The sequence below is a fragment of the Cololabis saira genome, chromosome 15 (assembly GCF_033807715.1).
Source record: "Cololabis saira isolate AMF1-May2022 chromosome 15, fColSai1.1, whole genome shotgun sequence".
Taxonomy (NCBI): Eukaryota; Metazoa; Chordata; class Actinopteri; order Beloniformes; family Belonidae; genus Cololabis; species Cololabis saira.
The window spans coordinates 24,200,162-24,272,250 of NC_084601.1; the positions used below are offsets into that span (position 1 = coordinate 24,200,162).

Consider the following 72,089-nt stretch of genomic DNA (forward strand, 5'->3'; position numbering starts at 1 on the left):
CTTATATTCAACATCTATATGCTACCCCTAGCTCAGATTATGGAACATCACAACATTTCCTACCATATGTATGCCGATGACACACAACTCTATATTTCAGTGTTGTCACATGACTATAGTCCCTTACTCTCATTGAAGAACTGTATTCATCAAATCAATGAGTGGATGTGCCAGAATATTCTCCAGCTAAATGCAGAAAAAGACAGAGGTGATCGTTTTTGGCCCTAAAAATGAATGAATGAATGAATGAATGAATGAAAGTATCAGCGCTCACCTTGGCTCCATGTCATTGACGGCTACAAATCAAGCCAAAAATCTTGGTGTAATTATTGACTCAGACCTGAACTTCAACAAAGTTTATCACTAAATCTGCCTATTACCACCTGAAAAACATTGCTAGAATTAAGGAGTTTCTGTCTAAACAAGACATGTAAAAACTTATTCATGCATTCATTTTCAGTTGGTTGGATTATTGCAATGGCATCTTTACAGGCCTTAACAAGAAATCTACCAGGCAGCTGCAGCTGATCCAGAACGCTGCCGCCAGAGTCCTTATAAACACCAGGAAACTGGACCATATTACACCGGTCATGAAATCACTACACTGGCTTCCAGTTAGTCAAAGGATAGAGTTTAAAATCTTACTGCTGGTCTACAAAGACCTGAATGATCTTGGACCAAAATACATGCTTGATCTGTTAGTTCCTATGAAGCTCCCAGACCCCTGAGGTTCATCTGGATCTGGTTTGTTGTGGTTCCAGAACCAGAACCAAGCAAGGTGAGGCAGCGTTCAGTTATTCTGCTCCTCACCGGTGGAACAAACTTCCTGTAGACCTGAGGTCTGCTCCAACTGTCAGCTCCTTTAAATCAGGGTTAAAAACATTACTGTTTACTCAAGCGTACTCCTAAATTAAATACTTACCTGCTGTACTCTACTGCCCTTACTTTTTAACAACTTTGGCTTTTTAGTATTTTACCTCTTTTCTTATCATTTTATTTGTTATTTACCCTTTACTTCTGTCTTGCGGCTTTTAATGTTGATGTAAAGCACTTTGAATTACCTTGTGTTGAATTGTGCTATACAAATAAACTTGCCATGCCTATATCATTTACCTCATGAGTTGTATCAAAGTTCCTCCATACAGTCGTCTTGGATGTTAAATCTAACTATGGCGATGAAAACCTTTTTTGAACCAGACTGTAAATATATTTATTTCTGCTCTAAAGTTTTACATTTTAATACTGTTGGCAGGTTCTCTACAGACCCTGGTGGTCAGTAGAGGACCTGACTTGTTCTACTTCGTGGGTGGATACAACACAGACCTTACAATGTTTGTGGTTTGAAGACAGTTCGTTTTATTTCTCCATAAATACTGGATATTGAGGTTGACCTTGTGTCTTGTCTCTTGTGTCCCCCTGGTGGCTGCAGGGGCTCTATACATCTGTAATGTCTGTGTGCAGAAACAGCTCCAGGACGCCACCGTTCTGGAACTACAGTATGTGAAGAATTTCTTCAGTTCTTTTGGCGTCTCCACAGCTATGACATCCTCGCTGAAGTCATCCTGTGGTTTTCATCTTCTGGAGCAGCTCCATCTGGTCTTCAACGGTTTTCAGTTCCTGCTTCAAGACTGAAACCTGAAAGACAGAAAACAATGACTGCTAGAGATTCTTTACCAGATTTTGTAATAAAGTCACGTTGGACTTTTACAATGCAACAAAATTCTATCATGTATGATATTTGAAGATCTAAAAAACAAGATCGACATGGAACAAGGGGATTTATGGAGGCATGAAAAAGTATGTGAACCCTCCCTTGGAATTAACTGGTTATCTGTATTAAAATAAAATGGTTCTGATCTTCATTTAAGTCACAATCACAGAAAAACAGCATATGTTTCAGTTGATAAAACACAATCTACGATGATTTCTGTTTTATTGAATACATCTATTAAACATTTGAAGTACCAGAGGAATAAGTAAGTAAACCCTCAGCGTTAACAGCTGTTTGAACCTCCTTTGGCAACAGTGGCTGCTTTCAGTAGCTCTGAGTCAGAAAAGCAGGAACTACTAGAAATCTCTGACTCTTGAAAATATCTTTTCAAGAATGATGAAAAAAATAATTTTGATTGAATTGCAGAAATTCTAAAGAAGATAATCTCAGTCAAAATAAATACAAATTATTGCATGACTGGGAAGAGAGTAAAATATAAAGACAAAAACACTTTATTAAAGCACATTTGTAAAAGTCAAACAAGCATTTGACATTCTGCTTCTTTAAACATGCAAATCTAATTTTCTTTTCTTTTAGAATTTCTTACTTTTTGAACGTTTATGCCCCTAATTCAGATGATGCAGTCTTTTTTGAACGACTGTTTTCACTGCTCCCTGACCTTAATACATATTCTCTCATACTGGGTGGTGATTTTAATTGCTGGCTCGACCCAGTCCTAGACCGATCCTCTACCAACCCCGGCACAGCAAGTAAGTCAGCCCGTCTTATTCAGGCGTTCCTTTCTGACTACGGTGTTTGTGATGTGTGGCGTTCTTTACATCCATGTGACAGAGAATACTCCTTTTTCTCACAAGTGCACCACACATACTCGAGGATTGATTATTTTTTTATTGATAATCAACTGATTCCCCTGGTTCATTCCTGTGCTTATCAGAGCATTGTCATTTCCGACCACGCTCCTGTGGTTCTAACCATGTCCCTTCCTGACCTACCTCAGAGAGACAGACAGTGGCGATTCAATTCAACTCTGCTGTCGGACACAAATTTTGTTAAATCTATGGAAACGGAAATAGCCTTTTTCCTATCCACGAATATGACTCCAGGAATGTCTAGTCTAACTGTCTGGGACTCCCTCAAGGCTTATCTCCGGGGACAGATTATATCCTACACTGCTAGGGTGAGGCAAAAATCTTATAGGGAGCGATCAGACCTTGCCCGCCAAATCAAAGAGGTCGATGAAGAATATTCTCGGACTAAATCCCCAGATCTTTACAAAAAGCGGCTAGAACTTAAAACTAAATTTGACCTGCTTACCACTCACCCAATTGAACAGTCACTTCTGAAAAGTAAAACCAGGTTTTATGTTTATGGAGACAAATCTGACAAATTATTAGCCAACCAACTTAAAGGCTCTAAGGCTAAACAAAATATTTCTAAGATTCGATTACCAAATGGCCATGTAACTACAGACCACTTACTCATAAATGAAGCATTCAGGGACTTTTATACCCAGCTATACACCTCGGAATCTCAGACTGATCGAGATGAGATTGCAGACTTTTTAAATAGTCTTAGTATTCCCAGTCTTTCACCAGATCTAAGGAAGACATTAGAAGAACCGATATCCCTGATGGAAATTACTCGAGCCATTTCTTCACTGCAGTCGGGTAAATGTCCTGGCCCTGATGGCTTCCCGGCGGAATTTCTAAAGAAATTTTCTACTCTGCTTTCCCCACTGCTATCTACAGTTCTTTCAGAATCCTTCAGCCACGGTTCCCTCCCTCCTTCTTTTTCGGAGGCCTGCATCACCCTCATAGCTAAAAAAGGGAAGGATCCTACTGAATGCGCCTCCTACAGGCCCATCTCCCTATTAAACACAGATGCTAAAATCCTAGCCAAAGTCCTAGCCCATAGGCTGGAGAATGCCCTCCCCACAATTATATCTGAAGACCAAACTGGCTTCATTAAAGGTAGGCAGTCTTACTTCAACACAAGGCGACTGTTCAATATTATCTACTCTGCCTCTGAGGCTATCCCTGAATGCGTTGTCTCTCTGGATGCGGAGAAAGCATTTGATCGCGTCCAATGGGATTATCTCTTTGCTGTGCTGGACAGGTTTGGTTTTGGTCCGAACTTTGCTCTGTGGATTAAACTTCTCTATTTACACCCAACAGCCTCAATTCGTACTAACTCTCAACGGTCAAAACCATTTAATCTGCATCGTGGAACCCGTCAGGGGTGCCCCCTTAGTCCCATGCTTTTTGACATGGCTATTGAACCGCTTGCCACAGCGCTCCGATCTTGTGAGGATGTGTCCGGTATCTGGAGAGGTGGCAGGGAACATAAGGTCTCGCTTTATGCCGATGACCTCTTGCTTTTCATCTCTCACCCTCTGGCCTCATTACCCCCTGCGCTGTCACTTCTCAGTCAGTTTGGGAAACTCTCAGGCTATAAACTGAATCTCAGCAAAAGTGAGCTTTTCCCTACCAATCTCGAATCGCATGCTTTAGACCTTTCCAATTTTCCCTTTAAAATCGCAAATGACAAATTCTCCTATTTAGGCATATCTGTGACAAGGAAACACAAAGACCTGCTCCAAGAGAATCTTATCTCATTGTTAAATGAGACCAAACAAACCCTTACACAATGGTCACCCCTGTCAATGTCTCTTGTGGGTCGCATCAATTCAGTTAAAATGACCATTTTACCTAAATTTTTGTACCTTTTCCAGACCTTACCACTCTTTATTCCTGGTTCTTTTTTTCAGTCCCTTGACTCAGTTATATCTACATACCTATGGCGGGGTAAACGGCCACGTTTGAACAAAACTCACCTTCAAAAAATTAAGTCTGCAGGTGGTCTGGCCCTCCCAAACTTTCGTTATTATTATTGGGCTGCTAACCTGCGCTGCCTTGCATTCTGGTCCTTCTACTGCGACGGCGCTGACCGCCCTGACTGGGTGGCGATGGAGTTACATCCAACTGATGACCTGTCAATTCCTGCCCTACTCGGCTCCTCACTTCCACTTCCTTCACTTAAATCAATCAAAAACCCAGTGGTTAAACATTCTCTTAGAATTTGGGCCCAATTTAGGAAGTTTTTTGGTTTTCACAGCTTCTCTCTTCTTAGCCCCATTGCATCAAATCACTCTTTCAAACCATCCCTTGAGGACCCCACCTTCCAGGAATGGCACAGGAGGGGTATGATTCGTTTTAGAGATATGTTCATAGACGGCACCGTGGCATCTTTTGAGCAGTTAAGTAGTAAATTCAGCCTTCCAAAATCACATTTCTTTAGGTATCTTCAGGCTAGACATTTTGTTCTTTCCCAGACACCCAGCCCTGGTGCAGCGATAGGCTCGACCACAGTTGACAAAGTTCTTGCCACAGACCCATTCAAAAAGGGGCTCATTTCGTCTTTCTATGACATGTTGCTGGATCTTAGGAGTGCCCCTACAGATAAACTCAAAGCAGCATGGGAGCAGGACTTAGGGCTTCCCTTATCAGAGGATACCTGGGAGTCCATACTCAAACTGGTTAATACAACCTCCCTGTGCGCACGTCACTGCTTAATTCAGTTTAAAGTGGTACACAGGGCTCATATTTCAAAAGCAAAGTTATCCTCCATGTACCCAGATATTAGTCCATACTGTGTAAGATGTAAGGTAGCAGAAGCCTCTCTCATCCACATGTACTGGTCCTGCCCATGTCTAAACAAGTACTGGATGGAAGTCTTTCATACTCTCTCTCTGGTGCTTAAAATCAGATTAGAACCAAACCCACTGACTGCCCTGTTTGGGGTCATGGAGGGAGGAAGGAAGTTAACCACTGCACAGGGGCACACTTTGTCTTTTGCCTCCCTTTTGGCTCGTCGGGCAATTCTGTTCAGGTGGAAGGATCCCTTCCCTCCTACTCGTGCGCAATGGCTGGAAGACATCATGTCCTGCTTAAAACTGGAGAAAATTAGATACTCGCTTCAGCAATCAAATAAGTTCCAGAAAGTGTGGGGACCTTTTCTAGAAGCATTCCAGACCCTGTGAACTATACTTCATATTTCTTTTATATTCCTAGTGCAGGCTTTTGATGTTAGAGTGACCTCATATTGTGATTAGTAATCTGGCAGTGACAGGGGAGGGATTAGTTTGGTCTGTAGTTTGTTTTTGTTACTATTTTATATTTTTTCATACTGTTTAATTGTTTTTTATATTCTGTACACTGGTGTATGCTATGATTAACATGCCCATGCCTAATCAAAATGTTTGTAATTGACATGCAGCATTTCACCTTTTTTATTTTGTGAAAATTTTAATAAAAAGATCTTGAATTAAAAAAAGAATTTCTTACTTTTGAATCTTCCAAATTTGTTATGAAAAATATACTTTCAAATTTGAAAAATATACGTCTTACATTATTATCATTATCAAAACAGTAGCATTCTAACTTTGTAATCTCACAAAATTACAAATAAGTCTTATTACAGATTTGTAAGAAAAACTCAGAAATTGTGAGCATAAATAAAAATGTATAACAAAATTATTATGATGAAAATATGATTTTATAAACGTACAAAAAAACAAATATTCTGACTCCAGCTCTAGATCAATTTTTTGCTTTAAAAATAAAAAACTAAACCCCAGAAAAACTTGCAATTTTGAATGAGAAACAAAAAAATTCTGACTTAATAAACTCAAAAGTTTGCAGGAGAATTGAAAGCCCCTGCTTGGGGCCCGTGGTGCCGGTGGGGGCTGGAACCCCCCTGTACAGCTCTGATCACAAAGCTCCAAAAAGCTTTCCTGCTGTGGCTTCGTCCCGGTTCTCACCTTCCTGTCCATCTGCTCTCTGACATGAACAGGAATCTTGGTCAGGATGTCTGGAGATTTGAGCTTTTGGAGCATTTCTTCCAGTTTAGGGATGAGTTTGTCTCTGCGCTGAGAAAGCTCCAGGATCTGTTTGTCCACGTTCAGTCCACTCTGTCGGGCAGAAACCAGATGAAACTCAGAGTTAGACATAAACAGAATCCTGAAGCAAGCCCTGACAGCCTCCAACACCGGTAGTTTTAACCTGAAATCAGTGGCTTCAATCACGAATTGTCCCTCTAAACATTAATAATTAATCTGTCGAGGTTTTGACAGAATCAATGACATCAAAACCCCCAACAGGTGAAGTTTTAAACAGGCCTTGAATGTCTTAAAAACAAGCTTTTGATTGTTTTTGCTAAATAAGATAGAAATTCAGCCTCTAAACCATGTCTTTAGCTTCCCGTTCTCTAACCTCATTATCTATGTGGGATTCTGAGTGGGCGGGGCTATGATAATGAGGCTCTGTGCTGATTGGCTGCCTGAATGACGCGATACACCGCTACGAAAAAATGGCGGAAGCTCCGGCCGGTGGAGTTAGTTGTGGGCGTGGTTTCACGCATCGGAGGCCAATGGATGTAAATCGCCCCCGTCATTACGTAACGAAAGGGAGCAGAATCTGAACGGCTCATAGATCCACATCACACTGGACGGCTCATCCGGGCAGCTGTACAGACACTGCAGAATTTGGTTGCTTTCCTCCTCCTCTGAGTTGGCAGGCTGAGGGGAGACCACTTTATATATGTTAACGTGTATACGTGTTTTTCATTATAGGCAGCTTTAATTATTCTTGTTGTTGCTGCTGTCGTTTATAGGTCTCTGTTACGTTCAGCTGAGTTAGCGGCGTTGCTGCACGCTACTGTTCTTTCTCTGCCTTAGCAGCAGCCAACCTTGACAACTCAATATAGTCCTTGATGTGAGAAACTTTCAAATGTCTTATCAGCTTCGTTGTGTTGACATTCTTTTATAACATTCCTCCTCGGGGTATTTCGTTTGCAAACTGTTAATTTGTTGTCCTATTCGACATCGTACAACTCCCATACCGGCGAGGCCGACCACGGCCCCTTGGGAAACCTTGGTCTGAGGTGTGGGAACGCAGCGCAGGCGGGAGTTTGTTGTTGTAAATGTCATCGGATCGGCCAGCTTTGAACTATTATTTTGAGTACGCCAAACAAAACCGATAGGGGCATTATCGGCCGATACTGATTGGTTGCCGATCGATCGGTGCATCTCTACCGACAAGCTGATGTAGAGAGCTCGTTTCTGGTTAATGTCGGTCAACACGGGCTGATATCCACAGTTGGAGTCTTTATTTTAACACAGCAGACATCTTTCGCTGATGTATCAGAGTTTCTTGTTACTTTTCTTTCAACTTTTGTTGCTTTTTCTTCTTCAGTGGGGTCAGAAATGTTGAGGTGACACATTAAACTGTCTTCTCTGGGAACAAACGTATCAGTTTGTCTCAGTTAAACAGAAAGATTATTTTGCTCGCCTCATCTTGTTTTTCCGTTCTCATAAGTTTTTCTCTTCTGGGACATTTTCAGTCTAAATCTATCACTTGACCAAAAAACTGTTGTAGTAAATAATTTAAAGTGGTCAGGTGCCTTCAAGAGACGGATACCAAAATCCTGATGCATTGTGGGACATGCAGCTGTGCTCCCGTACACGTCTATTATTGGTACATGATTGTCTTTCCATGTCCTCATGGGCCACATTAGCTTACATTACAACTTTTGGTGTTTTTTTGTTTATGCCCAAAAAAGGAATTTTTGTTGGACACGAGCATAACTAGTGCCATATTTTTGCCTTTAGATATGTTTAAAGGTATGAAAACATTAAAGTTTTCTGTTATAATTTGCATAAATTGTCTATATTCCTTTGCTTTATATACTGTCTTGGGGTTACATTTGCATAAAATGCTAAAACCAAATTCTCAAAAATGGGAAAAAATTAAACCGATTTCATACGTTTTCTGCCCTGGATCTGTTTAGTAATTCTGACCCACACGATGTTTCTGAAAGCAGTTCTATCAGCATTCTGGGAGGTGATTGGTCCTTACAGCATCATTAGCTGCAATACTTGCTGTTGAATCTCAATATAATACTAGTATTAATATGTTGCATAACTACACAGTCATATAATTCACGGAACAGCTCAAAAACAGTTTTAATAACACTAACCTAAATCGATATCGGAATCAAATCCTGATAATCGATTCTGAATCTTAAGAATCGGAATCGATTCTTGACATTTGAATCGAGCCCTAACCCAGAGTCATGGCAGTCACGCAGCTGAGACGGGGACAAACACTCCACTTATTAAACGTGGTGCCGTGGGAGCCGAGATGCTGATGTATGAAACGCATAAAGAGAAAGAAATCTGCTCACAAACACTCACAAACACAAAGGCCTATTCCTGCTTGTTAAGGAATTACCAACTCAGCATGAGAGATACCGGCAGATTCACTAATCTTTTATTCGGTCTGCTCATCTGAGGAGGCCTCATCCTCCCACCCCTGCAACTCAGACGTCTCTGCTGACTAGGGATGGGAATTGATGAGATTTTTACGATTCCAATTCCATTTTCGATTCGGCTTAACGATTCGGTTCTTTTTTTTTGTTTTGATATTTTTATTAGGGGGTAAGGCACAGTTGAACAGGAATAAACAAAAAAGATATACAGTCTACCTCCTTTTTTTTTTTTTTGGGATTAAGAACAGAACAAAAAATCCACACAAAATAATGACAAATACGTGAAAATTATTATATTCTTATATATAAGTAATATTTAAGTATTTAAGCTAAACAGTATGAATTAAAAAAAATAGATGAGTAAAAAGGGGGAAAAAAAAAAACAAAAAAAACCCCAAAAACAAAAGAAAAGTAAATAAAAAGATAAATAAAAAGGAGGAAGAAAGAGAGGAATGAGAGAAGAGAGGGAGGGGGGGGGGATCCGTCAATCAGGAGGCAGGGACTGGAGAGAGTGGAAGAATGTAAGAAAGGGAAGCCACTTATTATAAAATTTGTTGCAACTACCCTTCAGTGAATATTTAATCTTTTCCAGCTTCAGAAAAAACATGGTGTCGTTGAGCCACTGGGTACTAGAAGGAGCCTTAAGCCGGAAATATACTCTACGCACGTAACCTGCGTAGCCTGCGTAGCCTGCTTTGTGTCTGTTCATGCTCCACTGCGTACGTCGCGTACCACCCGAGTAGAGCCTGTCATACCGATGGTGACCGATAGGGGGCAGTAAGCAGAGCAACAGTTGGAAAAGCTACTTATATTAAGTAGCAGAAGTAGTAGCAGCAGCAGCGGTAGCAGATTAGAAAAACGAACACTTTTACAGGACAATATTGGATGATGTAGGAGATTATAACATCGTGTGAATGTGTATGAGTGTGTATGAATGTTTGTGGTGGTCGGAGGGGCCGTTTGGCGCGATATGGCAGCCACGCTCCCGTCAGTCTGCAGGGCAGCTGCGGCTACAGACGGAGCTACCACCGGGGAGGATGTGTGTGAATGAATAATGATCTCTGTAAAGCTCTGGGTGCCTAGAAGGAAGCTAAAGAAAACCATAACATTATTATTATTATTATTACTCTTTTTTTAATGTGTATTACTTATTTATATTACTGTTTTACCCCCTTCCCTGTGTGTGTGTGTGTGTACTTCTGCTACGTGAGTTTCCCCGTTGAGGGAGTAATAATAAAGGACTATTTTATCTTATCTTATTATTATTGCTTATTATCAAAAGTGGATAGTCTTTCCAGACTAATTTATCCAGCATTCTCCTCACCCATCTCAACAAGAATGACGAAACAATAAATCCAGTTAATTTTAGGTTCATATGGAGAAGTAGATGTCAATATATAAGAAAGATTAACATGGTCAAAAATGTATTGTTCCTAATATGATTCCAAGTCATTCAATAGTATTTTTATTGAAAAACAGAGTATTTAAAATAAAATAAGTCCCGTCAATTGACTCCTGGCTCCCGGCTCCGCTTCCTCCCGGCTCCGGGAGGCACCGAGGCTCGGCGCGTACCTCCGCCGGGGGTCGGTCGCCAGGGCTCAGTCGCCGGGGCTCGGCGGCCGGGGCTCGCCATCCGCGGTACTCCCGGGGACTCTAGTCCCGCAGCACCAGTGAGTATTTTGACCGGAGAGATTATAAAATACCGGACTTCGGCATATTTTACCGGACAACGGAAACCCTGGGGGGAAGTTAAATATTGCATAAATATATGCACGGGGAACTTTCTCCAGGGGAGAGCAGCATAGTCGTGCCAGCCGGGATCAGACCGGGAACAGCGATACTAGCGGCCAGAGCGAGAACTGCAGGTCGCGTACGCGTTCAGTGTCTTTTTGAGAACGTGCACGTCGACGCGTCAAATGTACGCAGGATACGCAGGATACGCGAGACGTGACGTCACGCGTATCCTGCGTCTCGCGTACGCGTTCTGAACTGCAAGTATAAACGCGGCTTTAGTCGACTTCCAGTGGAGAAGAAGGTGGCGTCTTGCCAGTAAGGAAGTAAAAGCCAAAATGTCTATTTGGTTTGAAGTAAACCGGCCATGGTCCTCTGGGAGCCCGAATATGGCAACATGGGGGGAGACTTTTATATTCACCGAGAGTATTTTTGACATGGTGTCAAAATAATTCGACCAAAAGCGAGAAAGTAGTGGGCAAGAGTAAAACATATGGGTTAAATTGCAGGACGAGGCATGACATTTGTCGCATTCGTCAGTGACACTGGGATAGATCTGTGAGAGTCGAGCTTTAGAAAAGTGGACTCTAAACAGTACTTTAAACTGTATAAGTGTAAGACGAGCGCAGGATGAACTTGTGTAAATTTTTTTAAGAGCAGCATCCCACCAGTCATCCTCCAAATTTAGATCCAGTTCATCTTCCCAGACAGCCCTAACTTTAATAACTGGAGAGAGATCGAAAGACAGAAGGTCATCGTAAACCTTAGAGATCAGTGATTTTTGAAGTGGATCATGGCTTAAAAGCACCTCCCACTGTAGAGTCGGCGGAGAGGATGGAAAAACTGGAAACAAAGCTTTAGCGCAGTGTCTAATCTGAAAGTATCGAAAGAGATGAGAAGGCGGGAGATTAAATTCACCTGAGAGATCTGCAAAGCTGCGAAAGATACCATCCTTGTAAAGATCTCCAAAACTTTTCAGGCCCTTATTATGCCATATGAGAAAGGTTGAATCTGTAAGCGGAGGTCGAAATAAATGATTGTTCAGTAATGGAGCTAAAGTAGATGCTGACTTAAATTTGAAGTGTTTCCTAAATTGATACCAAATTTTAAGTGTGGAGTGAACCACTTGATTATTTGTAAAGACAGAGAGGTTGGATGGAATAGATGAGGTAAGTAGAGCAGGTAAAGAAGATGAAATGCATGACTGTGCCTCCAATTTACACCATGGCATATTCACAGATTTGAACCAAAATGAAATTTTTTGAATATGTGCTGCCCAATAATACAGTTGAAAATTGGGAAGTGCCAGTCCGCCATTGAATTTACATCTCTGAAGTGTGGATTTGCGGATTCTAGGAGCCTTCCCACACCATAAGAAGTCAGAAATAGTTTGATCAATTATTTTAAAAAAGTGTTTTGGTAAGAAAAGTGGAAGACAATGGAACAGAAATAGAAATTTGGGCAAAATATTCATTTTAACTGCGTTAATTCTTCCAATTAATGAAAGAGGTAAGCTTTTCCATCTATGGAGGTCAGATTTAATTGTAGACATTAAAGGTGAGAGATTAGCAGAAAAAAGAGAGCTTAACGTTCTGGTTACGTTCATCCCAAGATACCTAAAGCCGGAAGGACTAATCTTAAAAGGGATATCTGACTGTACGAGCTGTGTTGCTGAGTCATTAATGGGATAGCATTCACTTTTAGATACGTTCACTTTATAGCCTGAGAAAGACCCGAATCTCTGGAAAGCAGATAAAATTGAAGGAATGGAGAGGACAGGATCCGAGACATATAACAGTAAGTCATCAGCGTAAAGTGACAGCTTATATTCTGTTCCCAATCGGGAGATCCCAGTAAAAGTGGGGGAGGACCTCAGAAAGATTGACAGGGGCTCTATAGCTAGTGCGAATAATAGGGGAGAGAGGGGACACCCCTGTCTGGTGCCACGGGCTAGAGTAAAAAAATTGGACTGAATGCCATTAGTGGAAACGCTTGCTTGTGGAGACGTGTAAAGGAGACGAATCAAAGAAATGAACCCATTCCCCAGCCCAAACTTCTTCAGTACAGTAAATAAATAGTCCCATTCAATCCTATCAAATGCCTTTTCAGCATCGACTGAGATTACGACTTCAGGTGTTGTGGTGACAGTTTTAGAGTGAATAATATTTAAAAGTGTCCGCACATTAAAGAATAACTGTCGCCCCTTAACAAATCCTGTCTGTTCATTTGAGACAATAGTTGGCACAATGTTCTCCAAGCGATAAGCCAAGGCTTTAGCAAGGATCTTAGCATCTACATTTATTAACGAAAGAGGTCTGTATGAGCCGCAGAGAGTTGGATCCTTATCTTTTTTTAAGAGGAGACTTATGGAGGCTTGCCTTAAAGTGGGAGGGAGAGTGCCATGTTCCAGTGATTCCTTATAAACAGCATGCAATAAAGGGGACAATTTATCCTGAAATTTCTTAAAAAATTCCACTGGAAATCCATCAGGGCCAGGAGCTTTGTTATTTTGCATACTTCTCACAGCGAGATTAATTTCTTCTACCGTTAATGGCGAGTCAAGATTTTTAGCAGCATCGGAGCCTATAACAGGAAAGTTGAGGCTATCTAAGAATGAATTCAATTCAGTGGAGCCAGATGGAGATTCAGACGTATATAAAGAGGAATAAAATGAGTGAAAGACAGAATTAATGGCGGTGGGATCCTGATGCAATGAGCCTGATGAATCTTTTATCTGAAGGATCATACGTGAGGCTGCCTGGCGACGTAACTGATGAGCCATGAGCCGACTTGCCTTGTCTCCATGTTCATAATATACGGAGCGTGATCGTAAGAGAAGTCGCTCTGCGTCATTAGTGGTAAGGAGATCAAATTCAGTCTGTAAATCGACACGTTGCTTAAGAAAACTGGGAGAGGGGCAAGTAGCAAGTTGTTGGTCCAATTTTGTGATCTTAATAGAGAGTTCTTGTAATTTGGCTTTCCGGGACTTATTCAAGTGAGCAGAGAAGGAGATAATTTGTCCCCGCAAATATGCTTTTAATGATTCCCACAGCAGTGAAGATGAAATTGGTTCCATATCATTTTGATTTATAGAGATGTAATCATCAATTTTAGTTGTAATAAAATTGGTGAACTTATCATCTGAGAGAAGTAATGTATTGAACCTCCAAGACGTTGAGTAGCGTGGCTGTGAAGAGAACTGAATATCCAAAGAAAGAGGAGCGTGGTCGGAGATCACAATAGGATGATAATCAACAGACAGTACTTTGGGAATTAGTTTAGCATCAATAAAATAATAATCAATCCGAGAGAAAGATTGATGCATCTGAGAAAAGAAGGAATATTTTTTGGTACAAGGGTTATAAAATCTCCAAGGATCGGTGCAACCGTTCTTGGACACAAAATCTGAAAGAGACCTCGACATTGAAGAAGGAGTCAGATTTCGTGGGCTGGAGCGGTCTAGTTTGGGGTCAATTACGCAGTTCATATCCCCGCCAATTATAAGAAGACTGTCGTTCAATGAGGGGAGACATTCAAAAAGCTTGTTCATAAAGTGTGGGTTGTCAAAATTGGGGGCATATATATTAACTAATAATATGGGAATATGAAATAGCGTACCCGCCACAATTAAGTATCTGCCGTTTTTGTCTGAAATCACCTTAGATGCTGAAAACTGCATTGACTTACCAATTAATATAGCAACCCCCCTGGCCTTAGAGTTGAAATCAGAGTGAAACACCTCAGAAACCCAGGGACATTTAAGTCTGACCTGGTCTTTGGTGCGCATGTGGGTTTCCTGAAGGAACACTAAGTCAGCTTTAAGACGTCTCAGGTGAGCAAATATTCTCGATCTCTTAATTGGACTCCCCATGCCTTTAATATTCCAGCTCAACAACCTCACAGAAGTACCAGTATTAGTGGCCATATGTTAAATTCCTAAAGATAGAGATGTACCGAATGCGGATCCCCAAGGAAGGAAAGGAAAGAAAGGGATGGAGGGAGGAAAGAAAGAAAGAAAGAGAAAGAAAGAGGAAAGAAGAAGAAGAAGAAGAAGAAAGAAAAAAAAAAAAAAAAAAAAAAAAAAGGGGGAGAAAAAAAATAAATAAATAAATAAATAAAAAAAAAATAAAAAAAAAAAAAGGGGGGGGAAATTGAAAACAACAACAAACTTAACCTACTGAACCCCCCACCCCCCACCCCCCAATTGCACTTACAACGACCCCATCCCCAAACGATGGAGAACCCAGTGCAAACTCCAGAAGGAGTCAGATCCCTGAAAAGAACACTTACGGCTTTAAGCATAACTAACAAGATAATAACTAACAAGCTTCGTGTTGAGCTCCTGCAAGCCCAGCAACATTAACAGAGAGGTACAACCAATCACGACCAAGTTAAACTGAAAACCACATACCGTGTATATATGGGAGAGAGAAAAAAAAAAAAAAAAAAAAAACCGACACTGATGAACTGAAAAAAGTTCAACTAGACTTTGAGCGACGTGATGAAAGCGCTGGCCTCCTCTGCCGACCTGAACTCCCTTTCTGCGCCGTTGTGGGTGATGCGGAGGCGGGCGGGGTACAGCAGACCGTAGCTGATCCCCGGGATCTCGCGGAGCCGGCGGCGGACGTCATTAAAGGCGGCGCGGGCACGGGCCGTCTTCAGGGTGTGGTCGGGAAAGACAGAAAAAGTCAACTCTCCACACGTAATCCGTTGCTGAGCCCTAGCTCGGCGCAATATATCCACACAGTCTGTATGATAGTGCAGACGGGCGATGATGGGACGAGGGCGCTCTCCGGGCTTCGGCTTCGGCTGGAGGGTGCGGTGCGCCCGGTCCAGGAGAGGCTCCTTCTCCAGGCTGAAAGCCTCCTTGAGCAGAGAGGGAATATCCGTAACAGCAGAAGAGGTGGAAAAATCTTCAGGAATTCCCACGATCCGTATGTTATTGCGCCGGGATCTCGCCTCCAGATCCTCGCATTTACCATCCAGCCTCATCAGTTCAGCTGACAGATGCTCCGCTTTAGCCTGTAAGGTTGTGATGTCATCGGTGCAGGATGAAAGAGATGTTTCCATTTCAACCACGGTGTTCTTCAGAGCGCGCACATCAGACTGGATGTTTGTAATGCTTTTTGATAATTCCGACTTCACCGCTTGCAGCTCAGTCTTGATGCTCGACAGGTTTTCAGTTAAAGCAGCCTGAAGCTCCGATTTAAAAACAGCCGCCATCTCAACGCGGAGTGATGCGAGCAGTTCGGCCTTAAAGTCGTGTGAAGGAGCAGCCCCGGCGGCCTCGGCCAGGCTGGACGGGGGGTCACCACGAGGCGGGGATGCTGCGTGCGGAGAGGGCCGCGGCGGTGGTGCGGATGTTTTGAGTTTTGGAGGCATTTTGGTCGGCAAAAATACGGGGCCAAAGTAAAATAATGAAGGTCGGGAAAAATAAACCGAAGGAAGATGAAAAAGCTGTACCAAAAATAGATATTTTTAAAGGTTGTTGCAGGAGCTCAAAAAAACACGTCCTAGTCCATTAGTCGCTACACCGGAAGTCACGATTCGGTTCTTTATCGATTCCCTTATCGATTCTCATTTGGAAAAAGAGGAAAACAATGAGGCAAATGGCGTTAATATGATAGGCAGCGTTCGTTAGTTAATTAGTTACCAGCAATATTATTAGCTAAGGACTAGCTAACGTTGCTGCTGCTGAGCTGAGAATTACTGATATTAGTCCGGAGTGGATCGAAAACACGATATTCATTGATTGTTATTGCATAATGTGTACACAAATGTTTTTGCATGTTGGTAGTATTTCCTCCCTTTGACCAAATATTCACTTAGCAAGTATTTCAAGTTGCTGTGTTGTCTCTTTTTTACTGAAATGTACTCAATGTACTCAATAGTCAATGTAGTCAATGCTCAATGACTATTGAGCGTTTGTATTGCTTGGGCGACATGTTTACTATTGACTGCTGGCTAACGCAACGTGTGTAATGACATCGTTCGTTCCCACTGGAATCCAAAAGGGAATCGCTTGCAAAATTTGCAAACGATTCCAAGATATTGAAACACTGGGAACCGGTTCCTAACAAGAACCGGTTCTCGATTCCCATCCTTACTGCTGACTGACATGATTCCACTCCTGCGGACTCACCTGGACGTGGAGGTGCAGCCGACAGCTGTGGTCCACCACACCCACCACACTTCCTGTGGGTGGGGGGGAGGACTTGACAGACAGCTGGGAGTCTGCCCCGTCAGGACAGAACATCTGCAGGCTGGAGATCCGGCCCAGGGTCCGAATGGCGGAGTCAAAGTGAAGGAGGATGCGGGCCTGATGGGGTGAACACTCGGCCCACACTGGAACAACAACAAGGTACAAAACAGAAGCAGGTGAACGTGTTTATCTGCCGCTAGGAGGGGTTGAGCTGCGCTGGACTCACTCGTGGGTCTTTCTTTGGTCACACCACACTGGGCTCGCAGAGACCGGGCCACTCGGACCACTTCCTGGACCAGCAGGAAGCCTTCCTCCTCCTCAGGGAAGTGCCAATGTGCCTGGAAGAATCAGAATCACATCATACAAACTTTATCATGTGCTTTCATCTCCTCAACAATTCTGTTGCAGTAAAAAGACAAAAATCTACCAGGGATTTAAGAGAGTCTGAACTGAGGAAGAGCAACAACAGGAGGAACCAGAGTGTTTACAGATCACACAGGTGAATAGACCACTAGAGGGCGCCAAAGCAACATGGTCAGCCTCCATATCCAGTATGGAGGATTCAAATGATCATCTTTTTAAATCTATCTAGAGACAGAGAAAGAAAGAGAAAAGGAGAGAGAGAGGGAGAGAGACAAAGAGAGAGACAGAGAGCGCATTTCGGCTAAATGAGATGCTGAGAGATGGTGGAATTATTTAAATGATTAAGAGCGTAATTATGCACCAGGGAGTATTGGAACGTTACACTTGACACTTGACATCAAATGTAGCAAATTAATCTTCTGAATATAAATCTGAAACAGAGCCAAGTGTCTGCTCGCCACACGGGGAAAGCTGTCTCAGAGTTAGATGAGTAAACGTGTTCATTTTTAAAATGTGAATAAGAACATTTAAATACTTCACTGAGTATATATTTACTACTTATCAACTCCTCCAGCTCCTCCGGGGAATACCAGAGCATTCCCAGCTGAGCTAGGTCAATTCATGAACTCATACATCTCAATGGAAGAACTCTGCCAAAAGTTTGAAAATATACAGGAAAATCATTTATCACAACCCTACGGAAGAGTATTAGGGCCAGGCAGGAGAAAAATAAAAATAATAATTTAGAGGAGGAAGGTTTTTTTTTCATTATGCACTTCCGAGAAAAAAGTCGAAATGTCGAGAATAAAGTTGAAATGTTTTGAATTGGCTTTACAATATTGATTTTAAACACATATCACAGATATGCCATTGCATAACTTCATAAACGTACCCTTAACGTTCCACTCCAAGGATGTTAGTTAGTTAGTTAGTTAGTTAGTTAGTTACGGCTGCTGCTGCATAGCTGTCAGTCACTCTCCTAACTGGATTTGATGGGCCAGAGGAGACATTTCCACTTTATTCACCAAACTTCGACTTTATTCTTGAAATTGTATTTCAACATTATTATCGACATTGACTTTTTCTGAAAATTGTATTTCAACATTATCGACATTTACTTTTTTCTGAAAATTGAATTTCAACATTAATCTCGACATTTTGACTTTCTTGAAGTGCACAATAAAAAAAAAATCTTCCCCTCTCAAATATTTTTTCTCCTGCATGGCCCTAATACTCTTCCGTACAACCCAGAGGTGTCTATCTGAGCCATAACTTCAGTTCTTCTCAATGAAGTTTGTGAATGTTCTTATTTAGTAGGCCTCAAGTGAAAACTGCACATTTTATTTTTCCACAAATAACCAGCTGGGGCTCCCTGGTGGCTGCAGACGGTACTTTCATCTCTATAGTGTGGATGCAGAGCGGGTCTGTGCTGGTCAGTGAGGGTGCTGGGTGTGACGGTGGTACCGTGTGAGCGGGTCGGGGGTACGACTGCAAACACAGGCTGCTGTTAGCGCCACCCTCAGGTCTGAACGGCTGCAGTCGCTGCCACAGCTCCTCGGTGATGAAGGGCATGAAGGGGTGGAGCAGCGTCAGAGACACAGACACGCAGTGAAACAGCACGGTGACGGCCTCCTGCCTGGCGTTGCCATGGTGATCCGAGTCGGTCTGAGCCACCGGCTCCTCATCCCTCCTCCCGATCAAAGGCTTCATGTATTCCTTCAATACAAAGACAGGAATGACAAAGTGTGAACACACCTCCACCGGACCAAGACGCGGCCGTGTTGGGCTGCAGCTGGCTAATGTCATGTTAAACAAAATGGTTTGATATCAATAAATTATCATTAAATGAAAATAAAACTAAATGTATGGTGTTCAGTGGTGTTAGAACTAATGAAATTAATGAATTAATTAATGAAATAAAATTGAAACTAAATGGAGTCGGAATTGAAAGAGTATATGAAACAAAATTTCTGGGAGTAATTATAGATCATAAACTATGTTGGAAGCCACATATTGATTACATTAGACAGAAATTGTCAAGATCTATTGGTATTAATTACAAAACAAGGGATCTGTTGGCCAAAAAATGTTTGCACATATTGTATTTCTCTCTTATAATGTCATACTGTGTGGGGATTTGGGGAAACACATACAGAACATATATAGACCCTGGAGGTAAACTCCAGAAAAGAGTTATAAGAATTATAAATAAAGTTTCTTATCGCGATACGACTAATAAATTATCTATAGAGTAAGGCACATTAAAATTCATAGATATTGTTTATATAAAAACATTAGAAATATTATTTCGAGTTAAGAATTAAAAAGCCTTCCTACTTGTAGTAAACATTTCTTTAGATTAAAAGAAACAAATTATAATTTAAGAAGGCTATGGGTCTAATGTTAAATACAGATGTGTTTCATTTTTGGGAGTCAAATTATGGAATGGACTTTGTGATGAACTGAAATTATGTAGATCTCTGTTGAGTTTGAAAAAAATATTGAGAGACAAAATAAGTAAGGATTACAATGCAAAATGATTTGAATATAATTTAATTATGAGTGATTTAGAGTAAATTTTCTTTTCTTTTGTATTACTGATAAACTGGGTTATCTTTTGGAAGGTACAGGATCGGCAGAAATAAGCTTCGGCTTCAGCCTACTCCTTTTTCTGTTACAGTTTGTGTGTTATTGTTTATTGTGTGAAACTGATTAGTGTAAATATGTATGATAACGTTTTGTCAGTTACATGCACACAAGTTAAATTGCATATAATGTAATGTAACCGAAATAAACTATTCATTCAAACCATTCATTCATTCATTCATTCAGATGGTGCTGTCGTTCCCGAGAGACTCCGACAGAAAAAGAGAAAGAAATACCAATCACAGTGAGGAGGAGAATAACATAAAAAAAAAAAAGAAAAAAAAAGAAATGTCGCTGTTGGAGACACTTGGCAGTCAGCAGGGACGACAATCACAGACTTTGGTGCTGATTACCAGATAAACGTCGCAGAGGTTGTGGAGCCAGAAGGAATGCAGCGCCGCCGTGACGGCGTGAAGCTCGTAATTTTCAAACGCTCGTTCACACTCCAGCACGGTGCTGTGGAGGCGGGAGCAGATCCAGCGCTCCACGCTGCCCACCGGAGTCGTCTAAATCACGGAGAAGAGCGAGAGACGGTGGCAAAAAACAACACGTCAAAGTAGCCATGTTTTTATTAGGTTTGGAAAAAAACATTCACAGTGTTTAGAAATGTTGATAAAAGATCAGTTTCAGCCAAGTTCCAACAGAACAATTCATAAAAGTTAAACTGTGATTTTACAACAACGGTAAACGAGAAGATGATGAGTGAAGGGTCAGCAGATGACACATATGGAATTATGTTTATAGGATGGTGATTCAGAACAGTTACCTGGTCCAGTGTTCCCAGTGGAGTCCCGGTTTCAGCCAGGACCCCCAGCGTAAACCTGAGGGTCTGCCACATCTTATTACAGAAGTGTCTGCAGCTCAGGACCTGAGACACCGACAAACTAATGTCGTCTCCTGGGAACAAGATGGAAAATATCTGTTAATCACACAGGAACGGACCAGTCAGACCAGGGACCAGTCATTAATCTTCTTAAACTATGTATTCAGGTTTGGAGTCTTGCTTTTCAGGTTCCAGTTGTGTTTAAGAAGTGCTATATAAATACAGATGAAGTAGAAGTTGAAGCAACTCCACACCATGATACTGCCATCGCAGGCTTGAATCACTCACCCTGCATCTTGTGAGAGCAGAGGGCGAACCTCAGTGCGTCAGTGCCACACTGAGGGATTCCTCTGGGGAAGTCCTTCTTCTGTGGGGAGGCAGAATAAACAGGCAGATCAGGCAACGTCATCAATGAGCTCAGCCAATCAGCTGCAGTAAGGAAGACAAGACCTGCGCTTCCATGGCAACCAGCTGCTCCCTTGGGTCAAGGTTCCCCTCCTTCACTTTCTCTTCGAGTCCCTACAAGGACAGACAAAAAAGGGCTAGTTTTACATTAAAATATCTAAAATGTTGTAAAAAAAAAAAAAAAAGACCTAAAACAGAGCACTGTGCCATCAGTAACTGATTTATTAAACATAAAAATATTGCTGCTACGCTTCAACCACGACTCCATTGTTGGTCCAAGTGATTGACAGGTGAAGCCAAGTGGCATTTGACAGGTTAGGTGGAACCATCCTGATGTGGGGGATTCTCTGATGTTTTAGGATAATAAGTTGAATAGCCTACTCCTGAAGATAAAATTAATTTTATGAATTTAGACTTATATTTTCCTCAATTATTTATGAAATATTTATTTTTAAAGGATTTTTGCATGGATGCTACTTTTTAAATATATGTATATTTTAAAATCTCACGTACCCCCTGTAGTGCCTTCACGTACCCCCATTTGAGAACCACTGGTCTAGAGGACCTCAACAACTCCCACTGAGATGCTGAGCTGAAGACAGTTATCCTTTTTGTTGCCTGTTGACCTCTACTACTTTACTAAGAGCAGTTTTGAAGCCTGTTTCTTTTCATATTGCGCAGTGCCATGTTGCATGTTGGCTGGGGCTAGTTATAAAACTAATGATTTCAACTGAAAACACATTAAAGCATGAATAACTGATTTAATATTTATGTTTTTTGGTAAGTGACCGTGGTATATGCGGGATAATGCCCTTCTAGGTGTTCATTAACATAAATATATGGACGACGCGGGGGCGGTTTGCCTAACTTTGAAGCATGATGATCACTGACGAGGAAAATACTGGTCATTGGCTGAGCCAACTGTCAATTAAAAGCCTATACATACTAATAAATCTATTGCGTTATACAAATTCACCTAATGTGGCAAGCAGGGTTCAGTGCTTGGACCGATTCTTTTCTCTTCAAATTTGCTTCCATTGGGTTATGTTAATAGACTGGATGCTATATTTCCATTGCTACGCTGATGATTCTCAGCTTCACCTGTCCAGCAAACCAGGGAAAACTAACCAGTTAGTCAGATTACAAGTCTTAAAACATAAAGACCTGAATGATTCAAAACTTTATCCAGTTAAATTCAGATAAAAACCAAAGTTGTTGTATTTGGACCTGAACGCTTAAGAGACATATTGCCTAGCTACATAGTTATTCTAGATGGCATTACTTTCACCACGAGTACTACAGTTAGGAACCTGGGAGTTGTTTTTGACCGGAATCTGTCCTTCAATCCGAATTATCAACAAGTTTCTAGGACTGCCTTTTTTATCTTCATAATATTTCTTTAATTAGTAACATCCTGTCTCAGACAGAATTAGAAAAATGCATTTATTACTTCAAAATTGTTGTAATTCTTGTCCTAAAAATTCTCTAAAAAAAAAAAAAAAAACAGCCGATGACACTTACTGCAACATAGTATTTCACACTTCAGGGATTAATGAAAAATTATTGAACTCAATTGAATTGGAAATGTAGAAACAGCTCTGCATCTCCAATGTACTACAAATGTGAGTAACAGCAGGTGTAGAAATCAAACCCACTTGAAGAGACACTCCATGGATAACATCCAACGGGTCGATGACATTTCCCAGAGATTTACTCATCTTCCTGCCATATTTATCTCGTACTAGAGAGTGAAACAGAACCTGTGGAGAATGTCAGGATAAGAAGAATCAGTTAGCATCGCTGTTCATGGGCAGAGTTTGTTTTTAAGTTGCTATCAAGTGAAAGAAAAACACAGAAACCTGCTTAAATGGCAGCTGTCCGGTCAGCTGTGTCCCCAACATGACCATCCGAGCCACCCAGAAGAAGATGAGGTCACTTCCTGTCTCCAGAAGCGAGTTGGGGTAGAAGCACCGCAGGTCAGAGTTCTGTAGGAGGGAGAGTCCGGTGAGTCGGATGGGGCTTTGATGACGATGAAGGAGCATTTGATGGCACCTACCTGTTCAGGCCAACCAAGCATGGCGAAGGGGAACAACGCTGACGAGAACCAGGTGTCCAGGACATCCAGGTCTGACTCCAGGAGAAGTGCCAACACCCAAGAAGAACACGAGCAAAGACGTCATTAGGACCAGAAGAAACTATTGTTTACGCCTGTGTTGAAAAAATAAAATAAAATCGATTTTCCGGTTCTAAATCGATTCTCATATGAATTCCTAAACATCGATTCGTATGTCTAAAGATCAATGTTTTTTTTTTCATCATTACATTACAACTTTTGGTATTTTTGTGTTTATGCCCGAAAAAGGATGTTTTGTTGGACACGATATTTTTGCCTTTAAATATGTTTAAAGGTATGAAAACATTAAAGTTTTCAGTTATTATTGCATAAATTATCTATATTTCATTACCTGATATACTGTCATGGGGTTACATTTGCATACATTGCTAAAAACCATATTCTCAAAAATTAAAAACCTGAAAAAGACAGAAAATGGAAAAAATTAAAACCGAATGTGGGAAAAAATAAAACCGATTTCATATGTTCTCTGTTTTCTGCCCTGGATCTGTTTGATAATTCTGCCACATGTTTCTGAAAGCAGTTATATCAGCATTCTGGGAGGTGATTGGTCCTTACAGCATCATTATCTGCCAATACTTGCTGTTGAATCTCAATATAATACTAGTATTCATATGTTGCATAACTACACAGTCTCATCATTCATGCAACAGCTGAAAAAACTGTTTTAATAACACTAACCCAAATCAATATTGGAATCAAATCGAATTGAACCAAATCTTGATAATCGATTCTGAATCTTAAGAATTGGAATCAAATCGATTCTTGACCTGCTATTGTTACACCAAATTTCTGTTGTATTTGGTGTTAGGTGGATGGTTCAAAACTGAACATTCAAATTGAGCCATCTTGAGCTCAGACTCTGGTAGAAACACAAGTAGGAGGTGGGCTACAGCAGTAAGAGCAACGGTCAAGGTGGTTAAAGTAATACAAGTTAAAGACGCTCGCAGTTACCCTGAGTCAAAACCACCTCTTCTGGTTTCACTCCATATTTCACAGCAGCTCTTTGACGGGCTTCGTCTTCACTTTGTCCCCAGACCCATTCGTCCTAGGGCAAGGAGACACATGTTTAACCCATGAAACCACCAGTGATCCTTTAAGGAGTTGTGTTGGATAAGAGAATCTCAACAAAGTAAATGAGTAATGAAACACAGATGTAAATGAAACACATAAACCTCCCCCTTTAACCCAGTATTCTTTACAAAAGACACACCAACCTCCAGTTTGGTGGCAGAGTTCAGAAGCTGTACTTGGTACGCCGGGATCTGATGACCCCACCACAGCTGCCTGGAGATGCACCAGTCACTGCAAAGAAAAACAGAAATACTTTGAGACATAGGCGCCGGAACCGTGGGTGCTTCGGGGCCCGAGCACCCACGGAGATGGCCGAGCACCCACGGGGAGAGCAGAGTAGGCGAGCCCCCATGTCAACAATCACTGATTGGCTAAAGCGGTTTTCAAATAGAGGGCGCACAGCCGCCGCCGGCTTTCCCATTCAAGTGTATGTGCTGCCGCTGCGCAAGAGCGCGCTCCTGACGCACGGCGGGCGCAACGCGGCTTTCACCTAGAACTCGGCGCAGAGCCTGCGCGCATACACCTGTGTAGGCTACACATTTGTTGCAAGTTGCTTGGCGACCGAAAAAAAGTTTTTCCGGTCATGGCGCCGTTTTCCCACTCATTTGGACGTACAGTAGCTACAGCTCGGTTTGCAAAATGCATGTGTCCCTGATTCAAAGAAAAGCTCTGGCTTTAGTTCTTCTTCTGAGGAGGAGGAGACGAGCAGCAGCAGCAAGGAGGGGATGGGTCCATGAAATCCTCATGAGAACACAGGATTTGGGGGAATACAGGCTCGTTCGGGAGCTACAGCTTCATGATGGCCAGGTCTACTTCAGGCTGAATCATATTTTATTAAAAAACCTTTCCGAACTATTTTGTTGTTTTTTAGCTCATGTCAGTCATTTTAGCGGACCTGTAGTGCTTCAGTTTGCAAAAGTATTGACATGTGGTCTTTTCATAACCATATTGATCAATGATTCAATTGATCCCCAGATGAGGCATGGAAATGCTATATTTTATTTTAAATTGACATTTTATTGTTAAAAGAGCAAAAGAATATCACATTTCTACCACTTTTAAACAGGTGTGTCCAAATTCTGTGAGATTTCTCTCCACTTTTGTCCCTTTTTATTGATGTCCCGATAGGCCTGCAGTCTCATCCCACAGCTCATCACAGACTCACAGCCAAGATCATTCTTTCTTCCATGTTGATCGTCTCTGATCTACAAGCTGCAACTTTTTTTTCTCCCTCCACCTTCTCTCCTACACCGCCGAGATGCCGTCACAGGGCGCACGGTGAAATTAAAAAAAAAAAAATTTCTACTGTTGTAGATTAGAAACGATCAAGAGGGAAGAAAGAATGATCTTGGTTATGAACTATAGAAATATAGCCTCCTTTTTCTCAGATGAACACCCGAATTTGTTAAGAATTTGATTATTATTTTTGTGTGTGTGTGTGTGTGTGTGTGTGCGTGTGCGTGCGGCGTTCATGTCCGTTACCGCTGTTGAATCTACGTTGCTGAATTGCTGAATCTTGTGCGAAACGACACTACATGACATTCAGCACCCACCAGAAAAAACATAATTCGGCGCCTATGCTTTGAGAAGTTTTATCCAGTGCCCTCCCTAAACGCAGAACACGCGCTGTGCGTAGGGCCTCATCTTCCAACGGGGGCCACGTTTTGCGCGACGGGGTGCATTTGCTCGCCAACGGATATGCTAATGGGTGCGCATAAGCGCTAGCATGAGGAGGAGGGGAGAAAAGAGATCGGAATGGTATGAATAATCTGGCCGTGCATTGATTTGACAGCACCCGAAATCTGACCAATCAGAAGGGTGCAGGCAGGCTCTTGCAGAGATTTCAACTTTTCATCCAAAAGACATCACAAATCAGGAGCGTTCAAGAGAAGAAAAAACTCAAAAAACGAGGAAACTCGTGCTTCACTTGAAGGTGGGTGTAACTGTCTGTGAGACAGAGTTATTTGTTTAGAGTTAATTTAATTTTATAACATTTTACATGTTATAAAAACTCAAATATGTCTTAAGTTCAGAAGCGTTTTAAGGTTTAAGGATATTTTACTTTGAAAGGGTGTGGTCACTTCCCCTGGTCTGTCGGGAGGGTCAACTGCATGGATGTATTATATAACTGGATACCGGATCGAAAATGGCCGCCCATTCATTTCAATGGAGTTTGCTCACCCAGCGCATCCGCCGAAAAAATTTCTGACTTCCTGGTTTACTTCCTGGTACACGGGCCCATAGAGCATGCGCAGTTGAGTCACCTCCCATGATGCTCTGGGGCCTCCCATCATGCCCCGGGGCAATGTGAACGAGCGCTGCGCGCTCATGAGTCCTTCAGACCGGTAATGATAGATGTACACAATGAAATTAGGGATTTATAGGGCAAATCAACCGATGCTGTTCTCAAAGTCATGGTTATAGACTATACATGGTACATTTGTGTGTTTTTTTTAATTAAAGATAAAACGAGTCATTTTTATTTAAGATGAGACACCCCAGGTTAATAGGCTAAAATAGGGTAAAAATGTAAATAGCAGGTATCACCATGAAACTTCCCAAGTTTATTACTTACATTAAGACAAATATTTTTTGTATTACAAGTTTTGTCAAGTATTATGTTTAAATATGTCAAATATTATGTTTAAATGTGGTTAATTTACTGCGTTACACAGAGGCTACGCCTACTCCGCGGCTCCGCGCACCCTACGGCGTAGGAGCCGCGGAGCCGCGGACTGCCCACTGCCCACTGCCCTGCGGGCACTGCCCGGCTTCGCAGTGCCCGCGGAGCTGCGGAGGTGCAGCTTCCCCGGGAGCACTGTCATAAAATAAGCTGAGGATTAAGGGTTAAGATGATGTTAAACACATGACATCTAAAACTCCACGGCACCGTCGCAACAACTACGACACATCTCTCTCCCTGCACGTTTGCTCAAACCTGATGGAGGTCAGTTTTATTGTGAGGTGGGGATCTCACGCCACAAGCTCATTTTGTTAATATTGACCCTCATTTAGTCCCGTGCAGGGCGCTGCCTCCAAATGAAAGAGCAACAGAAGAATACATATTTGAAGTGCGTTAGGTGTGTGTGTGCAGGAGGATCTCAGTGGAAACACCCACACCTGCGCCTCCGCGGAGCCGCGGATGATCTACAGCAGGGGTATTCAATTAGATTCGGCCGGGGGCCACATCTGCAAAAGGACTGTATGGAGAGGGCCGCACAATTTGAAAATTTGGGGGTTTTCAAAATGTAATTTGCACTCAAAGACGAAGACTTATTTATATATAATACATTTGTATTATACATTTGAATATATCTAGTTTACATATGAATTATGTATTAATTGTCTCCAGATTTAGTCATTGTGAATGTTAAATATAATATTCAGATAAAGAAATATTATTTTAAATGCAAGTTCATTTTGAAACCATGCATTGTGCAAACTTAATGAAGTTGATATTGACCTACTTTTAATAAAACACGCCATAATGACAAAGCACCACTTTCCACCAAGATTTCCTTATTTGAATATTATATTAAGCATTGAGCACAAGCATTTCAGTCCATAGTAGCCAGTTTGATGTTATAAATAAGGAACCAAAATATTAACCATAAGCTCCTTTATTAATGAAACATCTGTGCATAATATCAGCAAAACAAAACAATCACATGAAATTATAGGAGGCTTAGAAGTTCATCTGAAATGCAAAGTCCTCACTTATTCAAATGAAAAAAATGTCAGGCCAATCCTAGAAGCCTATGTCAACAAGTCCTCTGTACAACGGAGGTTAATAATAATGTGACAAACATTAACACTGTGCAACACTGGCAAAAAATCTGAAGTAAAAAAACATCTCCAACAGAGATTAACATGTACAAACACTATGCATCGTTAACCAACTAAAAAAAGGCTACCAAGCATCTTAAACTTAAATGCTATATGCATTCTCTGCACACATTACAAATAAAAATCGCACCTTGTGTGAACGCATTCCTGGCATATCTGTCTGCCCGTCTGTCTGCATGTGTCTCAAGGCTGCTCGTCAGCCAGCGGTGTGCAGCAGGCCAACAAAATTACGCACAGCTCAGCGCAGCGCAGCGCAGCGCAGCGCAGGTGCATCACTATTATTTAAAAAAAAAAAAAAAAAAAAAAAAATTTTTTTTTTTTTTTTTTTTTTCAACAAACAACCCCTTTTTTTAAATATGACCAGGGGCCACATAAAAGCTCCTGGCGGGCCGCATGTGGCCCGCGGGCCGCCAATTGAATAGCCCTGATCTACAGGATCATTAGAATGCTTATGAATGTGGTCGAAAACGCAGATCTTCGGTTATGTGTGGATGCAAATGTTTTTATAAACGGAGGGGGGGAAATATTCGTTTTTAAAAATACCCGGCTACGTGTGGACAGGGTCTTAGACTTGTGTTATTCCTGCCTGATATCTTATTTTCACAAACCACCGTTGGCTACAACGGAAATGTTTAAGTACAAGAATGACAAACCATTATTATTCTTGCTATTAAACATTTCTGTTTGGTGCAAATTGGCAATGCAATGTGTTTCTGAGTGATTATTCCGCCGAACGGCTTAGTTTCAGCCATCCTCGTTCCCGAGACACACACGACCGCGCTTTGCGAGTGCACGGCACAGCCGTGACGTCACGCCCAGAAAGAGACTTTTCTTTGACTTTTCTGGCCGTTATAAAACATTTTTGACGGATATAAAGTCCATGACTTAAAAATATAGAATACAAAGATTAGTAATTGGTGGTGATTACAGCTGGAGGTGTCCTGTGAACAGTTTTAGAGGCTTCTCTTTTACTATTGCGGTCTATGGGAAAAAAGCTTTCTGGGCCCCATGGGATTTTTTGTTGCAGTACCGCGGCTGGCCACTGGAAAAAATCGGCGTGCCTGCTGAGCGCGAGACTGGGGGCCTGGTCAACTGAGGGATTGTGGGTCAAAAGTAAAGCGCGGGACCACAGACAATGGAGGCAGGATGGCATGACACGGGATAAAGAATTGCACTGTGTTCAAGAGGCGCAAACGGTAATTGTGTCTAACATCAAATGTATTTTATTTAGTTTGTGATTGTGTACAAAATGCTTGGAAAAGACTGGACACTTCAAGTATTTATTTGTATAAGTTGGGTCAGCATTTAATTACAATGGACTCATGGACTTTCTGCTTCTGTTTGTAGTTTTCACGGTGTTATATGATTTTGACGACGGAGGAGAAGGAGAAATAAAGAGAGAAAATCAAGACATCAGTATGAATCGTGGCCCTTTGTTGAACCGGTGTAGCTACAGTGAAAACGTACCGCTAACGAGGCCGAGAGCTAACCGAGAGCTAACCGAGAGCTAACAGCTAACCGAGAGCTAATGCTACGCATGTCCGAGGTTTCGAAGCAAGACTGCTGGAGCGACGTGTGGCCGGAACGTCCAGGAGCCGACAAGAGAGAGAGAGAGCGTCTACCGAGACTTCATCACGGCTTGCTGGAGACAGAGAGGACGGCATCGTCAACCACCGGAGCGGGCTTGCTGCTGAGAGACGACGGGGCCGCAGATCGCGAAGTACCGCGACTTGACCACCAGGGGGCAGCGTTTACCAGCGAGTGCTACAGCTCTTCATATCCTTATCTGCTTCAGCTTGCGTGGTCTCCAGCTTTCTGCAGAGCAGCTCTGCAGGGAGCATTTAATTTGAGTGCCAACCTTCAACTGTATGAACATTTTTATGGTTAAAAGAGCTTAACTATTAAGCAACAGAGGTTTTAAGTGAAATGCTAAATATTCCTGCTTTATCTTATATCAATGTTCTGTGGGTTTTGACTAAAGAGTTCAAATGTATTACAAAATGAGTGCATAAGAGGTTTATAAGAGTAACTGTTGCTACCTATCAGCTCTGCCACATACGTATGCTTGGCAATAATTTAGTCATAAAAACGGTAACATTTCTATCTCATTGCCATGTCAATTCTCAGTGAAAAGGCAGAATGTGAGGCCCCTAGTGAGCATGTTGAGTCCCTTCAAGCAGAGTTGGTAAGATTAAATGAACGGTTAAAATTTCAGATTGATGAGGCTGAAATAGAAAAACTAGAGACACTTATTGAAGATATCAATGCTAAAATAAAAATTCAAAAGGTATCTGTAACAGAGTCTACCTCCAAGGTTGTACCCCGTAAATCCTCACGGGAGAGAAAGTTAACTCCCAAAATGCTGGAACTAAAGCAACAAGAGAGCTCTCAAAAGGAGAATAAGTTTATCTCCCTTTATGACAAATGGAAGGAGCTAATTAAAGCTGCACGCTCCGAACTCAAAAATGAGTGCTCTGACAATGACTTGTGTTGCATGATGGACGATGTTGAAGGGATAGAGGCTGAAGTGAGAGATGCATATGAGAATATCCGAGCACAGTCTGCACCTTCCACTGACATCAGACGTAAAATGGATTCATGCACAGCAGTAACTGCAGATGTGATGGCGATGATGAAGGTGCGCTTGAGTGAAGTGGGGCAAGAGGACTTTGATGCTAAGGCAGAAAATGCAAGATTACACATGATACTTGACAAAGAGTATGCTCAGTCAATATTTAGTGCTTCAGTCCCCAAATCTGTTTGTAGCAACCAGTCAAGATGTCCATCAGAGCAGCAAAGTATCACTGTAAAAAGAGTAGACTGTGTCGCACAACTTGCTGCCAAAAAAGCAGAAATTGAAATGGAGGAGGTAATTGCTGCACAAAGGCATGAACTTAAAAGACTGGAAAATCAGCGGGATCTTCAAGTGATCGCCGCTAAGATGAAAGCTTATTCTGAAGCAGACTCAGGTGAGGCCCTTAGAGCAGGTGAGATGATTCACTGTCCTCCTGCGTCTATCAGAGACAAAGAGATAAAAAAGGAACAATTACATCAAAACAATGACACTGAACAATCTAACAGTGTAGGCAAAGACATTTCTTTAGTGCAAGCATTACATGACACAATGGCACTCACCAGACTCCCAGCACCAGAGCCATCAGTCTTCTCAGGAGACCCACTCAAGTTCATTGAATGGACCACTAGTTTCAAAGCACTGATAGAACGAAGATGTACAAATCCAGCTGACAGACTATTTTACCTTCAGAAGTACATCAGCGGTGAAGCACGGTCAGTGTTGGAAGGAAGCTTCTACAGGAAGGATGAAGACGCTTACAACCAAGCTTGGGAGGCACTGAATGCTCGCTACGGTCATCCCTTTGTAATCCAACGTGCTTACAGAGAAAAACTGAATAATTGGCCAAAGATTAGCTCAAGAGACTCTGTTAAACTCAGACAATACAGTGATTTTCTGACTGCTTGCAGCAATGCCATGCCACACATTAAAGGTCTTCAAGTGTTAAACGATTGTGAAGAAAATCAGAGGATGCTACAAAAACTCCCTGATTGGGTGACATCTAGCTGGAATCGTCATGTAACAAAACAGCTGAAAGAAACACATGAATATCCCAGTTTCAAAGAGTTTGCCAAGTTTTTGGCTAACGAGGCAGATGTAGCATGCAACCCTGTAACATCCTTCTATGCATTGAAATTATATGAAGAAAGACCTTCCAGAGACATGAAGCGGCCAAAAGCCAATGTGTTCATCACAAATACAAAAGAGTCCGAAAAATCCCACACAGTGATGAAAACCCAAGGTGCTGTAGAGAACAGCACAAGAGACAAAAATGAAACAAAGAGGGTAAATATGCCATTCAGTACTTTAAGTCCAGTTAAATGCATGTACTGCAGTGAAAATCATTCCATTCACAAATGTCAGACATTTGCTAATAAGTCACAAGAAGAAAAGAAAAGATTCATACTGGATAAAAACCTGTGTTTTGGCTGTCTTAGGAAAGGACACAACTCAAAGGACTGCAGAAACAAAGCAACATGTAGCATATGCAAAAAATACCATCCTACACCGTTGCATGAGCACCGCAGCATTGTTCCAGACACGTCTCCCCATGCAGCGGGGCAGGCAGAAGAAAAGTCATCTTCACTCTCTTGCTCCATAGACAAAGCTGATGGTGGGAGCACATCCATGACAGTGCCTGTGTGGCTCTCATCAATCGCAACCCCTGAAACAGAGACATTGGTATACGCCTTGTTAGACACGCAGAGTAGCACTACTTTTGTAGACAAAGAGGTGTGTGAGAAAATGGGTGCAGGTTTAGAGCCAGTCAAGTTAAAGCTTACCACTATGATGGGAAAAGATTCCATTGTTTCAAGTGACAGAGTTAGTGGTCTTAGAGTCAGAGGGTTTTCCTCACATAGCTTTGTTAACTTGCCACCTGCATACACCAGAGATTTCATCCCACTTGAACGCACACACATTCCTACTCCTGCAACAGCTAAGAGATGGAAACACCTGAATGCTATAGCACAGGAAATACCAGAGTTGTTAGATTGTGAAGTTGGACTCTTAATCGGCTATGACTGTTGCAGAGCATTAGCACCACGACGTGTTATTACAGGTGGTGACGAAGAGCCATATGCCATTAGGACTGACTTAGGATGGAGCATTGTTGGCAGCTCACCAAAGATTGCCAAGTCAACAGAAGTGACAGGTCTGTGCCATCGTGTGTCCGTTAAAGAGCTTCCATCATTGACACCAGCTGCTGTTCTCAGAGTCCTTGAATCTGATTTTAGAGACACAAGCTATGGGGAAAAGACCATATCACAAGATGATATTCAGTTCATGCAGATCCTGAACCAGTCAATACACCAGAACTCAGATGGCCACCTGGAAATGCCGCTTCCTTTCAAAACACGTCCACACCTACCAGAAAACAAGCGCCTTGCTCTGGTGCGACTGAAGCACCTGAAAGGAAAACTTGAGAGAAATCCCAAATTCAAGGAGGACTATGTTAAATTCATGGCAGGCGTCATCGAAGGTGGGGAAGCAGAGAAGGCGGAAGACTCGCCCCAAGACGGCAATGTGTGGTACATTCCACATCAGGGAGTTTATCACCCTAGAAAACCAGAGAAAATTAGAGTTGTATTTGATTGTTCTGCTAAATATGAGGGTACAGCTCTAAATGATCACTTACTGACAGGACCTGATCTCATCAATGGTCTGACAGGGGTTCTCTGTAGATTCCGCAAACATCCAGTTGCAATCATCTGTGATGTAGAGAAAATGTTTCATGGATTCCATGTAAGCAAAGAGGACAGAAATTACTTGCGGTTTCTTTGGTGGGAACAGGGGGATACCAATTCAGAGCCAAAAGAATATCGCATGAAGGTCCACCTCTTCGGGGCAGCATCCTCCCCTGGGTGCGCCAATTATGGTATGAAGTTCTTAGCAAGTGAAAATGAAAAAGAGTATCCATCTGCAGCCAACTTCATAAAGAAACATTTTTATGTTGATGATGGCCTCATCAGTGTAAAATCAGCAGACAAAGCCATCAAATTGGTGAAAGAGACACAAACTGTGTGTGCAAAGGGGAAACTGCATCTCCACAAGTTTATTTCCAACAACAGGAAAGTCTTGGAGTCAATTCCAGACTGTGAACGAGCCAATGGAGTTCACGATGTGAATCTCAGCCAGGGAGACCTTCCTGTTCAGACTGTGTTGGGAGTAAAGTGGAATGTAACCAGTGACACCTTCTCTTTCAGTACATCTCTGGAGGAAAAACCAGCAACACGGAGAGGAATTCTTTCAACTGTAGCCTCTGTGTTTGACCCCCTCGGCTTCCTTGCTCCTTTTCTCCTATTAGGAAAGAAAGTGTTACAAGAAATGTGTCAAAAGGGCATAGCATGGGATGAACAGTTGCCCGTGGACTTGAAGCCACAGTGGAAAAATTGGCTGAATGATCTGGAGAACCTGCAAAAGCTCCACATCCCACGATGCTTTGCTCCTGAAGCCTTAGGAGAGGTTCAAAGAGTCGAGTTGCATCACTTTTCGGATGCGAGTAGCTATGGTTACGGTCAATGTTCATACATCCGGGTGGTGAGTGAAGATAAAGTTCATTGCTCTTTAATCATAGGCAAAGCCAGAGTCGCTCCCACAAAAGTTGTAACCATACCAAGACTTGAGTTGACAGCTGCCGTGGTCTCAGCAGCAGTCAGTAGCATGATAAAAGAGGAGCTAGAACTCAAAATTGACCAGGAATACTTTTGGACTGACTCGAAAGTAGTTCTAGGCTACATTGCTAATGAAGCCCGTAGGTTTCATGTTTTTGTCGCGAATAGAGTACAGAGAATCAGAGACACAACAGATCCAGCCCAGTGGTACCACATTGATACGGATCAAAATCCGGCTGATCATGCCTCTAGAGGCCTCAAGGTGGCAGACTTGATCAATTCCAATTGGTTTACTGGACCAAAATTCCTCTGGGAAAGAGAAATTGCCACACCAAAAGCAAATCCAGAGCTCATGGTAGGAGATCCTGAGATAAAAACAACGCAAGCACTGCAAATCAGTGTAGTCAAGGAAGAGAATTTCCTGCAGAGATTTGAAAGATTCTCTAAGTGGCATACTGTATTGAACGTTGTAGCTCGAATCCTACGGCTAGCAAAAAGAGACAAATCACCAGAGCTCATAACAGTTGATGAAAGGAGAAAGGCTAGTTTAGTGCTTCTGAGACTAGCACAGAGAGATGCCTTCAAAGAGGAGATACTCAAGCTCAAGCAGGGAAAATTGTCACATAATAATCCGTTGTTTCAGTTTGATCCAGTACTGCAGGAGGGTGTCCTCAGGGTGGGAGGGAGATTAAAAGCAGCTTCCTTACCTCTTGACCGGAAACATCCTGCCATTTTGCCAAAAGCTGGAGTTGTCACACGCCTGATCCTGGACTACTGTCATGAAAAAACTCAGCATCAGGGCAGAGGTCAAACACTCAATGAACTGAGAGCAAATGGCTACTGGATTCTTGGTGGCAGTAAAGTTGTGGCAAATCAAATCAAACAATGTGTCCCATGCAGAAAAGAGCGCAGGCCTACAGAAACACAAAAAATGGCTGATCTACCTGCGAACCGCATCAACCCCTCACCACCGTTCACATTCTGTGGGATGGACTGCTTTGGACCCTTTCCAACTAAACAGGGTCGGAAAGAAACTAAGAGATATGGTCTGATATTCACTTGTTTAGCATCAAGAGCCATTCACCTTGAGATGCTTGAGGATCTAACAACAGATGCACTCATTAATGCTTTGAGATGCTTTATAGCTATCCGAGGGCCCGTAAGAGAAATCAGATCAGATCAGGGAACAAATTTTGCAGGGGCTAAGAATGAACTCTCAAAAGCTCTAAATGAAATGGACAAAGACAGAGTGGCTGCTTATTTAGCAGAGAGACAGTGTGACTTTGTAATGAACGTACCTGATGCTAGTCACATGGGAGGTGTATGGGAGCGGCAGATCAGGACAGTGAGGAGTGTTATGACTTGGGCCCTCTCAAAGAGTGTTGGGAGGTTAGATGATGCATCCTTAAGAACATTTTTCTATGAAGCGATGTCAATAATAAACAGCCGCCCACTCACTATCGACAGCATCAGTGATCCTAAGGGTGAAGAGCCACTTACACCAAACCATTTACTTACCATGAAAACCTCTGTCCCTCTGCCTCCTCCAGGAAAATTTGAGGCAGAAGATCTGTATGCCAAGAAAAGGTGGCGCAGAGTACAATATTTATCTGAACAATTCTGGTGTAGGTGGAAGAAAGAATATTTGACAAACATCACTTTGAGGCAAAAGTGGCATTCTCCACGACGCAATGTTAAAATTGGAGATGTTGTCATCCTTAAAGATGAGGGATCTTCTCGCAACGAATGGAGACTGGGAAGAGTACTAAGTGTTTGTACAGATGATGATGGTTTGGTGCGTAAAGCCACCATACAAATAGGTAACAAGAAACTAGGAAAGAAAGGTCAAAGGCTAACTAATCCATCTATTATTGATCGCCCTATTCACAAGCTTGTTGTGTTAGTGGAAAGTAACTGAATGTATTTTCGTTACCAAAATGTGTAACATGTTCTTGTGTTGAGAGATGCATAACCATTCTTAATCTCAGGGTTTTCTCCCATACTTCTTTTGTGTGTTGCTGAGAAATTACTAGATTTATTCAAGGTCAAAGGTGATCATAAATCATAGTAATTGGTGGGAGTGTAACTGTCTGTGAGACAGAGTTATTTGTTTAGAGTTAATTTAATTTTATAACATTTTACATGTTATAAAAACTCAAATATGTCTTAAGTTCAGAAGCGTTTTAAGGTTTAAGGATATTTTACTTTGAAAGGGTGTGGTCACTTCCCCTGGTCTGTCGGGAGGGTCAACTGAGGGATTGTGGGTCAAAAGTAAAGCGCGGGACCACAGACAATGGAGGCAGGATGGCATGACACGGGATAAAGAATTGCACTGTGTTCAAGAGGCGCAAACGGTAATTGTGTCTAACATCAAATGTATTTTATTTAGTTTGTGATTGTGTACAAAATGCTTGGAAAAGACTGGACACTTCAAGTATTTATTTGTATAAGTTGGGTCAGCATTTAATTACAATGGACTCATGGACTTTCTGCTTCTGTTTGTAGTTTTCACGGTGTTATATGATTTTGACGACGGAGGAGAAGGAGAAATAAAGAGAGAAAATCAAGACATCAGTATGAATCGTGGCCCTTTGTTGAACCGGTGTAGCTACAGTGGGTATGTTGTTGAAATAAAACTTGTAGCACAAACACCTGAGCTGCCACTCAGATAGAAATCTGTCTCCAGTCTCTGTCTAGACTGGAGAATTCTGTTTTTCCACCAACCCTGATGAACATTTATTGAACGCCTTGTTAACGCCCTCTGCATTCACCTCTGTTGAAAAAGAGTCGTAAAATGACCATTGGTCGTATATATATATATATATATATATATATATATATATATATATAAGCTACAAACTTTAGCCAATACATAATAAATTGGCTATAGTTTTATATCAATTTATATTTATAAGAAGTTTGACTATTTTTAATGAGATAAATCTGCATCTGTAAAAGGCACACGTGCGTGTTTAGCTCTGATTTCTGACCTGCCAGACCTGCTTTCAGTTTTTCTGGGGGATTGAGGTGGTGGAGGTAACTTTCTTTTGATGAGTAATTGATCGCTATTTGTGACTTGTTTATTTCAGTTTTAAGTTTTTTATTTAAAAGGAGCATGAGGCAGGATTGAGGCAGGATTTATGAAGAAAATGCGTATACGTTTTAAGTTTTCTAGTAATAATGTCAGATGAAGCGTTCCAAACCAAAAAGAATGAGTCCTCTAGTGTATCTCTCCCGTGCCGGCTTCGCTGTTGGCTGCAGTACCCCCGACGGTCATCGTGGTGCTAATGAGTCTCATTTCTTATTCTTGCCTCAAGCTCCTTTAATATTTATTTATTATTTCAGGTTGATTTTTTTTATTTTAATTTGAATCATACAGTCAAACTACTTTATCTACCGTACATTTGTTATTATTGACGGGTTGTCAAGTTAAATGGCATGATGTGATACGGTCATTTTGTACCAATGATACATTTGGGATGGGGAGAGGTTTGAGGGCGGGGGGGCCTCCAATTAACATTTCACTTAGGGCCCCAATTTATTCAGCCCTGGTTTTATCAATCCAAAGTTCAAATTCAAGCTCCCTGGCAAAATAAATCTAGCTAAAAAACATTTAGCTGAGGCTAGCTAAGCTAGCATGACAACGTGTTAGGAACATTTGAGGAAAACAGAACTATGCAGCGTAATATCTGGAAAATAGCAACAAGATCTTCACTGGTAATAAATCGGTAAATTGGCAAGAAATAAGTCAGAAATTGTGATCTTGTTCACTCACAATTTCGAAAAAAAGCTCAGAACTTGTGATTATAATACACCAATTCACAAAAGAAAATATGAGGAATTTCTGAATTTATAAAGTCACACATTTCTGAAAAATTGCAATCGTGACTTTGTAAACTTTCATATGTCAGTAAAAACATGGAATTTTGCATTTAAAGTCACATATTCACAAACTCAGTCAGAAGATGTGACTTTAAACTTCCGTATATGACAGAAAAAAGGTCAGAGTCTTTGTCTTTAGAAGATTGACCACATGCCACATCCCTTCTCTGTCCCAACACAAATGGTTCCTATCTACTGAAGCACTACTGAAGCTCTCCCCAGTTAAGTACCTGAATGTTCCTATTTGTGTGGCTCCAAATGAAGTTTGGTTATGTATTTCTCAACAAATACTCTCCACAAACTGAAGGTGTGGGGCCTGGGGGGGAAGCATACCTGATGTTGGACAGCCAGTTCTTCCAGGTCTTGGTGTGGTATTTGGGAATCATCTCCAGCTCTCCATCCTCAACAGCCTGGCAGGTAAAAAACAAAAAACAACTCCCATTTGATTATGTTGGTTTCCTCTCACTGACGTGGTTGCATGGAGGCTCATGAAGCTCACATCTGGAGGCTGACTCAAACATCAGCGTTTCAGCAGATTCAAACATACCTGAACAGCTTTCCGAGCCATTCCTTCACAGCGGACAAACCACTGCTTCTTCAAAAGAGGTTCGATGACGTCTCCTGAACGACTGAAAAGAGACAAAGAGCCAGGAGAGAAGTGACTGTAGAGCCTGTTAACAACAGTTACTGTGAAGAAGTGTCTCTGCACCCTGATATTCAACTAATGGCTCAGTTTCTGTCACTGCTGGCTATATATATTATATGTAAGGGAGGATGCTTCGCGTCGGACGGTTCACTCCCCCGCGTCGTCCATATATTTCTGTTAATGTACACCTCGAAGGGCATTATCCCACTTATACCACGGTCACTTACCAAAAAACATAAATATTAAATCAGTTATTCATGCTTTAATATGTTTTCAGTTGAAATCATTTGTTTTATAACAAGCCACAGCTGAGCGGACTATTTAATCTCTCGTCTGCAGCCGTTGGAACCTGGTAAGTTATAAAGTTTTTTAACAAGCCATAACTTAGTTTCCTTGGTAACACCTACCATACATATATATATATATATATATATATATATATATATATAATATTGTTTGAACTTTTGATTAGATGCTGAAGTCATGTTTAGTATATCTAAAATGCTTGAAGCTTGTTATAACACGGGTGTCAGCAAAGGAAATATGAATCTAAACAGCTATATGACAACACGACAGTGGAGCACACAGATACTTGGGGGTGGTTTCAAACACAACCTTTATCAATTTACGGTTTTAACATAACACAGAAATAAACCAGCACGTGTTCAGAGTGAGAACTCTGGTGTTTACCTGCAGATTGGTAATGCCATGGTGTGATCTTTCTTCTCTCTGAACAGTTTCTTCTCCACCAGAGCATCCAGCACGAGCTGTCTGGCATCAAAGCGCTTCACCCCCTTCAAACACGGGGACAGATCAAAGCAGGAGCTCAGAGGTCTTAACACACACCATGATTTACAGGGAGCTCCACAGATGAAGGAAGCGGTTATGTACCTCCAACCACTGTCCACAGGAAGGGGACATCGTCCCGTCTCCTCCAATCACAGGCAGACGTGGCAGCGAGTGTCTCTGTGATAGAAGAAAATCGGTGTGGTCGTGAGCCGGCGTCACCTTCACTGCACCTGCGAAAGTGACAAAGACAAGCAGCTCAGACGGTGCCATGGCAACAATCTATCAATGTTTTCTGTCTCACAGACAAGTTGCAGGGATGTTTCTAGCTTTTTGAGGGCCGTGTACAAGATTCTGTTTGGGGACCCCTGTTTCGTAAAACTCAAGTGTGACAGAGGAGTTTAAAGCCTTTGAGATATGGTCATACAGTACATTACTCTGTTTAAGAAGAAACATGCCAGACTTGTGAATCTAAAGTTCAAATATAAGATGAGAAAACTCAGAATTCCTGACTTTATTACAACAATGTGCTTATATAGCAAACCTCTACTCCAAGAACCGCTCAATGTGCTTTCACAACACAGGCAGCTTTCTCTCACTGCTGCACACATTAATTATATTGAGTTATTCCTGTGATTGTTCCATAAATCAAATTACATCATAGTTCTTAATTCTTAAGCGAAAAAGTTAGTTTCACACTTTTTAAGCTTGCAAATTTGAGGGAAAAATAAAAACTTATGACATCAGGTTGCAAGTTTCTAAGAAAAAAAGATATTGATAGGCGGAGCTTGAATCGGGGGGGTACCCAAGTGGCTATGGGGGGTGAATACATCTTTAGTCTATATACAGACTGTAACAGGTGATTTGATTCCACTAAAGCCAGTTTGTAGTCACCAGTTCCCAGGTCCATGTCCACCATGGTGTCAGTGATGATCGGCAGCAGTCTGTTGGTGAATGGATGTCTGCACTGTTTCCCATGAAGAGTCTGGAACAACACAGGATGAAAGGAAGGCAAGGCAACACAAGCTAAAACAGCTTCTCCCCCAACATGAGCTCAGTTTAAAGACTAATTTAATTTATCACTCTACAATTTCCAAGATGAATCCAAAAATTGCTCCTTTATACTCTGTTTCCCTGAAAATATTCTGTAACCTGTAATGATGGGGATAATTAAGGTTGAATCAGATTCACGGGAATATTAGCAAACATTCTTCAATGTGGACACTGTATTACGACTTAGGGATAAAAAAAAAAAAAAAAAAAAAAAAAAAGGCCAACTGTTTTTCAAGTCAGTACAGAAAGAATAACACAGTTTGTAGAATTGGATGAAAAAACTGAGACAAGTCTGTTTCATTTTTTTTTTTTTTTTTTTTTTTTTTAAATGGCAAGAAAAGTTAAGACTGACATTTGGGGAAAAGAATTGAGGGGTAAATTTATTTTGTTCCTCAGCTCATACAGATTTCAAGATATCATAATTATACCAGTCTTGGCCACAGCTTTAAAAACCCTGAAGATGAAACTGAGGTCATGTGATACTATGTCATTGACATTGACATTCAATATTTTTCCATGGCTGTCTAAAATAATATAAATTAAAAAATAAAAATCACTGACCTGATATCGAGGATCGTCCGGGTGAACGGCTACAGCCACATCTCCAAGCATGGTCTCGGGGCGGGTGGTGGACACGGACACCTCGCTGTCACCGTGGCCTTCTACGGGGTACGCAAACGTGAACATTGTTCCAAACTCCACTTTCTTCTCATAACCAGGAACAAACAACATGGTCCGTCCAGACAGCTCCTTGGAGTCCACCTAATGCCAAAACACAACTGTTTCAGCTGACAGGTTTGTCACTTTAGGCAAATAATCCAGGCAGTAAAGCGAGCTTTCATCATGATACTCCTCCCACCGAGCTTCAATCACAAGGATTTGTGTTTTATCAGAACACAAAACCTTTTCCCAGTCATGTTGATGGTTACCATGGAAAACAGCCTTAACGAGTGACGAGCCAGTGTCTTCTTGAACCCGTCCCCAGTCCAGACAAATGCAGAACAGACGTGAACAGAGGACGGATGGTGGACAGAGGACGGATGGTGAACAGAGGACGGATGGTGGACAGACTAGAGGATGGATGGTGAACAGACTACAGGACGGATGGTGAACAGAGCGGTAGAAGGATGGGGAGGTCAGAACTGCCAGGAAGTCCAGAGGAAGACCAGAGAGGAGATTTGTGGATGTCATGAAAGAAAACATGAAGTTAGTTGGTGTGAGAGGAGAGGACGCAGAGGACGGGGGTGGACTCTTTTGGAAAACCTTCCCCTCCTCTGTGGTGTCCTTCCCAGGACGACCTGCTTGTTCAATGACTCCATGGTCGACTACTGGAAGGACAGGTTTCCAATACTAGTGATGTCTTCCACCTTCCACACTGGTTTTTCTTGGTCTTACTGAGGATTCTGTGTTATGTTTTTGACGTCATCTTGGCTGAACTTCCACTTCTAGGAAGAGTAGCGACAGACTGCAACTCCACTTCCACTTCTACACAGCTTGTCTGACTGTGGACGGATGGACGTCTAAATGCTGAGATGAGTTATACAGATCCACGACTCTTGATCACACCGTATGTCTTCAGAGATCTCTTTTCGACAAGGCCTGGTTCACATGAGTAGATGCTGCTCGTGAACAGCAAACCTCAAATGTTTAATGAATCAAAATAGCTCAAAATCCCACCTTCAAACTCATTTATTTAGGTGGATTCAAGGAGTGCCAACAACAGACTCCAATTAGCTTTCATTGAAGTCCTTGATCTATGGCTTTACCAAAGTTACCAGCATCACAACATTATCCAATGGGGAAGCATGGTTTGGGTAGTATCATGATTAAGACTTTGTTAGCTGCTGCAAAGACACTGAAAGAGCTTGTTGAAGACATTGCTGCTTGATAAGGTTGAACCAGCTGTTAATTTGGTGGTTCACTTGCTTTATCCAGCAGCACTGTGAATGTTTCATGGCTGTGTTCAATAAACATACAACTGATAACTTTGTGTGTCATCACCTTAACGCTGATGTGGCAAATCAACGCAGAACACCAGTTACCTGGCAAACGTGGACATTTCTGCTCCTGTCTCTATGTTGCTGGACGTGGTTCTCACCTCGATGTCTGAGATAGCGGACTGCAGAGCGCAGCTCCAGTTGACCAAACTCTCTGCTCGATAAATTAGGCCAGAATCGCAGAGCTGGACGAATGCTGCAGTTACGGCCCTGCTGAAGCCCTGAAAGCGAGATCACACGGTTCAGGACGCAGGAAAACTCAGTCCACGATATCCTGCATCACTTTTGGCGCTTTTCCACTAGTACCTACTCAGCCCGACTCGACTCTCCTCGGTTTGGCACTTTTCCCCTAGGGGTCTAACGTGCTGAGTAGATACTTTTCTGTTTCTACACTGCCGAGGTTCTAAGCGGCTGAGTCGGCTGTATCTGACATCATCACACTACAGGCCACCGATTGGTTGGGGGGTTGGAGTCAGACGTCTGAGTCAGGAGGCGGAAATCAGCGAAAGAGCGACTCTGGCGGCGGCTTATTGTTAATTTTATTCAACAGGCAATGGCAGTGGAAAAGTCTGTTTGGTGATCCAACTCTGAGGTGCAGATGTTCATAAACCTGGTGGCTGAGGAGAGAATTAAAAAGGGACCTAGACGGGTGATAAGAAACAACCAGATCTACCAGGAGCTCTGTCACTTCATAGCTGCTCACGGCTCCAGCTGACTTTTCAGCAGCGCCGAGACAAACTAAAAAAAAAAAGCCTTGTTGCTTGAAGCTTCTCTCACTCTTATTTTTTAACTTGATATCGAACACAAGTCACAGACTCAGCAGCACAAATATCATCTCCTCCATGTTCTACATCTTTAGTGTTGTTGTCTTCTTCGTTTAGATACACTATCAAATAAGTCACAGCAGCTTCACTCCAACCTCCTACTTCTCATCTGGGTATTGAAAAGAAACGAGGGCAAGGTGAGTCGAGTCGAGTCGGGTTGAGTAGGCTCTAGTGGAAAAGCACCATTAGTAGTTAATAACAAGGTGTTGTATTTAGTAATCTGTTGAAGTAGAACTCATCGTTTTTAAGATCATTAAAATAAACAACCATCTGAGGTGTCGGCTTGGTGGCGGCTACATCTAGAACCGTCAGCCCTCTGGGGTCTATGTGAGCCTTGTACTCAGTGTGGTGGAGGAGTTCAAACCCTTTAAGATGATCTGGGGTGACGGATCAATCGGACACTTAAAAAAGAAACTATCTAAAGTTCAAATTCAACTTGAGATAGTTAAGAAAATGAGCCAGTTGACATGAACCCGACTAGATGGGCTGGCATGACAGGGTCACTTGAGGAATACAAAAAAAGGTGGTAGTGGATGGAAATTCAGGAAAAACTGACACATCATGACTTTATCAATTCATAAATTTACAAAGGAAATGTAGAAATATTCACTTCACATCCGTTGAAATTTAGCTCAGATGCTCAGAAATTATAGGCTTCATGTTGAGAGAAAAAGGTAGCATTTTTTACTTTCTGCTATCCTCACGTTTTTGTCGTCATGAACTCACATATTTACAGGAAAACTCTTTTTGATCAAACTGACTGAAAATAACCTTTTAAGAAATCTGAATATTGCTGACTCAGCTGAGCCAGAACAAAGGTCCGTTAGGACAATTTGATGAAACAACAGAGTGCAGGAAGTAGGTTGAAGAGGATCAGAACTTCTTACTTTATAAACTCCCCAATTTGAGAGAGAAACTTATTATATCACAACACAAATGGTGCCTATCGTGACTGCTTGTTTGTTGGGTGGAACATGAGAGCGACGCGTGACTGGGTCTTACTGGGTCCATGGTGAAACAGGCTCTGCTCCAGTCCAGAGACGCCCCCAGCCTCCTCAGCTGCTGGTAGATCTGCTCCCCTTTCCTGGAAAAGTGGGAGAACTTCATCAGACACCAAAGCGTCCATGTGGAGGCACCACGGAAAATGGGAGGCTTACTGGTTCTTCCAGGTCCAAACTTCCTGTAAAAACTCTTCTCTGGTCAGGTCTTGTCGGCGCTTCCCTTTGTCTCTCAGAAGTCTGCGCTCCACCACCGACTGAAGCACACAATAAATAAATAAATAAATAAATAAATAAATAAATAAATAAATAAATATTACCACAACTGACAACAGCGCGGCCGTGGTCGTGGAAATGTCTGACAAGTGCAGCCGATGCTTGCTTCGTGCACTCGACAATTTGATAACAAAGAGTTGACAATTCTGGCTTCATACAGTATTACAAAAGTATTCTGTAACAATTCGTACGGTGAATTAAACCAATTTGACAATTCTATGCCACAATGCATGTTTCCAGGTCTTATTTTACAAGAATAACGTTTCTATACGGTCAAAACGTACAAAGACCGGGTCTGTGCCGATTCGTGCGGTGAATTAAACCAATTTGACAATTCTACATCACAATGCCTGCATTCAGGGCTTATCCATAACTTTGCGCGGTTTTCAAAAATCACAAGTATTTAATTTAAGAGTACGCTTAAATAACAAATAAAATGAAATAAAATGATAAGAAAAGAGGTAAAATAATAAAAAGCACAAGTTGTTAAAAATAAGGGCAGTTGAGTACAGCAGGTAAGTATTTAAGAGTACGCTTCAGTAAACAGTAATGTTTTTAGCCCTGATTTAAAAGGAGCTGACAGTGTGAGCAGACCTCAGGTCTACAGGAAGTTTGTTCCACCGGTGAGGAGCAGAATAACTGAAAACTGCTTCAAGTTGGAGACCTGAGAGAAGACTGGCGGATTCTGAGAGGAAGCGTATCCAGGCGGGGGGGATGAAATCTATCATATCTGTTAAATAAAGAGCAGTCAGAGTTGCTTTTCTGACTTCAGACACTGCTTCAACTGCAGATGTTCAATGACTCAGTGAAATCGAACATTTTCAAAAACCAACGGGGGCTGCAATGCCAGCGGTCTGTCCATCAGTTTTTCTGGTTTCAGTCTGGAAATTACAGTATTTCCTGGTAGGATTTTATACTCTAAAATAAAGCGATATGGGGAATATAATAGTGACTCGAGATACGCAGCTTCGTCTGACCACTCCAGGCTGTACAGAAGAGGGTGTCCTGAGAAATGTCCTGTTCTGGATATTAGAGCAATAAAGAAGAAGACTTTTTTTTAGATGACATGGTTTTGGACGGTGCATAGACATAAATACTCATAGATACTGATACCCTAATTTTTGGCAGTTTCTGCAAGTATTTCTGATACTAGTATTGGTACCAAAACAACTCTATTGCAGAGGTTTTAATTCAAGCTTTAATTCAGCTTTTTAATTCAATTTTTGCTAAATTTTCTGAAAAAAAAGGAAGAAATAAAAAGTTGTTTTTTTGCAGACTTTTAAGCCCAGCTCTGACCGGGAACGGGGAAAGAAGTCCTTAAAGCAGAGCGGCAAGTTTCTCGCAAGTTTATAAAGTCAGACTTGTTGTGTTCCACAATTTGTGAGTTTAAGAACAAGAGGAAGTTGTTAACTTTTCCTCTCAATTTGCCAGTTTATGAAGACAGACTGGAACGTGTCCTGGGGAAACTCAAATCCCTCATTAGTCTTGATGTTTTTGGTCAGTCTGGGTCAAACAGGAACCCGATCAGCTGGAGATTGAGTGGTTTTGTTCAAGTCAATATCTATTTACAAGATTCATCTCTAAAATCGAAATTCCATTTCAACATTGTTCTCGACATTTCGACTTTTTTCTCGAAGTGCATAATGAAAAAAAAATCTTCCTCCTCTAAAATATTATTTTTATTTTTATAATTTTTTTTCCCCTAATACCCTTCCGTACCCTGGAATTCCTAACTACAGACGAAGAAAAAAAAATAAGGAGCATCTGAAGTTGGTGTACCTGAGTTGCGATACCAGCATGGTCACATCCAGGAACCCACAGGACTCGATATCCCAGCATCCTCCTCCTGGTGGAGAAGGATCACAGTCACTAAAAAAGTGAGTTACTGAACTGATGAGTTCTGCTGTTGTCGGTGGTTACCATCGGACCAGAGCGTCCTCCACGGCAACAGTCAGAGCATGACCCAAATGCAGCGTACCGGTTACATTTGGCGGAGGAATACACAAAGTGAAGGTCTGATCCACGCGGTGAGACAACCTCTCCTGAAAGCACAACAAATACCCTGCAGTCATTCACTCCGTCAGACTTAGAAAAGATCAGGATAACAACACAACACAATGCTGAAACAGAGAACACAGGGATGGTACACACGTCAAGTTAAGTCAGTTTTATGGGTGGGATTAAACCCTTTAATATAATACATTGATCTGTTACACTTTAAAAAGAATGACTAGATTAGATTAGTAGATTTAAACTCAAAATTCAAGCTGAGTTAGTTAAACAAACCCAACTGGCTAACAGAAAGTGCTAACATAACGGCGGATTTGGATAATTGGAGAAAAAAAGAATTATATTGAACATTAAAGGCACGTAAAATTCTGTGGGAGAAAAGAATTGAAAAAAAAATGTTTTCTACACCTTACTTTAAAGGAGCCGTCTGTAAGAAATGGCCAAAATTGGTACTGCAGTCACTTTCAAAATATTGTTGAGCGGCGTGTACCCTCCCCCTCCTCCCCCCAACCAGAGGTTGCCAGGTAGGCTGCAGAATGCAGCAGGAACGTAGGCTGCCATGGCTGCGATAATTAGAGCTGAGCTGGCAACCCGGATGCTGAAACAATACTGACTTGGTGATTGGGAGATAGGTGGAGGGTGGAGCTTCAGAAACAATACTGACTTGGTGATTGGGAGATAGGTGGAGGGTGGAGCTTCAGGCCAAAACAAAAAATGACAACATAAACATCAGTTGAGGGCTGCAACTCCTCTTTTTAAACTGGAATATCCTGGCTTGAGTGCTGTTGTCAGTGACATAAGTATTTGAAATGAACATGATTTTTAAATGTCTGTTGACATATCGGGGTCATTTTATGATTAGTTTTATTATTGCTCTTACATACAGCTCCTTTAAAACTTAAGTTTGCACTCAGGAATTTACAATAAAATGTAAAAAAAAAAAAAAAGTAAAAACAAAATGAAAAATATATATTTTTAAACGTTTTTACCCTTTCAAATTTGAACAGAAGAAGAATCACAAATTTTGACTTCATGAACCTTAAAAAATCTGATTTTATTTGCACACAGTTGCAAATAAAAAATATGTGAAAAAATTTAAAATATTTTTCATAAGTTCAAAAATCGGGCTAAAATGTTGGTTCTTTTAATTCTTACCTGTAAACTTGCAAAAATGTTAATTGTACATTCCAGAATCCATCTACTCTCAAATTTGAAAAAGACCTGCATTTTGACTTCATTCAACTTTACAAAAACTACCCAGATTTTCCCAAAAATGTCATCGAGTTACAATCTCAACCAATATCCAGAGTCATGTGGTTCATATTTGAGGCAACATTCAGTAATTTGGGGTGGAGAACTAATTTAGGCTGCAACAAATAAATAAAAGGTCATGTTACACATTTTTCAAAGCTTTACGTTCTCTGAATTAACAGAATAAACAAGTGGATGTAAGTAAATCCTCACGTGTATTTCAGGACTGAAGAAGCCCTCTTTCTCCCACCACTCGTACCAGCAGGCTTCTACGTAATCCGGACTGTAGGAGGAGGGCAACGGCAAACTCACATCTGTAAATCAAACAGATCAATCACAGTCTGCAGAAAGACGTTCTGGGGTGGAAACAGTTCAGACAAAAATTCAATCACCTTTCTTGTTTCCAGGAGCGGTTTGAGCTGAGTAAACTATCTTCTGCTTCTCACTCCAGTTCACCACTTCAGCACTCTGAAAACATACAAACACGCAAAAATATCACAGTTTCAGTTTATGTTTCTAAATGTTTCCATTTCACTTCACTAGCATTGGGTTTATTAGATCATTATGTTCGAAATAAAGAAGATTAACAATTTGAGGCTAATAACGAAGTCTTGAGTCCCGTGAAGAAGATATTTAATCACTCTAGCAACTTCTATAAATACTTACATTTTAATCATGCCTCGTATTTTTATTTTATTTATTTACTTTTTCTATTTAGATTGTTATTATGGTTTCTGTTATGAGCTTGTTTTCATTTGTTTCTTTTCTTTTTAATGTCCTTGCCCTTGTCTTGTTTTTGGTTGTGTGTTTTTGCGTTGTGCTGCCAAATGGGGTTTTGGTATTGTTGTGTATTTTGTGAAAATCTAATAAAGACATGTTTAAAAAAAAAACTTACATTGTTAATTTATAAAGTGACAAGGGGAAAAATGAAATTTACATGGAATTTTGAAGAAAAAAAAGAAGATAAAGCCTCTTTGACCAATCATTTCCCAACTTGCAGAAAAAATGTGAAAACTGAGTACTAAACTAAGTCTTGTGTCTTAATCGTGGTTGTGGATCTTTGAATTTACCGTGTGTGAACTGGACAGGATGGAGTCATCGCGCTGTTGCCTGCGCCTCCGTTTCTCTGCTTGGGTCCGTGGAGGGGGGCTTGTGTGAGATGGATGGGGGGACGAGGCTTCTGGTGGCTTGTTGGAGCAGAATCTGGTGGCGCCGGTCCACACCAGCCGTAAACTGGGAGGACCACCTGTCCGCCACATCCTCAGTGGCCCGCTGGAAACCAATACACAAGATCAGTCATGTAGCTCTGATTAGGAAGAAAAGTAGGGCAATTACTTTTCTACAGTCAAAGTTGGTTTGGGTTTTATCAGTTTTTTTGTTTCAATGAATTGAAACTGGGTCACAATATCAATGTGACCAATACTGGATCTATTCATAGGCTCACATTTAACATGAGACAGTGACTCCAAAGCTAAATTCATGTAAAAAATTAAATATTGAACAAAAAGAAGAAGAAGCTCCCTAATGCCACAAAATTTGGTGTAACTCTTGTTTTTCACTTGTGACATAATTGTTCTCAGGTTTTAAATTATTTGGTCATGTTTGGAAGGTTGTGAAAAAAAATGCCTGGAAAGGCATTTTCAAAATAATGTCAAGGTATTAACATCTCAATGTTTATTTTTAATAGCATATTTAAAACCAAACTTAGCTGACCAGAGTGTCTTCCAAACTAAATAAAATAAGCATACAATCAGAAACCCCTAAACTAAACTAAAGTATCTGAGTCTAAGCTAAAATAACTGATAAATCAACCAATAAACAAAATAAATTTATAGGATTGTATTTTTTTCACAGAAAAAAATGAATGCTGTATTTTCATAAAAACTTAGAAAATTTAGACATAAAAGTTAATAAAATACAATACAATGTAAAAAAAAAAAAGAAAAGAAAAAAAATTGTGAAAAATACAGACAGGTGTATTTATCTTCAGAAACAGTCCTAATGGTTGGAAGTCCCGTTGAAAACACGTGAGTTTTTGTGGAAATGTTCACATAAAGTAGAAAAAAACCTTAACCATAATACAAAAAGACTTGCATTATATGTATCTTGTAGTACTACAATTCGGCTTTATTTTGGAGACATTGTGTCAAATGGTTTAGAAGCTATTAACAAAATACTTTAAAGACATTGATCCCAGGTGAATGTCAGATGAGCATATAGGCTACATAAATGTACTTACTGTGCTCCGAAAACACTCCGTTCTCAGACAATAACGATGACAAAAAAAAAAAGTTTAATACTGCTGTCAATTTTGAGTGAACATAATATCCCTATGTACTTTGGTCCCGAAAACCCTGTGCCATCTCGGATTTTTGGTGAAACCTTGCGGACATGATTAACTAAAAGCGGTCCGTCTGAAAATATCTTCCCCATTACACCGCTGTTGTAAACAGGAAATGGATCATACCATCCTGTTCTTTAAAAAATAATAGCACTTCGACAAACCCGTGAATGTAATGGTGGAATAAAGAGGCATCGTGTTTCATTTAATAAACTAAAATATGAATAAATAATGTACCTAGTGTGATATTTGTTACGATACACAACGATACACAAAACTGGCACTCTTGTAGCTGATGCGTTTTACAAGAGGAGCCTTTATTTTGAAAAGCTTCCACTTCCGTCTTCAGTCACGCTGAATTGACGTGTGTGTGTGTAGTTAAGCTCGGCGTAGGTAACACCTCTTTTATCTCTCCACCAAGCTTCTCCGCTTTCAACTGTCGTTTTAGTCAAACAATCAAGGCAGGTCTTCATAACTAACTTATATTTGCATCTTGAACGCAACAAACGCCCGTCTCCGGAGAGCTTTAGCGGTGGTAAGTGGAGCTCACGCAGGGATGGCGGAGGTTCCCGGGACTTCGAGTGAGACGATCACGGAGACCGTTCAGACCAGCACGCCGCCCCCGCCCCAGCAGGTAGGGCCGCCTCGGCTCCCCGTCAACCTCTTCGTTTATAGGGCACAAAAAACCAGCTCAGAGGAGCTGGAGGAGTCCTTGTTTTCAGCAGGAAAATAATCGACCTGGCAGGGCCGCTTCTAGCTGTTTTGGGGGCCTGATTTGTTTAAGCTCTGCTGTGACAGAGTGTGGATGTGACCGTTTAGATCAGTACTCGATCTATATCATTTCATCAATGAATGTGGTTTTACTGCTATTTCAACATTTAGAGTCATCACCAGAAAAGTAACACCAGAAAAATAACTTATTTGACAATTTTCACCTGTTTCAGGTAAATTTTCACTTGAAATAAGTAGGAAAATCTGCCAGTGGGACAAGATTTATCTTCTCATTACAAGCAAAACAATCTTGTTCCACTGGCAGATTTTTTTACTTATTTCAAGTGAAAATCTACTTGAAACAGGTGAAAATTGTTGTTTTTTCCAGTGATGAGTCTTGTTTTAAGTGTAATAAGATTTGTTTTTACTAAAATGAGACTTTTTAACTAGAAATAAGACAAATATTCTTGAGATTTTGAGTTTTTGCAGTGATCCATTTTACTTATCCTGTGAAGGACAGAGTCATATTGATAAGTTCAGAAAACTGTTCTTTATTGTTGTGTTTTGATGTATTTGTTGTAAGCCCAGTGGATATTTAAAGCTTACAGAAGGCTGCATTTAACTGCTCTTATTTGTAATATATTATATTATTTGTAATCAGCACAAATTATCTGTCCCCATATGATAAAATCCACCATCCCCCCTGATTTTTTTTTACAACTCGAGTACTGGTTAAGATGATCCGTAGCAAATGTATTAACCTGCTGTAAAACCTGATAGAATTGTCAATCTGATGTATGTATTCAAGATGAGTTTGCTACATTAACCTATTTTGCCCCAAAAAGGAATGTTTGGTTGGACACCAGAATAACTGGTAGCAATGTTTTTATGCCTTTTAAATATGTTTAAAGGTATGAAAACATTAAAGTTTTCAGTTATAATTGCATAAATTGTCTATATTTCATTTATTTATATACTGTCGTAGGGTTACATTTGCATAAAATGCTAAAAACCAAATTCTCAAAAATTAAAAACCAAAATAGACCAAAAATGGAAAAAATGTAAATGTAATTTGGGAAAAAATAAAACCGATTTCATCTGTCTCTGTTTACTGCCCTGGATCTGTTTGATAATTCTGCCACATGTTTCTGAAAGCAGTTCTATCAGCATTCTGGGAGGTGATTGGTCCTTACAGCATCATTATCTGCCAATACTTGCTGTTGAATCTCAATATAATACTAGTATTAATATGTTGCAAAACTACAGTCATATAATTCAGGCAACCATTCAAAAAACTGTTTTAATAACACTAACCGAAATCAATATCGGAATCGAATTGGATCGAATCAAATCTTGATAATCGATTCTGAATCTTAAGAATCGGAATCGAATCGATTCTTGACATTTGAATCGTTCCGCAGCACTAGTCAGGACTCAGGAAAAGGTTTTACAATCCTTTTTGACTGAAGTCCAGCAAATGTATTAACCTGCTGTAAAACCTGATAGAATTGTCAATCTGATGTTTGTATTCAAGACGAGTTTGCTAGATTAACCTATTTTGCTAATACATTTTGGTGAGGCAGCTAAGCCTGCAGCACAGTGCATGGGAGGCTGGCATTAAAACTCCATTGAAATGAAAGAAGTCTGACTTTAACAGCTTGTAAATTTACCAAGAAACTAAATTGTGACCTAACAAATATTAGTCCATGGGCCAGAGCCCAAAATTTCACTTGTCAGTACCACTCAGGGTGACAAAACTTTTGAAAAGATCCATGTAGGAGCCATATATTGATTATTCCTGTTTCATTTGTTTGATCTGGTTGCCACGGTGATGAAGGAAGTTTGGGTCACATGGGTAATCACCGTAGGTTATATACCGGTAAGTATCCAATCACCTGCACTGTCTGGGAGAGAGGAGTTAGGTAGCCGTAATTTTTGTTAACCGCCTTTTACTGATCACCCCGATTACAATTTGCAGTGTACACATTTAAAACCTATTAAGCGAATGTAATCGGAAGGCCGTTGTGGCTGAGCATCTGTCATTAAGCGCCATAAATCTCGGACTCAGCGTGCTTCTCTGTCAGCAGCAGCGCGTCAAGCAAATATACAGGACCCTAACAAAAACTCTCAAGCGGCTCTAATAAGTACAGGAAAGCCACAATAATCCATGTCTGTAGATGATATTTTGGTATGATAATTGATAACCCTTCCTGAGTGGCAGCTGTATCATAGTTATCAGCTCATGAAGTTACCCGCCCCCTTCAGAAAATTACATTTTAGATGCTGGTGCATTTCCTGGTTTAGCCTCATGTACAGGATATATGTCAATGTTTCACAATATTGTCTTTGGTATCATTTTAAAGGGGACCTTTGAAGCATTCATTCAAGTTAAGATGTGATATATTTCCTGAATCCCTATGGTCCTGTGAGTATTCCAGTTTTTGTATTTTGTGTCTCTGTTGTTCCCAGATGACACAGGGATAAAAGTATATCATTTAGGCGAAAATTGTGTAAAAATGTGCATTGTTTAGAGTTTACAGAGCTGCAGTGACCTCTATGTTGGTCAGAAAGATTCACATCTTACCTTGAATGAATGCTTAAAAGGTCCCCTTTAAAATGATACCAAAGACAATATTGTGAAACATTGACAGATATTCTGTACATGAGTCTAAACCAGGATATGCACCAGCGTCTAAAATGTAATTTTCTGAAGGGGGTGGTAACTTCATGAGCTGATAACTATGATACAGCTGCCACTCAGGAAGGTTATCATACCAAAATATCATCTACAGACGTGGATATTTAAAAAAAATATAAGCAAGTTTTGTCACCTTGAGTGGCACTGATATCTGGTCTGGCCCATGGACTATATAGACATTTTGGTAATTTTGCAGCATGGGGGCCCTGAGAAGCCATGGGGGCTCTTTGCATCTGTGTAGTCTGAATATAGGCAGCTGGTGTGGGGGGTCACCCCCAGACATTTAGATGGAAACGTAGGACGAGCTTGATAGAAACTACGTTTTCAGTTTATGCCGTAGATGTTGAGAATAAATCTGCTTGTGTTAGTTATCTTTCTGACCAGGGCTGGGGATCGGTCAAATGTCAAGAATCGATTCCATTCCGATTCTTAAGATTCAGAATCGATCATCAAGATTTTATTTGATACAATTCCAATACTGATTTGGGTTAGTGTTATTTTTAACAGTTTTTTTTAGCTGTTGCATGAATTATATGACTGTATGCAACATATGGATACTAGTATTATATTGAGATTCAACAGCAAGTATTGCAGCTAATGATGACTGTAAGGACCAATCACCTCCCAGAATGCTGATAGAACTGCTTTCAGAAACATTGTGTGGGTCAGAATGATCAAACAGATCCAGGACAGCAAACAGAGACGTATGAAATCAGTTTTATTTTTTCCCACATTCCGTTTTAATTTTTTCCATTTTTGGTCTATTTTGGTTTTTAATTTTTGAGAATTTGGTTTTTAGCATTTTATGCAAATGTAACCCCAAGACAGTATATAAAGTAATGAAATAGAGACAATTTACGCAATTATAACTGAAAACTTTAATGTTTTCATACCTTTAAACATATTCATCAGGCCCTCACAGCGGCTCAAATATTGTGCTGAACAGAAAATGACGTTTTTAATTTATTTAAGGTGACAAAAAACGTACAGAGGGAGAAATCTACATTCTCTGAGCGCATGATGCTTCTGGATAAGGTTAAAAACAAATGATCTGAAGCTGACTGGAAAAAAATGTGACCTACCGTGATTTTAATCTCTGCCAAGACAGAACCCTCCGGGTAAACATGAGAATCACTTCTTTCTTTTTTTTTTGTTTGTTTGCATCTTTTTTTTCCAACCTGCAGTTTTACATTTGTTTGCTTTGGAAGCACAAGTCTTTGAAATGAATCTCCCAACTCATTTTGAGTTTGGATTCAGAACTTGTATGTGTGATGTGTGAGATAAACACTTGGCATATTTTGAAAATAGATGTTTGATCTGATGCATTTCAGGAGGGACGAAGCCTGACCATTAAACTGAGGAAGAGGAAGACGGAGAAGAAGGTGGAGTGGTCCAGCGACACCGTTGACAACGAGCATCTGGGAAGACGGTCTTCAAAATGTGAGCTCTAATTATTTTATCTGCTGATTCATAGAATTTACAGTTATATTAAATACAATGCAGAAATGGTGAATATTCTGGGATTGAATGCACATTTTTTCAGAAAAAGCTAAAAAGTATCAATTTGTAGTTAAATAAATTGCAAAAAAAAATCCTTATATGTAAAGTCAGGTGTCTCTCCATCATATAAATATTCAAGTATCCTGATATTTAGATTCAGTCCTCCAAAGCTGAGTTGCTTAAAGGGGACCTATTATGGCATCTAATACCTATTTTAAACAGGCCTTGAATGTCTTAAAAACAAGCTTTTGATTGTTTTTGCTAAATAAATTAGAAATTCAGCCTCTGAGCCATTTCTTTAACATCCCATTCTCTAACCTCATTATCTATGCGGGATTCTGAGTGGGCGGGGCTATGATAATGAGGCACTGTGCTGATTGGCTGCCTGATTGACGCAATATACCGCTACGAAAAAATGACATTAGTTGTGGGCGTGGTTTCACGCATCGTAGGCCAACTGATGTAAATCACGCCCGTTGTTACGTAACGAAAGGGAGCAGAATCTGAACGACTCATAGAAGCCACATCAGACTGGACGGCTCATCCGGGCGGCTGTACAGACACTGCAGAATTTGGTTGCTTTCCTCCTTCTCTGAGTTGGCAGGCTGAGGGGAGACCACTTTATATATGTTAAAGCAAGAGAAAACATGTTTTTCACAATAGGTCCCCTTTGATATCTAAATATGATGGTCCAACCCTAAAACAATCAGTCCAATATTCTGAGCTTCTGACAAGATTATGTCTGGCCAAACAAACAAACATTTAGATTTCAAAATAGTTCAGTGCAGCATTGCAGAAAATGAAAAACTGGATGTCCAACTAAGAAATGAATATGTGTAAATCGGATTATTCCAGTCCAGCCATTAAACAAACCACGTACATCCGTCTAATATTAGTATATACTGATATTTGAGTACCGGTACTTGGTCCAACTTTATGAAATTGTAAACCAGATTTTCTGTGTATCAGAATATTTTAGTTCACCTTTACAAAATTGAAAACTGAATCTCCAAAATGTGTAAAGTGATTATCTGGTTCCAACCCTATACAAATGAATGAATGCTAAATCATGATTGGTGGATTCAAACTGCGTGTGCATAATTTCCTTTTGGTGAATAGTGAAGTTTACTGAATTGTACGGAACTGTGGTGAATTAATCATATTGGACATCTTCCCTTTGTTTGAATATGTAATTGCTTATATCCCGATATTTGTTAAATTGGTAGTTTTGTCATCTTTTACCAGTTTTTCAGGTCGTGTCTGTAAAACCACCATCTGCTTATTTTCCCTGACTGACAGGAAAGCTGAAGTGATGTCACAGCCAGTTGGAGGGTGGTAGATTGTTGGAAACACGACTTAATTCTTTTATTACAAACTGGTTCAAAAACTCTAGAAATTCACTCCTTTTCCTTTGTTTTTAGAGGGTAACACTAAGAAATTATCTTTCTACAGCTATTATCAGCTGTAAAAAGTAAACATGTTTATACTATTTTACAGGTCTTATATACTCGGCAAGAACAGAATTATTTTTTGGGGGGTTGTAAGAACTGGAAAAAAGTCTGGACGTACATTTCCAGGCATTCCCAAACATATAAATCCATAAAAAAGGTGCAGATGTTTCTTGATTAACATGTAGATAAAATTATCATCGACACCAGACGTTTTCATTCCTCTGCTTTTCTTCTGACATCAAATCAAAAGGTGTCTGAAAAGCTATTTTTACCACAAACTCCTTTCAGTCCCTAAGCAGAACAGTCAAAAATAGACGTCATGGCGTGTGGTTTTAGGAGCCCTTCAGGAATGTTTGAAGTGAAACCTGTCAGATGAAAGGAAGCAGTAAGAGGTACCATAACAGTACTGTTCAAGCGTGTTCTTTATTAGTGAGTCTATTGGCGCTTTTCCACTAGTACCTACTCAGCTCCACTCGCCTCGGTTTGGTTCTTTCCCACTAGGGGTCTAACGTGCAGAGTAGATACTTTTCTGTAACTATTCTGCTGAGGTTCTAATGGCACTTTCCCACTAGTATCGGCTCAGCCCGGCACGGCTCGGCGCGGCTTTACACGGCCCCACACGTGTGTTTTCGCACTGCCAGGTGAGAAGTGGGTAGGTTGGGGTGAAGCTGCTGTGACGTACTCGATTGCGCAACCGCTTTGTTCATGTCGGCGCTGATCAGAAATCAGCTGGAGCCGGGAGCGGCTGAGAGTAAAACAGCCCGTCTACATCGCTTTTTAAATTTTTTCTCGACAGCCACCAGGTTTATGAACATCTGCACCTCAGAGTTGGATCACCAAACAGACGTTTTGCGCTTTATAATAAAATCGCCGCGAGCCGCGAGTCCCCTCGCGCTGACTCCCGCTTCCTGATTCAAACGTCTGCCGGCCCCGCCCCCCGACCAATCGGTGGCGAGGAGGTGGTGACGTCAGAAATAGTCCCGGCTCAGCCCGCTTTCAGAACCTCACTGAAATGGTTACAGAAAAAAGTATCGACTTGGAGCGGCTCTACTCGTCTCAGCCCTAGTGCGAAAGCGCAAAACGGGTAGAACCGAGCTGAAGTAATACTAGTGCAAAAGCGCCATAAGCGGCTGAGTCGGCTGTATCTGACATCATCACACTACAGGCCACCGATTGGTCGGGGGGTTGGAGTCAGACGTCTGAGTCAGGATGTGACATCAGCGAAAGAGCAACTCTGACGGCAGCTTCTTGTTCTTTTTATTCGACCAGCAATGGCAGCGCAAAAGTCTGTTTCATGATCCAACTCTGAGGTGCAGATGTTGATAAACCTGGTGCTGAGGAGAGAATTAAAACCGGATCTAGACAAGCGATAAGGAACGACCAGATCTACCAGGAGCTCTGTCTCTTCATAGCTGCTCGCGGCTCCAGCTGACTCTTCAGCAGCGCCGAGACAAACAAACAAACAAAAAAAGCGCCGCCGCTTGAAGCTTCTCTCACTCTCATTTTTTAACTTGATATCGAACACAAGCCACAGACCCAGCAGCACATTTATCATCTCCTCCAGGTTCTACATCTTTAGTGTTGTTGTCTTCTTCGTTTAGATCACACAATCAAATACGTCACAGCAGCTTCACTCCAACCTCCTACTTCTGCTCCAGGTGCTGAATTGTTATGGAAAAGAAACCAGGCCGAGTTGAGTCGGGCCGAGTAGGTCCTAGTGGAAAAGCGCCATGAGATGGACATTCACCAAACTTATCTGAACTCAGGCCTCATTAGGAAGGGAAGATCTTTACTAAATAATGTTTAGTTGAGCTAATTCTCCTGATCTGGGTTGTAGGAGGACTCAGAAATGTTGTACACCAGTGCATCACCTCGTCCTCTTGTGTTCCAGGCTGCTGCATTTATGAGAAGCCGCGTCAGTTCGGCGAGTCGTCGTCCGAAAGCGAGGGAGACGACGACGAAGAAGGCTGTGGAAGTGCTCACTGCGTCCTGGGCCACGGCCGGAGGGACCACGGACAGAGGGGGGCGGGGGGAACCACAGCGCCTCCCAACTCTGGAGGGACGCACGCCCACTAACCAGCACCGGCGGGTGATGCTCGGGGGCCCGGAGGGGGCTTCTCCCAACAACGTATTACAAAGCTGCACTCCTGTTTTAGTTTAGTTCCATCACAGGTCCAGATGCCTCACATCAGAAAGACCCGACATCGCGGACTGTTGCATCATCGTCTCAAATCACCCGCTCCTCTAGACAGCCAGCTTACGTCTTAGTCCCTAGGCGGCAAAAAAATCCAACTTGTACAGATCCGAGCTGCAGAGGTCGTCCCAGCTTCACGCAGCCTGAAGCCCCGCAACCTTCTTCTTTCTGTCCCATTTGTGAGTCACTGAAGTCACAGGACTTTATTTTTCCTCAGAAGTTTGGATTCTTCTTTTCATCTTCAAATTTGTGAGTTTATACAGTTGCAAATCTGGAGTCCCCTTTCCCCTGAAAGCTGTGAATTTAGGTTTCTCTCAATTACAGTGGAAAAAAATCATTCTGTTTTGTCACAAATTCATTTCTTTCTCCAAATTTGCGACTTAAATGAGCTGCAGTCTTCTCATTTGTTTTGGTTTCTTCCTCAACAACAGGTGGATTTAAAAAATCTGATTATTTTTGGGGTTTTTTTGGGCGGGGATGGGGGGGGTAAATTGCTAGTTCTAGGTTTTCAGTTGCAAATTTGTGACTTTATAAAATGATGCGTTGTGTTTTATCTCTGCATCTAAAATCTGAGTTTTCTTTCATCCTCAAGTTTCTTAAGTCACAAATTCTGAAATTTTCAAATTGTAAGAGGATTTTTTTAAACATTTTAAATGTTTTGAAATTTGTATGTAAACTTCTAAAGCTTTTTTTCAAATTTTCAACATTACAGATTTAGATTTTGTTCTGTTTCATCATGAGTTCATCAATCAGACTATTGTCTTTAACAAATTTCTAAGTTTAAAAAACAAAATCACAATTTCCATTTTTTTTTTCCCTAAAACGTCTTTTTCTCAGTTAATAGTCCTTATGTCAGTTTCTTTTCCATCAGCATCCTTTAAATTCAGTTGTCCTCTAAACAGCTTATGTCTTAGGCCTTCTGCACCTATAGACATAATAAACTTCATATCACTGATCAGTTGTGTGTTGGTCGGCTGCATCCGGCTGCAGGAGCGTTGCCGTGGCGATGGAAACCGGCTGGAGGTGTGATTTGTGATGAAGTGATGCAGCATCTCCTTCAGCTCTCTGATGTGGAGGCGTCTGCGGAGGGACTCACCTGGACACACCTGTACGTACACGCCTGCACACCGCTGAGGACTTTATTTATTCGCTGCTCATCATTCCCGCTGATATCTACGTGGACGAACACATGTTGACGGACTCTGAAACGGATGAAGATCCCCTTCTGTCCACAAGGATTTTCCGTTTGAGGCTGAGTTGCTCTCAGTAATTCAGTTACGGGTAACACGCTTCTGCGACACCGAGTCGCTAAGGTCTGAACATCGACGAAGGGAAGGTTTCCCAGAATAAAGAAATCCTTTTGTGTTAAAAGTTTTAAACTGCTGAAAGTCAGAAGTACAGAATAGTATTAGGGCCAGGCAGGAGAAAAATAAAAATATTTTAGTGGAGGAAGATTTTTTTTTTTTCATTATTCACTTCGAGAAAAAAGTCGAAATTTCGAGAAAAAGTCTAAATATATTTCCACTTTATTCTCGTCATTTCGACTTTATTCACCACATTTCGACTTTATTCTTGAAATTGTATTTCAACATTAATCTCGACATTTTGACTTTTTTCTCGAACTGCACAATAAAAAAAAAGTCAATGTATTTCAACTTTATTCTCGAAATTTCGAATTTATTCACGAAGTGCACAATAAAAAAAAATCTTCCTCTCAAATATTTTTTCTCCTGCCCTAATACACTTCTGTACAGAAGGGAGTGTTTCCCAGAAGTAAAGAGAAAAACACAAATGTTTGTTTTATGAGGTTCAACAAAGAAAAACATGTAAAAATAAAGAGATTAAGTGAGGAAATGCCTGCTGCTGTATGAACTTTTACTTCTGTGAATTGAAGAATGTAATGGAAATAAAGAACCGGGGTTCTTAGCATCCTGGAGGCCCTGTGCACGATTCCTTTTGAAGGCCAGTTATTTGTGATGGAGGAGTTCAAACCCTTAAAGATGATCGTGGCGTGCATTAGCAAAAGTCCAATTGTCAACTTGAAGTTTAAATGAAAGCTATCTGAAGCCTGACACACGTTTTGCTGGGCCTAACCGAGCCAGCACTGTTTCAGGAAACTGCTGGTGGCTAAAATAAGGGAAACATCTTAATGTGATAAACCCACACAATTTGTGTCAGGAATGAAAAAGACCTGTTGCTGTATGAACTTTTAATGTGTGACTTTATGAAAATGTTACGGAAGAGTATTAGGGCCAGGCAGGAGTTAAATAAAAATATTTGAGAGGAGGAAGATTTTTTTTTCTTTAGGCACTTTGAGAAAAACGTAGAAATGTCGAGATTAATGTTGAAGTACAATTTCGAGAAAAAGTCAAAATTTCGTGAATAAAGTTGAAATGTTGAGAAAAAAGGTGAAATTTTGACTTTATTCTTGAAATTGTATTTCAACATTAATCTCGATTTTTTTCTTGAAGTGCAGAGTTGACCCGAGCAAATGTAAAAGTAGCATCATCCCGTAGCGTTGGTAACTGAGCTAAAGCGCCAGGCTGGTTTGTCCTGCCCATTTCTGAATTTTTGGATTAACAAGGGGATGTTGTTTTATTGTTTGTACTTGTAAAAAGGAACATTACACGGAGGAAAAAAGTTAAGAAAAGATGTGCAGGAAAGGTCATAAAAACCCGAAGGGCTTATAAGCGACTGCGGTTATACAGAAGGGGATATGCAAATCATTCCTTGTTCTTGCGGAGTATGAATGATAAGAATTAAACTCAAAATAATTATTAAAATGTCTGGGTAAAGTTAACGGAGAGCATATTACTTTAGCATATACATCAGTTCATTCCTGTTTGATACTTCTTCACATCGTAGATTATTGGTATTTGTAATTTTTTTAAACAGAGGTGTAGATAGTGTTAAACGTGGAGAGTAACAATTCTTACAAAAGATTTTTGGAGTCTATGAATAGGTTGTAAAAAAGAAGGATAAGTGCTAGCCCAAATTAAATTACAATGAGATATGGGAATAAATTAAACTGTTGTACAAAGTTAATAAAGTGCTTACTTTTAAAAAGGGTTTAACCTTTTTTTTATGATACCCAAGGATTTTGAGACCTTTTTGCACACAAATTCACAATGATTCTTAAAACATTCATCAATATTGACACCTAAAAATGTGTCCAACGTCAGCCGTTCATGGGCCGGAAATGGGCAGAGCTTTTGATACCGGAAACCTCTGGGTGACATCACCGATGACTTGTCCAGCTCTTTTTCTACAGTCTAGGATTTCAGAGGACTGACCGTTCTCAGCAGTGAGGGGTAACAGGACTGGCCACGAGATTCGTGCCGGACTTAGCTGCTCTACAAATGAAGAGCCAGACGAGAGAAACTCAAATGAAAGCTTTAATCAATAGTGTTTCAGCTTAAAGTGGAGTCTTCAAAGTTGAGCTTCAGTGTGACAGAAACGAATAACGGACTCGGAGGTCCAACACCAACATCAAAATGAAGCCATCAAAGTGTTGCTTTACATTTCTGTGCAGAAATTTGAAGAAAATAGTGTTAAAGGTATTGTGAAACCATGTGACCATTCATCTTCTACCTGTATAAAACATGAACATAAACCAGACTGTTACCAGCATCTGTGAATGTCCAACATTCATGTCTCTGCGTGTGACAACAGATGTTCACCCTCCAAGAAAATCATGGAACCAACAACAGAAATCTTTCAAATAGTGTCCCCTTCCTGGCTTTTTGGAGGCTTTGAGGGCCACCGTTTGGTAAAAGTCCAGTGTGACGGCGCAGTTCCAGCCCTGAAAGCTGATCCGTGGTGACGCTTCACTCTGCTCCACCTTCAGAACACAGGTTTGATTCATGGAGTTCAGATTCACGCTGAGCTGGATTAATAAACCCATTATTAGCAGCGATTATTCATCCCAAGGTCACCCAGCTTCCACAGCGGCATCTTCGTGCCAATTAGGTCCAGGAAAGGACAACAATTACAAGATTGGAAGGAAAAAAAACATTTCAGTTTTTAAGTAAAAAAGGAAAGTCCTTGCAAATCTGCAGGTGAGACAAGTTGTACTTTTGATTAAACACATTGTTAACATATACATATGCAAATTAAATGAAGAATGAGAATTTGACTTTGAAACTCAGGAAAAAAACTTTAAAAACTACTTTGGAAAAAAACATTGTGACATTAAGTAGTCAATGAAAACAGGAGTTATAGTTGAGATGAGACAAAAACTTAAAAAAAAAGGACTGAAAGTGCAAATTTTCCAAGGACAATTGAAAAACTTGTAAAACAAATGTAAGAGACCCCTGTTTTAATGTGTTGTGTATATACAGCCCCCCCATGAAGGCTGCAGGGTCAGGATTCATCCGTTCAGTCTGAATAAACACTGACATCTAGAATAGTAAAATAGTGTTCATTTTCGTTAATCAAATGATCAAAACCATTTGACTAAAACTAGGCCACATGATCCTTCCACCTACTAATGATTGAAGGTTCAGCTCCTCAGACTCAAACACATCTGTGAGCCACCAGGAGCTGAGGAGACTTTGGAGAAGGTTTCCGTTTGTTGGAGTGAAGTTTGGAGTGTCTCGGTTTGAACTTCTGTCCAGCGGTTTTTCTCCTGCTGCTTCAGGCTTCTTTTTGTTTCAGGATCCAATCTGACTGGAGACCAGATCCAAGCCCCAGATCCGGCAGCGCGCCCGTCTTACCGTTTCCTGACCGCTTATAAACATTTGTGGCAACCACGTGAAAATAAACCCAAACCACGAGTATAAAAATCTAAATATAAAGTGTAACAAGAACAAAAGTGAGATCTTCTTGGTTGCAGGTTTCCTCCTGGAGTTATGATTTCAGATCTGTGGAGACAAAATAAACTGTTTTTATTAATCCAATTGTTGCACTCGAGTTTTTCCACTCTTTTTCCATTCTAACAGGGCCGTTTCTAGCTCTTGTGGGGCCCAATTCTGTCAAACTGGAGTGATGGAGGAGCTCAAACCCTTGAAGATGATCCGTGGTGATGCTTTGAGAAGAAAACTGATTTGGGAATATGAAGACAAACAAGACAAATAACCAACCCCACACATCTTCACATAAAGAAAGTTTTATTTACATATTTGTTTGGATATATAAGCAGTTTTATTATCTTATTTCGGTCTCACTTCAGATGTTCCCGCCTCCAACCACAGGTGGGTCAGAACCGGGTCAAACACCTTCATCATGTTTGAGGTGAGGGAAACCGGTCTGCTGTTCCGGGGAGCTGGTGCCAATTACTTTTAAAGTTGTTCTTGTTTTTACTGTGGGATGAAACCGGAGCACCAGGAGAAAACCCAACTTTGTCAAAAGTAACCCTTAATTTAAAATTGAACACAGTAGGATTCAAGTTTTTAAAAAAAGTCAGGCGATGGGAAAACGCGAGCTTAAGATGGTTTTCTAAGCAGACATCGGACGAACCTCTCCGCACCGTTCTGCACCCTTGAAAAGAACCTGGCGAAGAAGTTCTTCTTGAAATCATGATGTTAAATTGTTTCCTGGCAAAGTTCGGGAACTGCTTTTCGCGATCCTCTGAACATACGGCGTGTAAAAGGAAATACTTTTTCACCTCCCCGACGACTGGGCCCATTTTGAACGTGGTGGACGAGATCTTTGATCTGCAACAAATATTCCTTTTACGACATTTGAGATTTTTCTTGAAGATCTCGACAATCTTAGTGGCTGCTTTCTTAGTTCCTGTGAGAAAGCTGTCGGGAAGGATAAAAGAACATTCATCCTCTGGACAAAAGAGGTATTTCTTCGCAGACCATTTCACCAGGATGTCACTCCTTCAACTGCCAACGGGACGTCTATGGCAGCTTTTCCAGCCTTCCGCGCTGGTTGGCACTTGAGATTCAGCTGTCAGGCACCTGCCAGCTTCTAACACCATGCAGCCCAGACACTTCATATTTGAGGTGAAGCCAGGCACGTAAAGATCACAGCGGGGCGCCGCGTCTTCACTGCTGCTGGCTGCAGTGGTGCCAGAAGTCACCTTCTCCTCCATTTCTTTGTCCACCTGGGGCCTCATCTATAAAGCCTGCTTGCGCAGAAAAAGCGCCTGAAAGTTGCGGAAGCCGCCATCTACGCAAATCCTCGGATCTAAAAAGAAAAAACTAACCGAAAAATCAGCTTATCTTTACGTCAACTCGGACCCTCCCGTAAGAATCTACTTAAGACACGGGGAACTGGCGACGCAGGGATTGAGGTGGTGAAATGAAGCCAGATTCATGTCATACTCTTAATAATGTCATCACACATCACAACATATATCAGACTTAAAATAATAAAATAATAAAATAAAATAAAATAGCGCTGATCGTGTTCCTCTGTGTGAAGCTCAGTCAGTCAGGACTCTGGCTTCTTCACCCGCTTTAGGACAGAACAAATGAGGGGCTGCGTTTAGGGAGCCCCACGGAGCCCCTAAAGGGACTCAGATTTTTTTTCATATAGGCTATATGAGTTTTACGCGCGCGTGAAACCTTTACGTGCAGGTGTATGGTGCCCAAATTAGGGTCCCGCGTTAAAACGACGCAGAGCCTACGGCGTAGGGTACGCGGCGACGCGCACCTACGCCATAGGCTCTGCGTTGGTGTGACGCAGAACCATAAACCCGCCCTAGCGGCTCTGAGGGGAGACGGGAGGGGAGGAGGGGGAGCGGGGGGTGAAGCGGGGCTGCGGGGCCGTTTTCGTATCGCTTTCATACAGTGTCTTAATAATTTGCAATTTAAGGCTGAGCCTACCGTTAGTTTTTAAACTGTAAAAAGTAAGGGGGAAAAAAAACAGGATTTTGAAAAGACGGGGGGTCGTGTGTCCCCCTGTTGCGCCGGGGAACTCACGGTGTTTAGCAACGGCGTGCTGCCACTCACTCGCTTTATTTTATTGTATACTATTTATATACTTATTCTAACTTTTACTGTGACCACCAAATAATGTGGTTTTCCTGTCCTCCACATCATCTACAACATCTCTGTCTCCGTGAAAGTCAGTGTCACGGTGGCTGCTACTTCGAATTCATCCTGACGCCAAACAGGCTGGAGGAAGCCACTGTGCATGCTCATCCATATGCATTTATGGGCGTGTAGAGGGCGGAATTAGAGGCGGATTCAGCTGCGGAGGTCTGTGATTCATAAAGGAACGTTGCGTGCAAATCTGCGTGCACATGGTTTTATTGATCCGGATTTTTTTTTGCGCCCGGCATTTTCGGCTTTTGAGTGTACGTGCACTTTTAGTATGACTCCTACGCAGTCCATTTTAAATGAGGCCCCAGGTCCGTCAGCTCTTGCGTAGCTTCATGTTGGTCCAGTGAGATGTTGAGGAGCTGAGAGAAGCTTCTGTGTAGCGAGTCTCCCAGCAGAGGCGTGATGGTCTCCCGGGGGGCGGGCCGCTGCTCAGCGCTGTTGCAGCATCGGTAAGAAGACGTCTGCTGACACGGTTTGAATTATTTCGCTTACCATGTCAGCCAGGATGGATTGCGTGTCCGGGTCCAATTCTCCGACCGTCATCATGGCCCACTGTGCTGGTGTCAGTTGTCCAAATATTTCTGGATGACGGGAATTGGGTCCTCCTCTGAAACCAGATAGGAGTGTTGTTGTTGTCGCAGCATCTTGTCATCTTGTCCTCAGTGCTCTTCAGGATCTTTGTTTGGGATGTTGCTGAAATGAACTGCATCTCCTTCTGTCTGAGAGATATCTGAAAACCTTGTGTGGACCTGCGACTATTTATGACCGGTAGAACGTGCGTCATTACAAAAGGTGTGACGTCACGAGGGATAAAACGGATAGAAGGTCATGCGCGTGAAGGGCACGTGCAAATCCTCCAAAGAAATGTCTTGCTGCTATATTAACCCTTGTACTGCACATTGCACTTTAAACTGCAGCCACTCTTTTAGACTGTCATAACTTGCTGCCATATTTGCTTGTACAGTGCACTTTTAATTGCAGCTATATTATTAGCTGTTGCTGCTATACTTGTCTTGCACATTGCACTTTTAAATGGATTTGTATTCTTTTTCTTTTATCTCCCTTTTTTGGGGGGTCATTTTCTGGTTATTTTTTTGTTGTATTGATCCACTGCTGTCCCTAGGTAGAGACATGTTAATGTGTATTGTTTTATGTTGTATTGTTGTGGCCATGGTGCCAAAGAAGTTTCCCCTTTGGGGATTATTAAAGTTGAATCCGAATCCGAAATAGTGAAAGGTACCAGGTCGGTGGTTCTGGTTCTGGTCCGGGTCGGTGGTTCTGGTCCATGTACGAAGTCGTCAAATGAAATGGAGGAAATGCAGAAATCTTTCCGCTGCTTCTCACCATCAGCTGCTGCAGCGGCAGCTGCGTCTCTCCGTCTCCCGATGGCTCTGGTTGAACCAGACGAACCATCTTCTCTTTACGAAATCACAATCACGCAGAGCAGCGATGCGTCTTCGGGCAGGTTGTTGTCTTGTTTATTTATCTTCATTCCTCCAGCTGGTTTATTAGACTGCTGCTAAATACTTTGTTACTATTCTAACTCTGCCCGGCATGCTGCCCCCAGTCGGCCACCGCCGGTACGACGCGCCCCTCGCGTGGTGTGACCAGGCTCCAACAGCAGCTTGTGAAAGAGCATCGCTGCACCTGGATACTCAACTACGTTGATAGTTACTTTTAACCTAATGCAATTATGTTCATATGACTCCATTTTTTAAATTTAAATTCATTTTTTTTCTCCTTTTGATCACCAAACATTGTAAAGGACACATCTTGTCATCCACACCTTTCAAGAGACACAATTTTCCATATTTTCATCTTTCATCTCTTTCGTCAGCCAGCACAAAACGGACCTATTGAACTCTGTGAACTTTCATCAGGGTTCATTTTTATGTCATTTATTTAATCTTGAAAGAACTTTTCAGCCTTTTGCTGCCATTGCGCCGACTTTTTTGAAGAATCTTCCTTAAATGTAATTAAATTAAATATAATATAAGCAGATAAGCATTTTTACAGTCTTTAAGTAGAGGCGGTACATAATCGTCCTAAGTTTATCCTCTATTTAGATATTATATATTGCATGGTGTGTACTATATCACAATTCATGGTTAGAGCATTAGTATATACATTAGTATATAAGTAGTTTCTGAGTACTAGTTTGCTGAGTTTCTGTTGCCAAGCAATGAACATAAAGCATTTGTGGACATTTCTGGAGAGTTCAACCACACCTCCCTCCCTCTGCTTCCCTTCCAAACGAAGTTACTTTCAGGTTGGTCATGCCTGTCTGTGCTCAGAAAGAAAAGGTTTTCTCCATATATGTATAATAAATATACAGCAGGGGCCTCTCCAAACTGTCAAAAATGTAAGACTACTTTAGGAACAAGATTGCACTGTCTTTGGGAATATGAAAAGATTCAACGTTTCTGGCAAACTGTATGTGATGAGGTTAGTGTGCTACAACAATTACAGCCTAACCCACTGCTATGTCTATTGGGATGGATCCCTGAATCACTAAGACGACAGAAAAACACTTGACAGTTTTTGCTTATGTTGGGCCGAAAGGCTATTATGACTAAGTGGGTGGGAGAAGAACCTCCCTCAACACATCTGTGGAAGTCGTTGATAGCAGACTATATTTCTCTGGAAAGACTGAGATTTGGATTTAGTGGTCAGAGGTGCCTTTTTACAGCAAAATCTGGCAAAGTGTTGGATTACCTGGGAACTGCCTGAAATGTTGGATTCACTGAGGACCTTAGGAATCATTGCTGTGTATGTGTTCTGGATCTGCTACATATTTCCAATTATTTGTATCTATACTGTATTGGACATGTACAATTTTAAAAATGTATAATAAAAAGAATGTTCAAAAAAAAAGAAAGAAAGAAAAGGTTTTGGTTTAAAAAGTCTCACCTTGGTCCTAAAGAGCCTAGAGAGATGAAAGCTCTTCTGTCTGTCTTGTAGTGTCGATTATCTCATCAGTCTTCTTCATCTCATCGTTGTCATCATGATTTCCTTCATCCACGCCGAGGATGACACTCTGTTGGACACTGACGGAGATCACCAAGGCCTGAACGATGCCGTAGACCAGCGCAAACTGGGCCAGGTACTCCTGGATGAGCCAGAGCAGCCCCCCCATCCCCACCGTGGACACCAGGAACATGGCCATGCCGTGGAACCAGAGCTTCAGCGAGCCCTGGAGCCCCAACACCTCCAGGACCAGCTTGGTGGGCGGAGAGACGGTCCACAGGAAGGCCACCACGCACAGGTCGAACAGGTGACGGAGGAAGTTGAAGCAGATCTCGTAATGCTCCGGGACGATGTCCACCGCCCAGCTGCGAGCGAAGAGGCGGAAAGGAGACGACAGCACGGAGTGGGCAGGGGTCGGAGACGGGGGAGGCGTTCCGTAGTCGGAGCAGTCTCCGTCCACGTCGCACTCGCTCCCAAGATTGACGTTCCTACGTCTCGGTACAGGTCCAGGCCAAAAATGCAGAGTTGGGAGGAATCTGCCCCACCACCTCAAAAAAAACAAAACATCAGATTTTATGACTGGGCCAGTTTACAAAACTGGACATTTTTACATTTGTAACTTAAAATAATGTCAAATATGGGACAGAGAAAGGAAAAACAATAAAATGTCATTAAATTTAAAAGGTTATTTTAAAAAAAAATGCATTTTACTACTACTAAAAAACATTTTTTTCCTTAAACTGAAAAAGGTTTGGAATTTCTGAAAATTGGCACAAAGCCTTTTTTGTAATTCTGCTTTATATATGCTTTATATGCTCTCAAATATGAAAGCAAAGCCAAAATGTCTTATTTAATAAATAATCTCCTAAGGAAAACTTAATAAAAAAGAGAAAAACAAATATCTTCTATATATTATTTATATAGACTGTAAAATGAGAAAGTGTACATATTCAGTTAGGTGTTTATACTTTCACAGACGACTGCATAATATCTATCATTAATTCATAGTCACCTTGTCATAGTCAGCTTGTTTTAAAGTCATCTGTTTGTGCATGAATTAGTATCAAATTATGTAGGTTTATGCAAATATGTATGTAAAATATAAACGTAGTTGCAAAGGTGACCAACAAAGGATGTATGATTACTTTGTTGTTTTTTTTTGCATGCATGATGTGTATTGATTATATCAAGAGAAATTAAAAAAAAAATATATATATAGGACTAAACATGACTAGATAAAAGATCTGTCGTCATAGACTGAGGACTCTGAAAGATTTCAACTTTATAAATCTACAAATCTGATCCAAACTGCAGAGGAGATGTCTGATCCACCACCTGGAAGCTGGAGGTTGCTCTTCTGGGCCTCGTTTAAGCACCGCCACATCCTTGACTTCCACCGGTGGAAGCTTCTCCTGCGCCTCCCAGAATTCGTCTACCAGGTCGCTCCGCCGCCTCCAGCCGCCCCAGATCCAGGAGCTCCACCCAGCACGGCCCCCGGGTTGCTCGGGTCTCATCGTTGTAGGGCTGGCCGACAGGCCGCCCCCCCACGAGCGAAGCCAGGCCACGGTCCTTCCGGCCACACCCATCACGCTCCCTCAGAGGCACGCAGTTCAGATTCACCTGTTCAGAAGGACTGGAACACACCTGAGGGTGTGGGGACACAGTTCAACGGCCTTCCTGCAGGACACGACTGAAGCCACCGTGGACCTGCTCAGGCATCTACATGTCTGGAATTCATGGCTTCACCGTCATCATCAAACGTTCAACATGGCTGTAGATAAACGTTGAATCTGACTCCTCTGAAACACGACTCCCCACCTGTAACACATGCAAAAACAAAACAGGAGACATTTTCCAGATGATTTGTGCCACAGCAACAAGACCGCCACAGCGACGCTTGTTTCAAGTTGTAGATTCACCCGATGTGTAGAATAATTCAAACATCTTCAGTGACACGTGACCCAGTGATTGCAGCCCCATAGCCAACTTTAGTTAAAGGGGACCTATTATGGCATCTAATACATATTTTAAAACAGGCCTTGAATGTCTTAAAAACAAGCTTTTGATTGTTTTTGCTAAATAAAAAGTTTACATGAACCACGTGACCGCTCTGGTGGCGAGAACAAAAGTTGTCGCCACTCTGTTTTATCCACTGCTCTGACCGCTACGAAAAAATGGCGGAAGCTCCGGCCGGCGGAGTTAGTTGTGGGCGTGGTTTCACGCATCGCTCCCGTCGTTACGTAACTACGGGAGCAGAATCTGAACGGCTCGTAGATCCACATCACACTGGATGGCTCATCCGGGCGGCTGTACAGACACTGCAGAATTTGGTTAATTTCCTCCTTCTCCGAGTTGGCAGGCTGAGGGGAGACCACTTATATACCACACTATATATGTTAAAGCAAGAAAAAAACGTGTTTTTCATAATAGGTCCCCTTTAAGAGACTAATTACAGCAATTTCTCAAACTCAAATTTTACAAAAGAAAATTGTAAAATTTTCTGATTCTCCTTTTTCGTATTCTCCTGACTACATAAGTTATGTAGAGTCCATATGGTTATGTTACATATGGTTATGTAACTACTGAAGAAGACAAAGTTGAACTTCCCCACAAAAGTCAAATTAGAACAACGTAACCTCCTGAAATGTAGTAGGAATATGTACCATGTATTTTTTTCCCTCTTTTTTTAAAAAACATTTTGGCTTTTGTTTGCAGTCACTGCCTCTAGTGCAGAGGTGTCAAACTCTGGCCCGCGGGCCAAATTTGTCCCGCATTGTAATTATATTTGGCCCGCAAGGCTATACCAAATGACTACTAGAGCTGGCCCGCCGGTATTATACAGCGCATTCATTCATCGCTAATACTACAAATACCCATAATGCCTTGCTGTTGTTTTGGTGCGTCAATCAGCAGAGGTCCCAGAAACGCCCTCTCGTCTGTGACAGAGGTCATAGCGATCTCAAGCTACAGCTGTCACTGTAGAACCCCTTCACAAAAATGGCGAAAAGAAAGGCAGGAACTTTCTGGACAGGTGGGAGACA

General features: G+C 41.4%; 3 protein-coding genes across 3 annotated transcripts in view; 1 reads left to right on the forward strand and 2 right to left on the reverse strand.

The window, feature by feature from the left end:
- Positions 1–1,126: 1,126 nt before the first annotated feature.
- vars2 (valyl-tRNA synthetase 2, mitochondrial) lies at positions 1,127–50,617 on the reverse strand. The gene is made up of 29 exons (XM_061741144.1): positions 50,431–50,617; positions 49,262–49,463; positions 48,584–48,659; positions 48,405–48,505; positions 46,851–46,972; positions 46,710–46,776; positions 44,814–44,911; positions 44,659–44,740; positions 42,934–43,053; positions 41,397–41,597; positions 40,677–40,767; positions 39,888–40,015; positions 39,687–39,790; positions 38,898–38,979; positions 38,684–38,760; positions 24,580–24,667; positions 24,317–24,410; positions 23,285–23,355; positions 23,088–23,213; positions 22,884–22,988; positions 21,274–21,342; positions 21,112–21,190; positions 20,767–20,897; positions 20,354–20,506; positions 18,819–19,070; positions 17,218–17,329; positions 16,932–17,134; positions 6,552–6,701; positions 1,127–1,635 (listed from the first exon to the last, which is right to left on the reverse strand). Exons 2-29 carry the CDS (start codon positions 49,448–49,450, stop codon positions 1,558–1,560), a joined length of 3,249 nt encoding a protein of 1,082 aa, XP_061597128.1. The 5' UTR covers positions 49,451–49,463; positions 50,431–50,617; the 3' UTR covers positions 1,127–1,557.
- A 289-nt stretch (positions 50,618–50,906) lies between these two features.
- ppp1r11 (protein phosphatase 1, regulatory (inhibitor) subunit 11) lies at positions 50,907–59,743 on the forward strand. The gene is made up of 3 exons (XM_061742028.1): positions 50,907–51,166; positions 55,273–55,381; positions 58,784–59,743. The coding sequence occupies exons 1-3, from the start codon at positions 51,089–51,091 to the stop codon at positions 58,966–58,968; spliced, it is 372 nt and encodes a 123-aa protein (XP_061598012.1). The 5' UTR covers positions 50,907–51,088; the 3' UTR covers positions 58,969–59,743.
- A 2,725-nt stretch (positions 59,744–62,468) lies between these two features.
- c15h6orf47 (chromosome 15 C6orf47 homolog) overlaps positions 62,469–72,089 on the reverse strand; it is an 11,460-nt gene continuing 1,839 nt past the window's right edge. Inside the window, exons 2-4 of the mRNA XM_061741145.1 lie at positions 70,384–70,866; positions 68,992–69,596; positions 62,469–63,948 (exon numbers count right to left, since the gene is read on the reverse strand). Coding sequence (XP_061597129.1) covers positions 69,008–69,596; positions 70,384–70,634 — 840 coding nt within the window. The 5' untranslated portion in view covers positions 70,635–70,866 and the 3' untranslated portion in view covers positions 62,469–63,948; positions 68,992–69,007. The remainder of the gene's footprint in view (positions 63,949–68,991; positions 69,597–70,383; positions 70,867–72,089) is intronic.

Bases quoted from the DNA above. Each gene is read 5' to 3' on its own strand.
- vars2 (XM_061741144.1), bottom strand. From the start codon at position 49,450: ATGTGGCGGACAGGTGGTCCTCCCAGTTTACGGCTGGTGTGGACCGGC. The intron at 41,598-42,933 runs GTGAGAACCACG...TTTTGGCATTAG, and splicing joins CCGCTATCTCAGACATCGAG to GTGGACTCCAAGGAGCTGTC. The intron at 17,330-18,818 runs GTACCACCGTCA...TGATTCTTCCAG, and splicing joins ACCCCCGACCCGCTCACACG to GCACATTGGCACTTCCCTGA.
- ppp1r11 (XM_061742028.1), top strand. From the start codon at position 51,089: ATGGCGGAGGTTCCCGGGACTTCGAGTGAGACGATCACGGAGACCGTT. The intron at 51,167-55,272 runs GTAGGGCCGCCT...GATGCATTTCAG, and splicing joins CGCCGCCCCCGCCCCAGCAG to GAGGGACGAAGCCTGACCAT. The intron at 55,382-58,783 runs GTGAGCTCTAAT...CTTGTGTTCCAG, and splicing joins GGGAAGACGGTCTTCAAAAT to GCTGCTGCATTTATGAGAAG.